Below are 72,089 nucleotides of genomic sequence, written 5' to 3'. Positions count from 1 at the left end.
GCTAGAGAAAACACAGATTAAGATCAGAACCCCAAGTAAGCAGCAGTGTTTTCTACCTAGAGCCACTGGCATCACTAAGTCCCCTAGGCTAGAGGTGGGATCACTCAGAGTGTTCACTTTTGTACTTTAATAAATACGATGTTATCAATAGACACAGGTATGAGCACAGGACATTCTGCTTGGATAACTAACAGCACTGCAGTGAGAATGGCCAGGGCCAGTCTGTTTCAGAGGGCAGCTTCTCTCATCAGGGACACTGCAGTGTTCAGTAAGGACAGGCTTTGTGGGATATCACCGAAGACTTGTTGAATGAAGGGCTGGTGTTGGTGCACCTGGCTGAGTGTGCACATTACATGCTCAAGGGTTCGGGTTCAGGTCCCTGATCCCCAAATGCTGGAGGAAGCTTCACAATTGGTAAAGCAGTGCTACAGGTATCTCTCCTTCTCTAGCTCACTTTTCCCTCACAATTTCTCTGTCTCTATCCAAAATAAATAAATTGATTTTTTTTTTTTTTTTGCCACCAAGGTTATTACTGGGGCTCAGTACCTGTACTACAAATCCAGCACTGTTCCTGGTGGCCATTCTTTCCTTTTTTCTTTTTTCTTTTTCTTTCTATTTTATTTGACTGGACAGAGAGAAATTGAGAAGGAAGGGGATATGGAAAATAGAGGGGAGTGGGGAAAGAAAGATAGGCACCTTCTGACCTGCTTTACTGCTTGTGATGTGTCCCCCCTGCAGGTCAGGAGCAGGGGCTTGAACCTGGAGTTTTTGCACATAGTAATATGCACACTTAACTGGGTGCACCACTGCCCACCCCCACAATCAAAAATATAATTTAAAAAAGAAAAAGCTTGTGATCCAGGAGGTCGTGAAGTGGATAAAGCACTGAACTTTCAAGCATGTTGTCCAAGTTCAGTCTCAGGCAGCACATGTAGCAGAGTGATGTCAGGTTCTTTCTCTTTCTCCTCCTATCTTTCTCATTAATAAATAAATAAAACCTTTTAAAAAGTAAAAATATATAAAGACCTGTTGGGATAAGTGGTTGAGACATTTAAGGTCTATATACACAATGGGATAATACTCTAGCTATTAAAAGTGGTGATTTCACTTTCTTCACCTCATCTTGGATGAAGCTTGAAGGAATCACGTTAAATGAGGTAAGTTAAAAAGAGAAGGATGACAGTTGAATATGGGATGATCTCACTCATAGACAGAAGTTGAAAAATACTACTGTGACGCCAACCTGCCTTCCCTGGGCAGACAACCTCAACGTATGTCCTGGAACACCACCTCCTGAGCCCTACCCCACTAGGGAAAGGTAGAGACAGACTGGGGTTTTGGATTGACCTGTCAACACCCATGTCAAGCCGAGAAGCAATTACAGAAGCCAGACCTCTGATCTTCTGTGCCCCATTGAGATCTTTGGTTCATACTCCCAGAGAGATAAAGAATAGGGAAGCTTCCCAAGACCTTCGACTATCTTCACCCATAAAGATCTTGGGTCCATGTTCCCAGAGGGATAAAGAATAGGAAAGCTTCCAATGGAAGGGATGGGATACAGAATTCTGGTGGTGGGAACTGTGTGGAACTGTATCCATCTTATCCTATGGTCTTGATCATTATTAAATCAATAAAAAAGAAGGAGGAGGAGGAGGAGAAGAAGAAGAGGATGAAGAAAAGAGAAGTTATTGGAGGGGATGAGATATGGCACTCTGGTATGGGAATTGTATGAATTGTACCCCACTTATCCCACAATCTTGTCCAACATTATTAAATTACTAATAATAATGATAAAATAAGTTGAAAAAATAAGAAAACACAAAGCAGAACTTGGACCTAGAGGGGAGTTGAATTGTTACATGGAAAACTGAGAAACATTACATATGTACAAGCTACTGTATTTTACTGTTGACTGTAAACCATTAATCCCCCCAATAAAGAAAAAAAAAGACCTGATGGGTGAACTTAGCAAAGTTATCCATATACACTATTATGCCCTCTATTCCAGTGGCGTGCACAACAATGGTGGTTAAATGATTATACCAGTAGAAAATAGAATTTGTTCACATGTGAGAAACTGTTGATTTTTGTTGCCTGAAGCAGTTCCTTCCCTGTGTGCAGAGAAAATACAAAGTTCTGTAGTCCATCTAGCCATGTGAGCATTGTAGCCAAAGATGTGTATTGCCCAACAATTGGGTCCCAACCAGGGATGCTACATAAATACCTGAGCAGAATAGCTCCATAGTCTTGGTGGTATTCACATATTCATGGTACAATTGTGTTGATTCTGTTTAGATTGTTTTGTCTACTCCCAACATGTGGTGCTATGTGTTTTTAGTGTCTTTAAACTGGCTGGGCCATACCAATCCATCCCACACCTGACTGTAGCCACCCATGACCTCTGACTGTGGTATTTATAGTATTCTTCTGGTCATCAGTAAGACAAACAATCTATTTATTGAATTAATATAAAGAGAATTCTGGTAGTATGTGCCACAAGTAATGTCAAGCAGGGGGAGCCTACCATTCCAAAAGACACTGCCTTGGCACATCCTAAACCCCCCCTCCCTGGAGGGATGTTGCCAGCCATGGTCATCCTGATGAACTACAGAAGGCAACTACCTACAATTGGATCCACCTATGGAGAGGTCCATGGTACCTACAAAGCTTTTGCATTTGTATCAGTGCAAAGCTCAGTGCATTTGTTGTGTCCATTTCCTACAACACAAGAGTAACAATGGCCACTGTTGCCCAGCACATAGACAGCAATAGGTGGTGGCCTTTACGTGGGTGGGGACTATGTAAAGTTGACTAGACCATAGGAAAGGGAAATCTAGAGCTTTGAAACTAAGCTTGAGCAGACTTACTTCACTTTGGCGTAAGTCTAGGTCAGTCAAATAAGATCTAAGAATGATCTAAGGGCGATTGGTGCAGGGAAGAAGAAGCAGGAAAATGATTTTTTTAATTTCTTTATTGAGGAATTAATGTTTTACATTGGACAGTAAATGCAATAGTTTGTGCATGCATAACATTTCTCAGTTTTCCACATAACAGTACAACCCCAACTAGGTCCTCTGTCATCCTTTTTTGGACCTGTACTCTCCCCCCACCCACCCACCCCGAGGCTTCAGGCATCAGAGTCTCTTTACTTAACCATTATGCTATCTACCCCCACCACAACCTTCTTCCATTTAGGAATTCTATGCAGCACTTTGGTACCACCCCGGGGTGATTTTAAATAGCAAAATCGCCCACTGAATGCACAAAGCATGAGGGAAATGTGGTACTGAACATAGACTTGAAACAAGCACAAGTTAATACCATATGAGTGACGAAGTACTAATTACTACATAAGGAGGTCTTGTAAATTAAAAATAAAATATCCCAATAGGAAAAAAAAAAAAAAACCTGACATCCCGGAAATCCATGCTTGAAGAAATACATACAAAGTAGAGAATTGCCTTGTAGGACCTCAGCTGAGTATGTTCAAGTCACTCAACTTAAATTTCCCACTTCTTAGCATATGTCCACAAATTAGAAAATGCCACAAATACTGGCTTGAGGTTACAGGTAGATTTTAGTGATAAGGTAAATTTGCAAATGCAAAATTCACAGATAAGGAAAACAGACTGCACACACGCACACTGCAAAGGCAAGTGATAAAAATGAGAATTCCTTCATGCATGTCAGATAAAAGATGCACTAATTACTATGTGAGGAGGTCTTGTAAATTAAAAATAAAAGGCAAATATCCCAATAGAAAAAAAAAAAGAAAGAAAGAAAACCAATATAACCAGGCAATCAATGCTTGAAGAAATGTATATAATTTCGAAATAATGAAAGCTCCTTGCAATTTGTAAGTGAAACACCTCTACCACCCCTCACCCCTTCTAACTTGCTCTTTTGCTGTGGATAGAGCTGGCATAAGCATTCTAAAAGCAATGAGACAGGGATTTAGAAAGCTCATCTGATTTAGCCGAGCAATTCCACTTTCTGTAAGCAATGTTAAGAAAATTAATTAGAGGGGACATATGGCTGTTCACTTGGTAGAGCACACATGTTGCTGTGTGTTAGGACCCAGGTTCAAGCCCCTAGTCTCCATCTGCAGTGAGAGGCTTCATGAGCTCTCTCTCTTTCTTCCTCTCTTTCTCATAATCTGTCAAAATAATAGTAGTAATAAGGCCACTTGGATAGATGGAACGGTGCAGGAACTGAGTCCCAGCAATAACACTGGTGTCAAAAAGAAATAAAAAAGTTAATATGGCATACATATATAAATAAATTAGTACAAAATCAACAACTGTAGATAATGTTCTATCCTCCAAAGAGAGGCTGGATAACATTATCTACCACCTGAAGAAGATGGGTCCTGAAATTGGGGCAGCTTGGAATGTTCCTACTCATGACCACAGAATGTGAGCTCAGACCTACAGGGATGCAGAGGTCACATAGGCTCCTACGCTGAATATGGGCCCCAGATCACATCAAATTGATGGGATTTACAATCAATAATATTTATACACCTTTCCCATAATTGGGAGCTACTCTCTTCCCTGATCCAGCTTTCTGGTCCTTTTTCCAGTCATGACATCATCTCCCCAGACAATAATTTGGGTCCACCTACATATCAGATATCAGGCTCAAAAAAAAAAAAAAAAAAAAAAAAACACTAGTATAGTCACGGGCCCTTTGGAATATAAATAAAATAGGCCTACTAATTATCTACAAAACGGAGACCCCCCCCAAATTTTCATCTGCACTAATCCAGCCTTTAGGTTCATGATTAGTCAACAATTTGTTTGGCTTTTTATATTAATTCTTCTTTCAGCCACCAGGTTCCAGATGCTACTGTGATGCTGATGCCAGCCAGACTTCCCTGGGCAGACAACCCCACCAGTGTGTCCTGGAGCCCAGCTTCCCCAGAGCCCCGCCCCACTAGGGAAAGAGAGAGACAGGCTGGGAGTATGTATTGACCTGTCAATGCCCATATTCAGTGGGGAAGCAATTACAGAAGCCAGACCTTCCACCTTCTGTACCCCATAATGACCCTGGGTCCATGCTCCCAAAGGGATAAAGAATAGGAAAGCTATCAGGGGAGGGGATGGGATACGGAGTTCTGGTGGTAGGAATTGTGTGGAGTTGTACCCCTCTTATCCTATGGTTCTTGTCACTGTTTCCTTTTTATAAATACAAATTATAAAAAAAAATTTAAAGAAAATTAATAAGGTATACATATATAAATAAATTAGGACAAAAATATATGTCTACTGACATTCCTCTACAAGTCTACCTAATAGTGGGGTGTATAGGGGGGATTTTATACTTCTTTTTTTTTAATATTTATTTCATTTATTTATTCCCTTTTGTTGCCCTTGTTGTTTTATTATTGTAGTTATTATTGTTGTTGTTGTTGTTGTTGGATAGGACAGAGAGAAATGGAGAGAGGAGGGGAAGACAGAGAGGAGGAGAGAAAGATAGACACCTGCAGACCTGCTTCACCGCCTGTGAAGCAACTCCCCTGCAGGTGGGGAGCCGGGGTTCGAACCGGGATCCTGATGTCGGTCCTTGTGCTTTGTGCCACCTGCGCTTAACCCGCTGTGCTACAGCCCGACTCCCGATTTTATACTTCTTTTCATAAAAAACTGGTTGAAGTATCAGATACCCATAAGGTAGGATACTATGTAATACTATTAAAAATGGTTTTAGGGATCAGGTGTTGGTGTAGCCAGTTGAGCACACACATTGCCATATGCAAATGGTAAAAACCCATGTTCAAGCCCCCCAGTTCTCACCTGCAAGGGTGGGAGGAAGCTTCATGAGTAGTGAAGCAGATTTCCATGTGTCTCTCTTCCTCTCTCTGTCTCTTCCCTCTCAATTTCTCTGTACTATCAAAGCAAAGAAAAAAAGAGACAAGAGGAAAAGAGAGGGGAGAAGAGTGGGAGGGAGGAGAAGGGAGGAAAGAAAAAAAAAGAGAAGGGAAAATGGCCACCAGGAGCAGTGAATTAGTGGGGCAGGCACAAAGCCCCAGAGATAACCCTATTGGCAATACTTTTTTTTAATGACCCTGAAATATGCCTTATTATGATATATGTGTACTTTCCTTACATTGTTTTATTTCAATTAATAAAAAGCATATGTTATCATGCATAATTGTTCCTAATATGTTTATAAGTGAAAAACTATATATTGTAATACAATATTCACAGCATGAGCACATTTTGGGGAGTCCTCAAATGTATTCAATAAACTGTTTAGAGAAACTATTAGAGGTAGGCATACAAGTATTTCTTAGAAGTTCATATCTTTCTTTTTTTAAATTATTTCTATAATTGCATTGCATAACTCTTGAGGCAAAAAGGCCACTTAAGGTTAAAATCATTTATCTGCAATGATCTCAACATTCTTCGTTTTATACAGTGGTTTGTTTTGTATTTTAACCTGAGCCCTGCTCAGCTCTGGCTTCTGGTTGTAGCAGAGACTGAACCTGGAACCTCAGAGCCTCAGGCATGAGTCTTCCTGCATAACCATTATGCTAAAATCCCTCCGACCCATAATTAGCATTCTTGAGTTTAGAAAAGAAAAACTGACCCTTTTTTGTAATATGTCCCAAAAAGAAAAGAAAAGGTCTTTGGGAGGCCAGGTGGTAGCACACCTAGTTTAGTGCACACATTACCAGGCACATGGATAAGGTTCAAGCCCCTGCTCCCTCCCTACCTGCAGGGGGAAAGCTTCACAAGCAGTAAAGCAGGGCTGCAGTTTTCTCTCTCTCTCTCTCTCTCTTTCTCCACTTTTCTCTCAGTTTTTCTCTGTTCCTATCAAATAAAAAAAAGGAACAAAAAAGTAAAGGAAAAAACAGCCACCAGGAGCAGTGGGTTTATCCTGCAGGCATCAAGTCCCAGCAATAACTCTGGAGGCAATAAAAATAATATTAAAATAAAAAAATGTTAAAGAACTTTTAAATGAAGGAGGAGTTGTGAGAAAGCATGACTCTCCTTGCTTTGCTTCTCCTGCCTATAGACCTGCCGCCCAGACTGCCTTGGAGGTCAGCAGTGCAGCAGTCCTTCTACGTGCACGGCCGCATGGGGCTGGTGACAGCCGCATGGGGCTGGTGACATCATAAGCGGGATTTTCCTGCTCTCTGTGCAGATCATGAACACAACATGGCAGCTCCCAGGAGCGGTCGGGCTCTTGTCATTTTGCAGCTTACTGTTGGCAGCTCCTCTCTTCCGGCTATCCCTTTAGCTGTTGGGGAAGGTGTGGTAATAAAAGATGCGGTCTTCTCCTCTCTCCATATGCAGCTATTCTGCAGAGTGTATGCCCTGCCATTTTGCTGACTATTAAGAGAGCCATTCTGCTTCCTCCTCCCTGCCACTATCATCATTTTAAAAAGTGATGTCTATTTCCCTATGCAGTCATTCTGATTCCCACAGCTTCTCCTCACCCTCCACCTTGCCGGACATAATCTATACCTTGTTTTTCAAATCTGGAATTGTCTCATTTCTTATGACAATATATCCTTTCGGGGACATGGCTCCAGCAGACCTATATGACAATGAACAGCATTTCATCAGTAGAAATTTCTGGAACACTAGCTCACTAAGGCTAGTGGGCTAGACCATATACTCTGAGCCAGCGAAGGGCACCATGTCATCATTATCCTGGGGGGATTCCTTATCCAAAGGGGAGGCACAATCTCCCAGAGTCCATCTCTTCCACCCAAAGGAATTTGCCATGCAGGCATTCTGTCTTCCATGTTTATTTCCCCAAATACACCTCTCTCTCTCTCTCTCTCTCTCTCTCTCTCTCTCTTTCTCTCTGCCTTCTCTCACCTCTAGGATTATCATTGCACCATGCATCCACTTCTCCTGTGGCCATTTTTTCCACTTTCTTTTTTCTATTTGACAAAAAATTGAGAGAGGAGGGGAATATGGGGCGGGGGGAGAAAGACACCTGTAGACCTGCTTCATCACTTGTGAATTGACTCCCTCTTCAGGTGGAGAGCTGGGGGCTCAAACCGGGATCTTTGAGCCTGTCCTTGCACTTTGTATCATGTACACTTAACCCGATGCACTACTGCCCAGTTCCTAAACGCATTTCTCTATCAGGAAACTACCTCCATTCTCCACCACCCCAGCCCCAGAGAGAAGGGGGTTGTGAGACTAAACACACTCAGGTCTGCTTGTCATATTCACTAGACACTTGGGCATTTTCCTAGACTCTCCTGAGTCTGAATTCTCCAACTTTCAGGACATTCTTAGATGGGTGTTGGGTGTGTTTTCCTCTTCAGCATATATGAAAGTCTGGTAAATACCAAGTATATTAATGCTTGCCATGTGGAAGGGTTTTGAGAAATTTGAGAAAGCCATTATTTCTGCAATAGTTGGTACAAATGAAATGGAACAAAAACAAAAGGAGGGAGAATGAAAGAAAGAGAAAAGATAAAATCATTCTAAAACATAGCTCATCTTTTCTTATGCAAGTTCATGTCATTTAGTTCTACTACTTACTAGGTCAGTGGAAGAAGTAATGAAATAATACCAAATTAAGTGACATTAAGATTACACAAGATAATGTGTATCACGTGTGCAATAGCAAGTACTCAGCCATAACTCTTGTAATTATGAGTGACTTTGAAGGAGGGAATTTTGCTTCACTGATACATAATAATTCAAGTATTTAGCAAGCTTTACTGAGCTGCTACTATGAGTCAGGTTTGACATAACCTCCAGGGAAAGAGAGAAGTCCTGAAGAAGCAAATTCACAGACACACGGGCCAGCATGCAGGAACAGGCATTTTAGGAAAGATGATCTATCAGTGAAAGTATAACTTATAAGGTATAAGTTCTAGAACAGATTTGTTAAAGACAGATGTTTAGAATGGGAGTTAATTAATGTCTGAGTTACGTATTCAAGAGCTTCAAAGAGAAGGTGAAGTACAATCTGCTTCTTAAATCCTAAGTAGGAGTTTCTAGACTGAAGTAGAAAAGAAAAGACCTTCAAAGCACTTGATCATGAACAATTAATGAAACATCTTCTACCAGTTAGAACTACTATGAATATTCAGTGAGCTTGCCCATCAGACAAGGTGAAGGAACTTAAAGATACACACACAATCAATTTTACAATGCTATAGTACCCGATCCTAACAAAAATAAAACTGGGAGTCGGGTGGTAGTGCAGCAAGTTAAGCGCAGGTGGCGGAAAGCACAAATACGGACATAAGGATCCCGGTTTGAGCCCCCAGCTCCCCACCTGCAGGGGAGTCGCTTCACAGGCGGTAAAGCAGGTCTGCAAGTGTCTATCTTTCTCTCCCCCTCTCTGTCTTCCCCTCCTCACTCCATTTCTCTCTGTCCTATCCAACAACAATGACATCAATAACAACAACAATAACTACAATAATAAAACAACAAGGGCAACAAAAGGGAATAAATAAATATTTTTTAAATCTTAAATATATATATATATATATATATATATATATATATATATATATATATATATCCTTCCCCTTTTAAACCCAGTCCAGCTTTGTAATGCTGTCAAACTCCATATTTTATGATGTAAGAAATGTGGTCTAGACATTCTGACTGAGTTAACGCAGTAATATTTTGTCATCATTTCAGGAAAGGACTTTACTCATTCAGGATTCCACTACTGCCCCATCCTTTGCAGGAGTCATCTTCCTGATATGTTAAAACGGGACTAAGAACACTCCATTGGTGTACCCTCAAGAGGTATTGTTCATCTCACTATACCAGACACCCAGGTCACAATGTAAGAACCCTCTAATCCAAGTTTTCCCTCCAGAACCAGAAAAATGTCTTCCAGGGATAGTGAGCCTATTTTGCCATGAGCTATACCCAGGTTCAATTCTGAACCCCACAGCATGGAGGGAAGCTTTGGTACTGTGATGTCTTTCCCTCTGTCTCTGTCTCTTTCTATCTAAAAAGTTGGCCCAAAGCATTGAAGCTCAGGTAAGGAATAAATAAATGCATAAATTCATAAATAAATCCACTCAAAAATGTTACCCCTTTGCCACTAAGAGAGCTCACCTTGGAAGGTTCCTGATTTGTCCACTCGTTGCCCTCTGTCTAGGTTGCCACATGGGTAAGGGCTCTTCTCTTTCTTTCTCTCTCTACCTAATGGGCCTCCCATCAAGATGATTTGCCCACTCATAACCTAGGTTTGGTCCTGACCCCCATCACACTGGGGTCAACTTTGGTGTTGTGGTTTCCTGCCCTTCTCTCTCTCTCTAGCTGTGCAAAGTATTTGCTTACATTATAAGGTAGAGTTACAGGGTATAAAATTCTTCTGTACTTGGCAAGTTTTGAATAATCCAACTCTAGATAGTTTGTGTGCCAAAAAAATAAATAAATAAAAGATCATAAAAGGCCCAAGGACAGTCAACTAGATAAAGTTGACAGTGATTAATAAGAAGATTAGAAAACAGAAAAATGAATAATCACTGACAATCCCAGAAGACTCTCTGGCATTCATGTTTTATTCAGTCACCCCCACAGTAAAAAGATGACTGTTGGGACTTGCCAAAATAATGTTATAACTGTAGTATTTTCTCCAGCTTTCATAGAAGTAGGAGCTGACAGGCCCCAGGCATGACAAATCTCTGGTTACCTAAGTCTTTTGTGGTTTCACTGAGGTTAACTTGAAACTAAATTAAGTTGTAGAATGAGATACTCCTTTATTTGCATGATTCGTTCTGCTAAGCTCTTTCTTGTCCATTTTTTTTTTCCTTCTCTCCCTAAGACTCAAAACTAAAAAGGAAGGAAAATTCATCCAATGCCTAACTCAGAAAAAGGACCTGCTGAATGCTTCATCCTTTCAGCCACTTTAACCCACCAATCTACGAGTGGGGACCTCTGACATCTGACACAGTTCTTTCAGCCATTTTGATCTTCTCCTCTGCAATGAAGAATAAACACTAAGTGCCCCAAATCAACCGTTCTCAAATTTTCTAGTAACTTGAGGCCTTAGAAAAACATACAGTAGCTTTCACAACCTCCGATGTTATGTTTTGTTATAAGAATGAACCATTGAGGAAGAATTTGAAAACAGAAAATAAATAAATAAATAAATAAATAAATAAATAAAATAAAATAAAATAAAACAAGACTCAGCTGATGACTCAACTACATGCAACACTCCTTACCTTCAGTTGTTGCTGCCTATTAAACTTGTTTAACAGATTACCTGGTTAAAAAAAAAAAAAACTTTTAGGTTGAAATAATCACTTTGAATATAAAAGTTAAGGTAAAATTATATCACTTGAAAGTATACACAAGAGTCCAATGTAATCACATCTGTGGTAGCAACCTGTGAAAAAAGCTAAGCAGTTAACATCTCCCCTTAAAGAAAAAGTATTTCATCACTACAGCTGCATAAAAGCTATTCTAAATGTGTAATGCCTAAGTGTTTTTTATAATTAAAATATGATTCCTGATTGTATATACCTATAATTCTTTACTCCAAGTATTAAATGTTTTATCACATGTTGAAATGTTAATATGATCACTTTCATTTATATTATTATTTACCTTCAAGGTTATCACTGGGGCTCGGTGCCATCACTGTGAATCCACTGCTCCTAGCAGCCATTTTTTCCACTTTATTGGACAGAGTAGAGAGAAACTGAGATGGGGGAAGTCAAGAGAGAAAGACAGAAACCTGCAGACCTGCTTCTCTGCTTGAGAGGCTTTCCCCCTGCAGGTGGGGACCCAGGGGCTCAAACCCTGATCCTTGCACAGGTCCTTGCACTTAGCACTATATGTGCTTAACTGGATGGGACACCACCTGGCCCCCAATATGATCAATTTCTAAAGCTTCATAACTTCTTCCTACTGGTATAGGATAGTCATGTGCTACAATAATTTAGATCCATGACATCCTTAAACAAAAATAAATATTGATTGATGTTAAATGGAAGCCAACTGATAGCTCTCACATTTTTGAAATAGACTCAGTATATGATCTACAAACATTTAATGATCTGGAGACATTATATAGAATTTAAGAAATTATTTCAGGAAAGCACAGTTCAGCATTACCATATATGTCTATTTTTTAATATTAAGAGTGTGAATTTTATTTATAATATATCCAGTCTCAAACTATCATTTGCCTGACAGAAGGACAAATAACTCTAGGAATGTTTACATTATACTTCAAAGAGTTTTTTAAATTAAATGTGTGGAAGTCGGGAGTAAATTTTCTTGTTGAAACAATATTTTAAAGTCGCAATTTGTACCCATGTCAGCTTTCTTACGGGGTGACACCAGCAGGAAGGCAACTGACCAGATCTCTCTCACTCACTCAAGGGACGAAACGAAGCAAAGACACCGGGGAGAAATGATGTGTTCTCAAATCTCAAATCTCGTTTATTGGCAGGTGGACATGAGTTTAAATAGAAAACCAAACAAAGAACATATTTCAAACATGTCAGAAATTACAGGTTTCTTAAAGATCAGCTTGCCCCTATGATAGGGGCTGGTATGACAGGAATTGATGAGATACAAGACAGTTATTCTCCATAACACAAGCAACTTAATTATCCAAAGGTATCTGAGAGAAGCATAGGGGTTAAACCAGTAGGGTGAGACAGAGAGAAGATGGATATCAAAAGGCCATATAGTTTGGAATTTCTCTTGTCTGGGATCTGAGGTGTATGACGGAGTTTGTGATAAGGTGTGTTCTCCTCTGTGATCAGAAGGTGAGGTGAACTTTGAGTAAATGAATCTTAAGGTAGGCAGCCATGTGGCCTGGAAAGGGGTATTGAGGTTTCTGTGGGCTTGAAACTCAAGAAGGGAAGAACTTAGTCTGAGAGACGGTTTCTCCCCTTTGCTCACCTCAGTTGAGAGAGACTAACAAGAGGGTATCTTCTCAGACCTCCATCCAAGGATAGGGGGAGTTCTCCCTAAGCTCTACCAAGTTTACACATAGCCCCACATACCCGCCTTCATCAGTTTACCCCAAAATGTTGCTCATGTTTTTCAAAATACTAGGCAATGCTATTATTTTTATCACAGCAATGGTATAGTAGCTACTATAATATTACTCCTTCACATAACTAGACGTGGAAAACTACCATGTAGACAGGACATAGTAGGTACTGAGAGCTCACAGGTAGAGATCATGTCTGATCATGATGGAGGACTTGGGTTCAAGTCTAACATCACCTGGGAGCATCATGAATGGTATCAAGGGAGCACAAGAGGTGGTGGCATGGTGCTATGCTGCCACTCCTCTGTCCCTAACTCTCTTATGCCTTATCTCTCTTAGGAAAAAATAAAGAACACAAAATTAGGTCAGGGAGACCAGTTAGTGGTATTACACATGCAAAGGCCCTAGGTTTATTCTTGACAACACATTAAAACTAATAGTCAAGGGGAGTCGGGCAGTAGCACAGCGGGTTAAGCACACATGGCATAAAGAGCAAGGACTGGCAGAAGGATCCTGGTTCGAGCCTTTGGCTCCCCACCTGCAGGGGATTCGCTTCACAGGTGGTGAAGCAGGTCTGCAGGTGTCTATCTTTCTCTCCCTCTCTCTGTCTTCCCCTCCTCTCTCCATTTCTCTCTGTCCTATCCAACAGCAACGACATCAATAGCAACAACAGTAATAACTACAACAACAATAAAAAGACAACAAGGGCAACAAAAGGGAAAATAAACAAATAAATAAATAAATTTTAAGATAATAATAATGAGTTGGTGGTAGCGCAGCGGGTTAAGCTCAGGTGGCGCAAAGCACAAATATAGGCATAAGGATCCCAGTTCGAGCCCCCGGCTCCCCACCTGCAGGGGAATCACTTCACAGGTAGTGAAGCAGGTCTGCAGTTGTCTGTCTTTCTCTCCCCCTCTCTGTCTTCCCCTCCTCCATTTCTCTCTGTTCTAACCAACAACAATAATAATAACTACAACAATAAAACAACAAGGTCTACAAAAGGAAATAAAATAATAATAATCAAGGTCTGGGGAGACAGCATAATGGTTCTGCAAAAGACTTGCATGCCTGAGGCTCTGAGGTCCTCCCAGGTTCAACCTACAGGACCACCATCAGCCAAACCTGAGAGACCTCTAGTCTCTCTTTCTCTCTCCCTCTCTCTGTCTTTCTCTCTCTCTCTCCCTCTCCATTTTTCTCTTTAATAAATAAATATTGTAAATGATAATAATAAAAGACAGATTACAAATAATACTATTATTTTTATTTCTTGAAAGTACATATGAGTGATATATATATATATTTTAAGTTCTCTCCTTTATAAATGGCAATTTGATTTTTCAATTTTTGCTAACAACTGTCACCTCTGAATGCCATAAACATTGTTATCTTGTTTTCTTTTACTTTTCACCACTTGAAGATTGGAAGTTCAAGGCAGACTTTTTATTAATATATTACAGGTGGTTTGACAAGGTCAGGAGTTTATGGAGGCAGGGAGTGGCTAACGTGTGTGTGTGTGTGTGTGTGTGTGTGTGTGTGTGTGTGTGTGTGTGTGTGTGTGTGTGTAAGTTATCTACAAGAATACACACAGCAGATTTCCTGCCTGCCCTTTCTATCTATCCCTTCATCTGAGGTTTCTACTCAAGACCTTTTTCTGTATTGTTTTCTTTTTCTTAACTTTCTATCCCTTACAGTGCCTGGAGTCAAGCTTTCTCTCATTTCCTAAGATCAACTCCACACTCCTGCCTCTAGTTGTTGCCTTTTCTAAACTAATATATATTCTTTTTTCACCATCAAAAAAAAATGGGAGGTAAGAAAACAAAAAACAAAAAAAAAAAGGAAAGATAACATATTGTGATTTTTTTTTTTTTTTTTGCCAGAGCACTGCTCAGTTCTAGTGTATGGTGATGCTGTGGATTGAACCTGGAACTTTGGTGCCTCATGTATGACAGTCTTTTTGCATAACCACTATGCTATCTACTCCTGCCTTTACATATTTGTGATTTTAAAATCTGCAACTGCAAGTCTCCCTTCAGTTGGGAACTATAATGATTACATCATATGTTTAATTGTTTTCTTTGTATTTCATCAGGAAAAGCAGAGAAGGAATATGGTGAGAATTAATTCTGTGAGCTTTTGTGGCAGTTCAGGGAATGGGATGGATCTTGAAAAGCATCTTAGTTTCCTGAAAAACACTGAGAAATACAAAAGGCATTACAAACAAGGGAATAGGGAAGAGGAAGTAGATGAAACAAATGTTTATTTCTGGGGCCGGGTGGTGGTGCACCGGGTTGAGCACACGTTACAATGTGCAAGGACCTGGGTTCTAGCACCCAGTCCCCACCTGCAGGGGTAAAGCTTCACAAGTGGTGAAGCAGTGCTGCAGGTGTCTCTCTGTCTCTCATCCTCTCTATCCCTCCCTTCCCTTTTGATTTCTGACTGTCTCTATCCATCTACAAATAAAGATAATTTTTAAAAAATTTTAAAGAAAGTCTTTTTAAAAAAAAAAGAAATGTTTATTTCTTTACTAACTTTAAGAAATAAAAGCTGGAGAGTGAATAGTGGTGGTACCTGGTAGGGAGCACACATTAGCATGCATAAGGACCTGGGTTCAAGCCCTGTGTCCTTGTCTGCAGGGGAAAGCAGAAAGAAGAAGCTCTTCAAGCAATGAAGCAGTGTTGCCATTGTCTCTCCTTCTGCCTCTCTCCCCTGCTCCTTATCAAATTCATGTTACCATGATGCCAACTGGACTTCCCAGGGCAGATGATCCCACCAATGTGTCCTGGAGCCCCACTTTCCCAGAGCCCTGCCCCACTAGGGAAAGAGAGACAGGCTGGGAGTATGAATCGACCTGTCAATGCCTATGTTCAGCAGGGAAGCAATTATAGAAGCCAGACCTTCCACCTTCTGCACCCCATAATGTCTTTGGGTCCATACTCCCAGAGAGATAAAGAATAGGAAAGCTATCAGGGGAAGGAATGGGATATGGAGATCTAGTGGTGGGAATTGTGTGGAGTTGTATCCCTCTTATCCTATGGTCTTGTCAGTGTTCCCATTTTATAAATAAAAACTTTTTTAAAAAATGTGCCATGTTAAAAAAAATTTTTTTAATAAGTGGAATCTAAAACCATATTTAGTGATTAATTTGGCCATATGATATGCAGAGAAAAAAATCATCCTAAATCCCTTAAAATTCTTCAAAGCTGGATAAGTTAATTAAACAAGTATGAAGCTGATTTATAAGAGGAAAAAGTACAGAGAAACATATCAACAATGTGTGCACAACTTGTGTTCATTGCCATCCCATGGATTCTGAAGAAAGCTCTTCAGGCAGGCCCAGGTCCAAAGTCTTCTAGCACAGAGGAATTTGGAAGAAGAAAAGAGAGGTCACAAAAGCAAGTTCTTCTTCTCCCTAGAGAATGAGGGAAGGGCCCTAAAACCCTACACAGCAGTCACAAAGCCCAAGTTAAAAGAGAAAGCAAACAGACTTCACTTGTCAGTGGAAAACATGCCAAATAATTTTAGGTCCATGTCTTAGAATATTTTATTTATTTTAATGAAAGAGGAATACAGAGAGAGAGAGATACCAGAGCACTGCTTAACTCTGGTTTTTGGTAATGCTGGAGGAATTGAACCTGGGACCTCAGAATCTCAGGTGTAAAAGTCTTTTGCAGAACCATTATGCTGTCTCACTTTCTTTCCTAGGATCATAGAGCCTCTTCACTATAGAATGTGTTGAGTCTGGTGCTGAGTGGTGGCGCACCTGGTTGAGTTCATGTTATAGTGCTCAAGGGCCCTGGTTCAAGCCCCCTGCCCCCACCTGTAGGGGGTAAGCTTTGTGAGTGGTGAAGTAGTGTTGCAGGTATCTTTCTCCCTCCCTATCATTCCCTTCCCTCTCAATTCCGGGCTGTCTTTATCCAATAAATAAAAGATAATTTTTTAAAAATTAAGAATGTGTTGAGTCACACCTTGGGCTAGCTAACTCCAATAAGTTTAAGGCACAACCCTTACATTTTTGGAAAGATCAAAGGTTTGTCCCACCTGTAGGGTGGTCACTTCACAAGCCATGAAGCGTGTCAGCAAGGTGTCTATCTTTCTCCCTCTCTATATTCTCCTCCCTTCCCCTCTCAATTTCTCTGTCCTATGAAAAAAAAAAAATTAAAAACTGGCCACAGGAACACTGGATTTGTAGTGCAGACACCAAGCCCTAGCGATAACCCTGGAGGCAAGAGAGAGAGAGAGAGAGAGAGAGAGAGGTAGAGGGAGAGAGAGAGAGATGATCAAGAGTTTGCTAACTTAGGATTCATTTATCTATATGAGGCATGATTACTAGAAGTTTATTGAAGCTTAAGTTTCAGACCCCCTCTTCCTAGATAAGATCCTACACTTAAGTTTGTGTTATTTATTTTTCTTATAGAAAGACACTCCCCTCCACCCCAATTCCTCAAATTGTATCAGATTCAGGTCCCACCAAATCTGAATCTATCCACTAGGTGATAAAAGGAAAGCTAGCTGAGGACAGAGAAAAAAACAAAAATAGCAGCAGACTCCAAATGAAAATCTGGAAATGTCAATATTCACAAGCCAAGAAAGAAAGAGGAAGGAGCTTAGAATCTTAGAATATGGCCAGAGAACTAGAAGTTCATAAAATAATTTTGTCACAGAAGCCAAGGAAGAGAAAGTTTAAGTAAGCCGTGGCTGGTAAACAGTTACAAATAAAACATAAAGGTCAAGAGGAAAACAAAATCTTCTTGCACTGGGCTCTTGGAGAAGCATTTGCAACCTTACAGAGTCACTTCAGAAAACACAGAACCTACTCTTCAGTGCATTTGGAGAAAAAGCTCATAGAAACAATGGAGCTAGCAAAAGATTTGGTGGAAAGACATTTGAAATAGATATAGCAATCAGGGAGCTTAGAAACTACAAAAAATACCACTCTGAGATTGTTTTAAGGGAGATGCAATGCCTGAATGGTGTTATAACTCTTAAGGAAATTGGAATGATATTTTTAATGATTCCCATGATGAAAACATTATGTTCAGATGGCTTTGCAGAAAACCTTTCCCAATTTTTCAAGGAAGAAACCATCTGTCACTTACAATTCCTTTCAGGAAATGGAAAGAGAGTAAATATTCCTCCAACCCCATTTTATACAACCAGATCAGTTCTGATGTCAGGCATTTTGGAGAAGGGTAACTTCCACTCTACCGAATTATGACTAAAGAAGTGAAAATTGGGGGCCAGGTGGTGATGCACTCAGTTAAGTGCACATAATACTGTGTGCAATGATCCAGGTTCCAGCCCCCACTCCCCTACTGCAGGGGGAAGGAAGCTTCACAAGTAGTGAAGCTGGTCTGCAGGTGTCTATCTTCCTCCCTCTCTATCTTCCCTCCCCTCTCAATTTATCTCTGACCTCTCAAAATAAAAATAGAAATAAAAAAATGGATGCCAGAAAAGGTGGATTTGTAGTGCTGGCACCAACACCTAGCAATAACCCTAGTGGCAATAAAAAAAAAATTAAATAAAAAAAAGATGTGAAAATCTTAAAACAAAACACAGAGAAAGCAGAGTTTAATATATATATATAGTAACCTAGTACAGTCAAGTCACATTTAACCCCAGAATTCAAAGATAGCACAATGTTAGAAAATTATAATGGAATTTAGCATACTTACAGATTTTAGAAAGAAAGCCTTATAACTTTTGCAGATGCAAGGAAAGCATCTGACAAAACTATAAAACACAAACCTTTACAAACTCGTACTGAAAGAGGAATGGAAGGGGACTCCCCTCACATGGTCTCTATTACAAGGAAGTGCTAGAAACATCTTCTTGGCAATCAGGAATGTGACACTACCACCTCTTCCTGTCAACGGTATATTAAAATATTCACTGACACTTCAACATTTTTTTAATTGAGATTTTTACTAATATGTTTGGGAAAATGACAAGAAAGAAAATGCATTCCATGTTTACTTCCCAATCTTACCAGAAAAAGGAACTTAAAAAAATAAATAAATAAAAAGGAAACATTGACAAAACCATAGGATAAGAGTGGTACAACTTCACACAATTCCTACGACCAGAACTCTGTATCCTATCCCCTCCCGTGATAGCTTTCCTATTCTTTAACCCTCTGGGAGTATGGACCCAAGGTCATTGTGGGATGCAGAAGGTGGAAGGTCTGGCTTCTGTAATTGCTTCCCCGCTGAACATGGGCGTTGGCGGGTCGATCCATACTCCCAGCCTGTCTCTCTTTCCCTTGTGGGGAAGGGCTCTGGGGAAGTGGAGCTCCAGGACACACATTTTTCTTTTAAATACGTTGTTTTGTTTTAGTGAGAGAAAGAGAGAGATGGGGAGAGGGGGTGAGGGGGATGAGAGAGAAATACCAGAGCACTGCTCAGCTCTGGCTTATGGTGGGGCTAGGGATTCAACCTGGGAGAGAGAAAGAGAGAGAAGGCAGGAGTAGATACCATAGTGGTTATGTAAAGAGTTTTCAGCCTGAGGTCTGAAGTCCCAGGTTCAATAACCCACCCCACCATAAGCCAGAGCTGATCAGTGCTCTGATAGAAAAAAATTAAAAAGAATAAAAGAAAGGAAAGGAGAGGGGGAGGGAAGAGGAGGGGAGGGGAGGGGAGGGGAGGGGAGGGGAGGGGAGGGGAGGGGAGGAGAGGAGAGGAGAGGAGAGGAGAGGAGAGGAGAGGAGAGGAGAGGAGAGGAGAGGAGAGGAGAGGAGAGGAGAGGAGAGGAGAGGAGAGGAGAGGGGAGGAGCAAATTCCTATTTGATCTATCTATAGTATAGCGTAAGGATTTGAATTGTCAAAATCTCCCCAATCTCCCAGGGAATCACAAACCTAACAACACAAAGTCACCTAAGGAATTTCTAACAATCCCATGCCAGATTGTTTGCTTCTTCTGCCAACTTTGAGATCAGACTCTATAAAGGTAGGTGCCCATAGCCTCCAAATGCTCAGGCAAAGGTTAAGAACCACAGCTCTCTACTCTGTCCCTAGGTGGTGTGGTCAGCCTCCTGAATTCAATTTCTAAACATGTGCCAATGGCTTCAAAATCTGGACAGTCTTCCTGCGGCTTCCTTCTATGCTTACAATCCAATGGCCAATTCCAGGGCCCAGGTGGTGGCACATCTCATAGAGCATACACGCTACCAGTGGCCGATTCCTCTTCTCCCCTTGCATGTTCCAAGCCTGCTCCAAGGCCCAGAGCATCTCCTCCATTTCACACATTCATTTCTTGGCACCAGGTAGTGTGAGCTCTGCAAGGAGGAGAGCTGTTACTATCTTGTACAATTTGTGTATGAATTGAAGCAGTTTCCAAGTCGACTTAGCTAAAAATAGGAAAGTTTCCACACTGTTGGCAAGCACTGCAACCAGAAATGGTTAAAAAGATAGGAACAAGAACCCAGCACAGTTCTGATATCATTGACTTTGTAAATTTGAGGGGAAGGGGACATTTGGATTGGCCTGTAATGAAAGACACCTTCAAAATAAACCAGTCCTCTTACCTCCAGAAACAAAACCAATCGCAGCAACAGAATCAGTTTCCAGTCCCATCAACCTCCAAACCACATTACCCAGAAAGGACTTTCCCCATTTTGTCCTTCCTTATTCCCCCCATCCCCACCCCTGACACCTTTTCCATCAATATTACAGGAGTGAGTGAGAACTTTGCTAACCCTCATTGTTACCAAGGTGAGAAGAAAAATCTTCTCACACCCCTACAAGCCGCATAATAAGAAGGGACTTTCCTGCCTAAGTGACAAGATGGGAACCCCCATCATAGAGGCATCTAGAAAGTAAGGGATGTCCATTGCTAATAGAGTATGCATCTCTCTGCCAAAGAAGCTGGCCTGCCCGGAAGACCAGCTCAGGCTGTACATTTCCATAAATTATCATTAGAACCTCTGCTGTCCAGGTGAGAAATCGAAGCCTGTGGTTGTCTGTCTCCAAGCCTGCGGCTGAACCTAGCTTAGTTCTCAGTGTTAACATGCACTAGACTGTCCTTGTCTACCAACTATAGCTCAATAGGTTTTTCTTTATTGAAATATCATTGATTTACAACATTATGTAGGTTTCAGCTGCACCGCCTATAGATTGACTACATAATATATATTCTATATAACGGTCCCCATCAAGAGTCTAGCTTCTATCTACCATCAAACAGTTGACTCCATTTACCCAACGTTCCCACTCCTCCATTCCATTTCTCCTCTGGTGACCACCATTGGGATCTCTGAATAGTTTATTTTTGTCATGTTTTCTAGTTGTTTAACATTCAGACATATAGTTCTGTATTGCAACATCTGTATCTGTTTCATATATAAACATCTGCATATATTGATGGTCAGGAATACATGATCACTACTGAAATCTAATTTCAATCGCCAGCATACCAGTGACTTCCAGGGTCCATTCTCCCCATACCCACTATCTCCATCCCCCTTCCCTGCTAGTGGCCATCCTGTTGTCAGAACCCAAGGGTGTGTTTTGGTTTATGCTGTTCATTAATCAGCTTTGTATCTTTATTCCATAAGTTCCTGCTTTTATTTCTTTTGCTTTTTATTATCTTTATTTATTGGATAGAGACAGCCAGAAATTGAGAGGGTAAGGGGAGACAGAGAAGAAGAGAGACAGAGAAACACTTGCAGACTTGCTTCACCACTTGCAAAGCTTTCCCCCTGCCGGTGGGGACCAGTGGTTCTCTCCCGGGTCCTGGCTCAACCAGTGCATCACCACCTGTCCCCCAGTTCATCAGAGATCACTTTCTATGCATATGATATTCTGCCATGGCTTGAAAACTACTTAATTGTGAGCAGATTCCAAAAGCTCGCTGCACCTCCTACACTCTGTATTCGTGTTGTCTCCTTTTGCATCATTACCTCATACTTTCATTCTTGTGACTTTTGTCAATTTTTCAGTTTGCCTTTTACACTTTTATGCTTCCTTTATAAGTGACCAAGCAACTAGTTGTATGAAGTTTTTTGTTTGTTTTTGTTTGTTTGTTTTTTCCTAAAGCAGGGGGAGTGAAGAAAAAAGCAAACAGTGGTTTTAAAGGGAAAATTCAAATGGCATGATAAAGGCTAAAAAGCTGTTTTCTCAAAATGTTTCCAAAATATGCCTTACTGCCTTGGGACAGAGGGCAGCTCATCTTTGATCTCATGTCAAGAAGAGACAGAACACACCTTCAACTTTTTCCATCTCCTCATATGGTGATCAAGGGACCTGCCCTCCATTGATGCAAAGGGATTGTTTCTAGGCTAATGGGGAAACCCCTACGAGGCCTCAGGGAGGAATTTTCATCCAGGCTGAGTTCCGCAGCACTCTCTGCTTGCTCAGACCCAGGCTGGCCAGGCAAAAGGTGAAGATGTGTAGGAGGCCCAGTCCTACTCAACCTGGGCCAAAGTGCTTGCTGGGCGTCGGCCTGAAAATGAACGAAAAGGTTGTGCAGGTCCGGGCAAGGCAGCGTCAGCTCTGCAATTGCTTCAGTTGAAATCCCTCACTGACTCATTGCTGTGCCAATTTATTTTGTTGCCTATATTCATTAGATTAAAATGATTTAATTAGCCTGTGAAGTGTGGGCTTGTTTGGTGTGCAGCATGGCTCTTACTTTTTTTTTTTTTCTTTTCCTTTATCTTTTTCTTTTTCCTCCTGGTTATGTCCATGTATTTAAAACCTCAGGGGAAAAAGAGAATGTTTTTCTTCCCACGGCCCCCCTTCTAGAACAAATTAAATACTGTTTTCTTTATTTTTCTTTCTTTCTTTCTTTCTTTTTCCCTCGCTGCCTACCTCATGATCTCACTGCTTTGGGGCTACATAATGGAAAAGCATTTCAGTAGTTGTCATTTTGTGAAAAGCCCTGGGGAGTGTTATAGTACTTAAGTTTTGGTGCATAAGAATAAAAATTGTCATGGGGATGAATCCACAAAACCATTGCTTTTTTTTAAGACTGGCTCAGTCTGTGTCAGTGCCACTTTGAGAGAAATTGCTCAAGGTACAAGACATTGTCTAATTCTTCTCACAGATGCCCGCTTCAGTATCCACCATTGTGACCATAGGAGGAAATATAAAATGTTCCAGTGCCCTGTAAGAAACTATTATTCAAAGAAAAAGGGAGGAAGAAAGGAAAGGAGAGAAAAGAGAACTACTTTTTTATTTGATTCTTTAAAAATATTTATTTATTCATTTTCCCTTTTGTTGCCCTTGTTTTTTTTTTACTGCTGTAGTAAACATTATCGTTGTTGTTATTGATGTTGTCATTGTTAGATAGGACAGATAAATGAAGAGAGGAGAGGAAGACAGAGAGGGGGAGAGAAAGACACCTGCAGACCTGCTTCACTGCCTGTGAAGCGAGTCCTCTACGCTTAACTCGCTACGTCACTGCCCAACTCCCTTTTATTTGATTTTTTTAATTTTAATTTTAATTTTATTTATAAAAAGGAGACATTGACAAAACCATAGGATAAGAGGGGTACAACTCCACACAATTACCACCACCAGATAGCTGTATCCCACCCCCTCCCCTGATAGCTTTCCTATTCTTTATCCCTCTGGGAGTATGGACTCAAGGTCATTGTGGGATGCAGAAGGTGGAAGGTCTGGATTCTATAATTGCTTCCCCGAGGAACATGGGTGTTGACTGGTCGATCCATACTCCCAGTCTGCCTCTTTCCCTAGTTGGGTGGGGCTCTGGGGAAGTGAAGCTCTAGGACACGTTGGTGGAGTCATCTGTCCAAGGAAGTCTGGTTGGCATCATGCTAACATCTGGAAACTGGTGGCTGGCTGCAAAAAGAGTTAACATACAAAGCCAAACAAATTGTTGAACAATCATGGACCCAAAGGTTGGAATAGTACAGATGAAAAGTTGGGGGGGTCCTCCATTTTGTAGATAGCTAGTAGGCATATTTTAGTTATATTCCAAAAGGCCTGTGACTATACTAGTGTTTTTTTTTTTTTTCCTTGAGCCTGAAATCTGATATGCAGGTGGATCCAAATTATTGTTTGGGGAGATGATGTCATGGCTGAAAAAAGGACCAGAAAGCTGGATCAGGGAAGAGAGCAGCTCCCTAATATGGGAAAGGGGTATAAATATTGTTGACTGTAAACCCATCAATTTGATTTGGTCTGGGGCCCATATTCAGCTTAGGAGCCCATGTGACTTCTGCATCACTGTAGTTCTGAGCTCACATTCTGTGATCATGAGTAGGAACATTCCAAGCTGCCCCAATATCAAGACACATCTTCCTCAGGTGTAGCATAGAGTATGTTGTCCATCCTCCCTTTGGGGGATGGAACATTCTCTACTGTTGTTGATCCAAGTTAAGGGCAAGGTCCTATGGGGGGCCCACAAAGGCCTCTGTTTTGTTGTTCCTGATAGAGATGACAGGTAACAATGGAGAGAGGTCTAGGCCCATCATGTCTGTTTTATTTTTTAATGTGGTTTTGTTTGCTTTATAATGCAGCCCCCCTCCTCACAGTCTAGGTCTTTCCCAATCCTCTCAACATTCAAAGATAATGCTTCATAACAAAAGCAAGATGGGCTGAGGGACAAATCCCATAGACTGCACAAATTACCACATGCCGGGACCCAGATTCAAGTCCTCCAATAGGGAGAAGCTTCACAAGTAGTGGAGCAGTATTCAGGTTTCTGGCCTTCTTGGTTTGTTTGTTTATTTGTTTTTCTCTCTCCCTCCTTGTCTCTCACCCTCTATCAAAATAATGAACAAATAAATCAGTAATGCCCAGGAGTGGAAGAATTATGCAGGCACTGAAGTTCAGTGATAACCATGATTGAAAAAGGAAAAATAAAAAAGAAAGTTCTCAGGGGGCTGTGCAATAGCATAGCAGGTTAAGCACAGCTGGCGAAGCACAAAGACAGGCATAACAGCAACAGTAATAATAAAAACAACAACTATAAACAACAAGGGCAACAAAAGGGAAAAAGGGGCCTCTTGGAGCAGTGGATTCATAGTGCAAACACCAAGCCCCAGCAATAACCCTGGAGGCAAAAAAAATCAAGTTCTCCACTGCAATCTTCTCTATACCTCCTAGGGACCCCCCATCCCTCCACTCCCTCCCATACATCCATACATCCATTCAAACTATTGTTATAATAACCTTATAATGCTCAGGTGCCATATATGGTGCCATATATATCCCTGGGCCAGGTGGATGGAGGTAAACAGTTAATTTTAACCACAGACTATTTTTTTTAAGAACGGGAGCTACTCACTGCTCTAATCCAACTTTCTAGCCCTTTTCTCTACTCTGACCACACTTTCTCAGACAAAATTCTTTTTATTTATTTATTTATTTATTTAAGAAAGGAGACATTAACAAAACCATAGGATAAGAGGGGTACAGCTCCACACAATTCCCACAACCCAATCTCCATATCCCATCCCCTCCCCTGATAGCTTTCCCATTCTCTGTCTCTCTGGGAGTATGGATCCAGGGTCATTGTGGGTTGTAGAAAGTGGGAGGTCTGGCTTCTGTAATTGCTTCCCCAAGGAACATGGGCATTGACTGGTCAATCCATACTCCCAGTCTGCCTCTCTCTTTCCCTAGTAGGGTGGGTCTCTGGGAAAGCTGAGCTCCAGGACACATTGGTGTAGTCTTCAGTCCAGCGAAGTCTGGTCGGCATCATGCTGGCATCTGGAACCTGGTGGCTGAAAAGAGAGTTAACATACACAGCCAACAAATTGTTGAACTAAATGTTGGAATAATGCAGATGAAGTGTTGGGGGGTACTCCCAGCAGACTCTTGTGTACTTCTGCTTTCAGGTATATATATTTTCCCTGGTTTATGGACACATGTGAACATATGCTCTATCTTAGGAGACCTGGTCTATATCTAGGTTTGGGGGCTTAATTGGGGAGTGGATCACCTGGAATGGAATTAGAGAATACCATGAAAGGAAAGGTCTCACTGGAGTGATGAAGCTGAAGGGTTGTCATTCCACACCTGAAGTCTCTGGACATAGTCTGAAGTGAAGCATGTTGGGGTGGCACTCTCAGACAATATTTTTATCCAACTTCAGGCTAAGCTACCAAACTCAAGCAAAACTACCATAATTGAATGCCCCCAGGAGCATGCCTAAAATGGACTTTCTAGCTTTCTTCCACCCTAAGATCCCTAATCTCATCTGCTCTATTCCTACTTTTTGGTTCCTATTGATTAATCATTTTGTCTCAATTTATGTTGTGCTACCTTCCAGACACCAAGTTGCAGGTGCTACCATGAGTCCATACTGTTGGTCTGCTTCTAAATTCTGCTTCTAAGACCCCTTCTGTTTCATTGGTTTAATCCCCCCTGCTGAACACTGTATTCTATTTACATAACCACTGTTAACTAAGCACCGCCCTGCCTCCAGGGCATTGGTTTAATCCTCATTGTTTTAACGATTTTTCCTTCTCCCACCCCCTATCCTACATACATCCTCTTTGGACCTGACACTTACGCCTCAGGCTATATAAGGACAAGATTGTGATTAGAGATAGCTTAGATTGCACTGTGTTCCACATGAATAAAGACTGAACTGCTCAGCCATGAGTCCCTGGTCCTCTCTCTCTTCCGCCTGCGAAGCTAGCCCAACACCATACTGACTTCTCTGGGCAGATGACCTTACCAGTATGTCTGAGAACCTCACCTCTCCAGAACTCTGGTCCACTAGGGAAAGATAGAAACAGGCTGGGGTATGGATCTACCTGACAACACCCACATCCAGGGAACAAGCAGTTGCAAAAGCCAGAACTCCTATCTTCTGCTCCCTAAAAACAACCTTGATCCATACTCCCAGCGGGAGAGAAAAAGGAAGAAGATAAGAGGGCTCTGAATTCCAGCTCCATCAACAATGGGAAAGAGAGGAGGAAAAGAAGAGGGATATATGGAGGCAGTAATGTTGTCATTATTGGCTTGGAGGAGAAGAGAGGATTGGGTCAGGAAGAAAAAGGGAACAATTGTGAATAAATGTAGACAGATAGTTGTAGAGATGATGGCTGGCTCATGTCTATAACCCTAGGGAAACTTCAGTGGCTTACAGTAGGGCGAATGAAGGCTCAGAACCCTGGTGCTGGGAATGGAGTGGATTTATACCCCTATTGACATTTAATTTTGTATATCAATATTAAATCACTAATAAAATTTTAAAAAATAATAATAACCCTATAATGTGTTGTTCTGGTCACTGAGTGCATTAAGCAAGGTAGACATGCAGAGTTTTCTATGAAAACTACCCTGTAGAATATAATCTCCTTGGACAAACCTCTATCAAGGATGGAAAGCCTTTCTTCCTGCCAATTTCCATTGGGATATTTAGAATATCATTTGAGTGTTATAGAAAATTATCAACTAAAAAAAATAGCACTTAACAAATAAATGAAATGAAGCATTTTAAAAAATAGCACTTAATGTTGCTTTGAAAAAAAAGCTCCAATTAAAGGGTCTGCCGTGGTGTACCTAGCTGAGTGCACGTTACCACGAGTAAAAACCCAAGTTCAAGCCCTCACTCCCCACCTGAAGAGAAGAAGCTTCACAAGCAGTGAAGCCAGTCTACAAGCATCTCTCTTTCTCCCTCTTTATCTTCCCCTTCCCATCCAACATCTGTCTTAGAAGGGGAAAAATAGAAGGGGGAAAAAAATGTCTTAGCAGGGCCAGATTAAATGATTCTGTAAATTATGTTCCCCTCTCTGCTCTAGGAGTTTCAGAAGCGTAGCTGGGTCCTAGGCAGACTTCTTACAAACATATATGACTTAACTGGAGTCACATGCAGCTCCATCATTAGCTCTCTGATCCCTATGAAGCAAAGAAAGATCTGGCAGATTGAAAATCACTGTAAATGCTCATTCCTCACCTTTAATTCACAAATCTATAAAATCACATCAAAATCAGGAGGCGTGTACCTGATTCAACTGGATCCTATTTCAAAATGTGCATTAGTTGTGGTTTCATAGATAAGAAATGTATTTAGAGAATACATGATTCTCTCCAGTTCAAAGGCTTTTAGAGTTAGAAGCAGGTATTTAATACCTTAAGTGCTAAAGAAAAGAAAAATCCCATTAAACAAGATTGCTACCTGAGCCTCTATCTTAGTCTGAAACAAGTAGGAATTGGGGATTCAGTTAAGGAGCAAATGTTTTACATAGAAAAAGTTATGAGATCAAATTATAAAAAATCATTTCGCCAGATCGTATTTTAGTTGCAATAATCATTCCTACGAAAGGAAGATCAAACATAACTAAATTACAAATAAATTACAAATAAAACATATCCCAAGTTGTTTATGTAAGTTTACAAATGAGACCCAACCATAGTCAAAGTTTCCCTTAAAAGACTTAACGTTGTGGTCCAGGAGGTAGCTCAGTGGCTGGGGCACTGGACTCTCAAGCGTGAGGGCCTGAGTTCAGTCCCTGGCAGCACATGTACCAGAGTGATGTCTGATTCTTTCTCTCTCTCCCCTATCTTTCTCATTAATAAATAAATAAAATCTTTTAAAAAAAAAAAGGGTTAATGTTTCCGGGTTTATATATGTTTTAAATTAAGCTAAACTTAAAGCTTAGGGGAAAAAATACTTATATTTGTGGATTTATGTCAATTAATTACTTTTCAGTCACTTCACTGCAGGACCTGATGATTTACAAGGCTTGTCTAATACAATTTCTATATTTGTCTTTGTGTTTTTAAGCAGAGGACTGCCCAACTTTGGCTTATGGTGGTTCCTGGAATTGAACCTGGGGCCTCAGAACATCAGACTTGAAACTCTTTTTGCATAACCACTAAACCATCTCCCCTCCTGTGTGGAGAGTTGCTTATCTTCCCAGAATAGTTATCAGTACATCATACTCCCACCAACTTGTCATCTTCCTCCACCATAGATACTAATTTTTAAAGCCACAACAAAAAAACTCTGAATAATCTTTTTCACATAGAAAAACTGTCCTAAGAAATATTGCTTAAGCCACATTTAACAACATGCTTAGAAACTAAGACAGCAAATGAAGAGAGAGTTAAGCACATAAAGAAAGTCAGGGAAATATACATATACTTGTTATGGTCCATGTCAGCACAGAATGGAACCTTTTCTCTTACCCTCTACAACCTTCCAGTAAATGCAAGAGAAATGCTGCAAGATACCGTAGATGAAGCAAAATGATCACAATTATTCAGCTGTATCCTGCTAGCTCTTACTCTGTGTTTAACACTATGGAAAAATACAAAAATCAGATGAAGTTTTTGTTGTTGTTGTTGTTGTTTTCATCTAAGTGAGGCAGATAAAATGCACAAGACTGAAACAATTGCACAGAAAGATTCAGCTCAACAAACATCCATTGAGAACCAACCTTGCAAGAGATAAGGGGATAGGCTGCAGGGAGGGGGAGGAGGGGCAGGTTCAAAGGCACAATAAGCTTTATAATTAAGCACTAAATTGCATGTTGGGGAAGGCAAGTGAGAAGCATTCAAAGAGAGATACCAAAGTCTATTGAAGCAGCTGAGGTTAATCGATGAGGCAAGCATTGATCTGGGCTTTGGAGGATGAAAAAAGCTGAAATGCACAGAGAAGAAGGGAGAGGTGCTGGAACCCTATTATGTGAAGGCTCTAACAAAAGGAGTCCAGAGAGAAGAAATGCTCCCCACTGCTCAGGCTACATGGCAGAGAAATGTCATCATGGAGAGATGATAAATTACACAAGCCTGAAAGAAAGGTTTGATGCTGGTCTATGTTACCAAAGACAAGAAAGAACAATAACCTTAACAATTCCTGGCAAAGAACCAGGCACATATCATTATGAGCAAGGACACAGGTTTGAGTCCCTTCTCCCCACCTGCTGGGGGAAGCTTCATGAACAATGAGGCAGGTCTGCAGATGTCTCTTTCTCTCTCCCTCTCTATCTCCTTCTCCCCTCTTAATTTCTCTCTGTCCTGTCAAATAATTTTTTTTAAAAAAGGAAGGAAGAAAGAGGGAAAATGGGGAGATAAAAATGGTGATTGGGGGGGGGTCTGGCGGTGGCGCAGTGGGTTAAGCGCATGTGGCGCTGAGCGCAAGGACCGGCGTTAGGACCCCGGTTCGAGCCCCCGGCTCCCCACCTGCAGGGGAGTCGCTTCACAGGCGGTGAAGCAGGTCTGCAGGTGTCTATCGTTCTCTCCCCCTCTCTGTCTTCCCCTCCTCTCTCCCTCTCTGTCTTCCCCTCCTCTCTCCATTTCTCTCTGTTCTATCCAACAATGAACAGCATCAACAATGGCAATAATAATAATAACCACAACGAGGCTACAACAAGAAGGGCAACAAAAGGGGGAGAAACCCATAACCTAGATATACACCAGTTTCTGTGAGAGAGAGCTTATGTGCACACACATCCATAAACTACTGCAAAATATATACCTGAAAGCAGAAGTACACTAGAGTTTGCAGTGAGTACCTCCCTAACACTTCCTCTCCACTATTCCAAGCTTTGGGTCCATGATTGCTCAACAAATTGTTTGGCTTCGTATGTTAACTCTCTTTTCAATCACCAGGTTCCAGATGCCACCAGGATGCTGGCCAGGCTTCCCTGGATTGAAGCCTTCCCTGGATTGTCCTGGAGCTCAGCTTCCCCAGAGACACACCTTACTAGGGAAAGAGAGAGGCAGACTGGGAGTATGGACCAACCAGTCAATGCCCATGTTCAGCGGGGAAGCAATTACAGAAGCCAGACCTTCTACCTTCTGCAACCCTCAACGACCCTGGGTCCATACTCCCAGAGGGCTAGAGAATGGGAAAGCTATCATGGGAGGGGATGGGTAATGGAGATTGGGTGGTGGGAATTGTGTGGAGTTGTACCCCTCCTACCTTATGTTTTTGTTCATTAGTCCTTTCTTAAATAAAAAATTTTTAAAAAGGGGGGGGGGAAATGGCCTCCAGGAGCGGTGGATTCATGGTGCAGGCACCGAGCCCAGCAATAACCCTGGAGGGAAAAATAAATAAATAAAATTAAAATTAAAATTAAAAAATGGTGACCAGGAGTAGTGGATTCCTAGTGCTGACACCAAACCCCAGCAGTAACCCTGGTGGCAAATAAATAAATATTCGTGGTTAACATGAGAAAGTGTAGTCAGTTTTCATCTGTTATAGTTAAGGATCAACAGCAACTGTTAGAATTTGACTAACCAATCTGGGAGGGGAAGGGTGGTTTAAGCCATTATTATTATTAGAATTTTGGAATAAATACTTAAGGAAAGATACAGCGAAAACAGCTTGTCTCTGGGAATGGATAGGAGGACAGAGAGGATTTGGGAATGGGAGACAGAGCTGCTCTTCATCCCAAGCAGTTCTATAATTTTGAGTTGGTACCACGTGAATGTATGACTTTAATCCAAATGGGAAAACCCAACAAAAATAAATTCTTTTACTAGACTTCATTTGTTTGAGACACAGAAGCAGATTTATTATGAAGCTAATGGAATTTAAACTTCTGGCCCCTCACTGGCTCTAACCCTTTCCAAGGTCTTTATCAAGCTTTGCAATTCTGTGTGTGCTAGCCCTTAAATTTTTTTTTTTAATAAGGATTTATTTATTATTAAAGAGAGACTAGAGCACTGTTCAAACCAAAGTTAGAACTTTGAAGACTCAGACATCTAAGTTGGGTTCACTACTGCTGTGCTATGCTATGCTGTCTACCCCTTCTCCTTCTTCTTCTTCTTCTAGCGTTTGCCCTTCTTCCGTAGCCAGTGAACAGGTCAGGTTGAAAGCTGTCAGGAGCTGCTTGTTGCTGGCTTTGAAAGTGACTGGGATCCATGTGGATTCAGTCGGCTAGGAAGGATCATCAGTTTCCCCAATGAATGGGTACTCACGGGATGCACCACGAGAAGGTCGATCCAATGCATCCCACTGTCTACCCCGACCTCCCCACACACACACATACAAACTTTTTTTGTTTTAAAGAGAGTTCTACAAATTGTATATGCTTCAGGTCCTCAGGAACACTGATTTCAACTAAGATCTTTCTTCTTTTTTTTTTTCTCTTAATTATTTAATAATGGATTACAAGAGAGGTGGGCAGTAGTGCAGCAGGTTAAAGGCACATGACACAAAGTGCAACAACTGGCATAAGGATCCCGGTTCAAGCTCCTGACTCCCCACCTACAAGGAAGTCAATGCACAAGTGGTGAAGCAGGTCTGGAGGTGTCTTTCTCTCCCCCCCCCCTCTGTCTTCCCCTCCTTTCTCAATTTCTCTCTGTCCTATCTAATAACAACAAGGGCAACAAAACGGGTAAAATGGCCTCCAGGAGCAGTGGATTCGTAGTGCAGGCCCCTAGCCCCAGCGATAACCCTGGAGGCAAAATAATAATAATAATAATTTACAAGATTATAAGATTACAGGGATATATTGAGTTGTTAGAAAAGCCATAACACATTTAAAAACATAGAAAAAATGCATCACTGTGGGGGTGGATAGCATAATGGTTATGCAAACAGACTCATGTTTAAGGCTCCAAAGTCCCAGGTTCAATCCCCCCCCACCCCACCACCACCACCACCACAAGCCAGAGCAGAGCAGTGCTCTGGTAAAAAAAAAAAAAAAAGAAAGAGAGGAAGGAAGGAAGAAAGAAAGAAAAGGAAAGGAAAGGAAAAAGAAAAAATGGATTTTCTAACAACCCAATATTAGTTCTATAAATAAAATGCTCTCTCTCTCCACACACACACATATTTATATGTATTTTTTTAATTTTATTTATTTATTTTCCCTTTTCTTGCTTGACATTGTTGTGGTTATTATTGTTATTGATGTCGTTGTTGTTGGATAGGACAGAGAGAAATGGAGAGAGGAGGGGAAGACAGAGAAGGGGAGAGAAAAACATCTGTAGACCTGCTTCACCGCCTGTGAAGTGACTCCTCTATAGGTGGGGAGCCGGGGGCTCGAACCGGGATATACCATACTCAGCACTAGCATTCTGTGACCACACCCCCCATACTCCAAATCCCTTATAACCTCTATAGTCTTCACAAAGGGTTAGAGATAGGCTACTAATCATTTAGCAAACTCGTGTACTTCAGTGGCTTATATTCCATAAACAGCTGAGACAGTCTGGTAGTTGACTTTCACCTCCTTACTTCATGAAGCATAATAATGTCCAATTCCATTCATTTTGCCCCAAGAGATTCAATTCTTTTTCTTTCAAAGTTTACGAATTACTTACTTTACACTTCCTACTAGGAAACTAGTCTCACTACTCTCTCTCTGTATATATATATGTATGATTTTTTTCAATATTTATTGAATAGAGACAGAAAAATCAAGAGGGGAGAGATGGAGAGGGAGAGAAAGAGACATTTGCAGCCCTGCTAACCCCTTGTGAAGCTTCCCTAGCAGGTGTGGATAAAAATTTGAACTTGGGTCCTTGTACCGGTAACATGTACACTCACTCAGGTCCATCTCCTTACTCTACTGGCCCCTTACTCTATTCTTAAGTAAGGAACACAATCTTAACTATGCTAATAAATAATGTTCATTTAAAATTTAATCCTGAGCTCAGGAAACTGCATAAAGGTTCTGCAAAAGAGTTTTATGCCTGAGGTTTTGAGGTCCCAAGTTCAATCCCCCATTCCACCATCAGCCAGAAGTGAGCAGTATTCTGGTCTTTCTCTCTGTATCTTTTTCTCTATTTCTCTCTCATTAAACAAAACAAAGTATCTTAATAACTTTTTATTTTTTAATTAATTAAATTAACATCCCAACTTTGTTCATGAAACAATGCCAAACACTTTGACTTTTTAGGGAAATGACTAGAAGGGAGTGGTGATTTACAAAACACTCCAGGTCTGGCAAGATGGCTTGCCTAGGAAGGCACATATTGTGCCATATATGGGAGCCAGATTCCAGCCCCCACTCCCTACAGTACTCAAAGAAACTGTGTCCTGTGGTGTCTCTTACTCCATTCTCTCTGTCCCTTTCTATCTGGGGGAAAAAAATAGGTGGAGCAGTGAAGCCCTGGTGGAAACAAAATGTTAACAACTCTGCACTTAGTGGGGTTGAGCTGGAAGCGACTAGAAGCAGAAGGAGCAGTTAGAGCAATATACCGAGTTGGCAGTCAGCTGAGGTAAAGAACAAACACCTCATCACAGACCCCTGCAAGCGTCAACCCGGCTTTGACCTAGCACGTTATGATTGGGCCCTCCTCAATCGCTATCGAACAGGCCACGGCCGGTGCGCCGCTATGTTCCATCGCTGGGGAGCCAGAGACGACCCGAACTGCCCCTGTGGCTACAGACAGACTATGACCCACATAGTCAACGACTGCCACCTCTCCAGATTCAAAGGAGGTCTCGAAACTTTACATCAGGCTCAACCTGACGCTGTTGACTGGCTACGGAAGAAGGGCAAACGCTAGAAAAAGAAGAACCGATAAGATAGATGGGAAAGATTGGACCAGGTGATAACAGGAAGACCATGCGAAGGATGCAAAATGCATTTGAAAGAAGAATCGGGCCAAGTTACTAGTTGAAGAGCTGACCCGCACAGGCTGGGATACTTGTACATTTCTTATTCTTTTCATTGCTTAGCTTCACTCTTCTCCTCAGGCTCCCACTGAAAACTTGACCAGTGAAGTCCATTTGGATTAATGTAAGTCATTCAAGAACTTTGGGTTGGGGAAACAACACCAGGAATTATGCAACAGAGTTTCATACCTGTGGCTCTGAAGTCCCAGGTTCAGGCCCCAGCACCACTGTCAGCCAGAGCCGAGTTGTGCTCTACTAGAGCTAAACAAATAAACAAAGCATTCTACTGCCTTTAAATAAATACAGTCATGAACTTTCTAGTCATGGCTGTGTACTAACATTCTTGTGCATAGGGCTAATAATTATCTTTTTAAATTAATTTATGTATTTGACAGGATTGAGAGAATATGAGAGGGGAAGGCAAGTAGGGAAAGAGATACCTGTATCACTGCTTCACCACTTGCAAACCTTGCCCCGGTAGGTGGGTACTGGGGGCTTGAACTCCGGTCCTTGTGCATTATAATGTATGTGTTCAACCAGGTGTGCCACCTCCCAGCCCCACCACCCTTATCCTACTGTGGAAAGTGGATAACCAGCAATACCTTGTGGAGAGAGACACCTAGCAGCATAATTCAACCACCACAAAGGCACCTGACAATCACCACCAGCCCGTTAAAGAATTTTGTGAAATCTGAGTATCTCTTACTGCTCTGGTGAGTCAGTACTTTTTTTTTTTTTTAATTTTTGCAGTCTATATGGAATTGTGTGTGTCTATAGTGCGTGTGTGTGTGTGTGTGTGTGTGTGTGTGTGTCCAAACCAGCACAGCTAATGGGGGATTGGGGCCAGCTGATGAGACACTGGGGCTGTTTCCTGATCCAGTGATTTGACTGCAAAGCATCTGGATAGAGTTACAGGCAAGCCTGAGAACTAGCTGGAGGTGTTTTGTCCTGCTGGAGCTATTTCTCCTCTTACAAAGGGAACATAACACTGTCCGTGTGTGTCTGTGTGTGTGTGGGGGGGGGGAACAGTAATTTCACGATGGCATAATGAAGGGCTAAAATTCACTTACAAATCAAAATGCCCACTGAGGACGGCAAGTGATTTGAGAAGTGGAAATCAAGAGCAAATGATATGTGATGTCTACCCACGAGAAAGTTCTAAAACTCGTGAGTGGAGAAGCAAGCAACCAGTGTCTGTAGATGGACTTGTGAGTTTCCATCTTCTGTTATTTCGCCAATGAACAAAAAAAAAAAAAAAGAGGGAAGACTTTCAAGGCATCAGAAACTTTCCTGCCCACTAGTCGTCCTTTCGGACATTTTCTCCCAACTCACTGAGTCATTTCTTCCTGATCTCTTCACATCTTATAGCTCTTTATCTCTTCTGGCTCCGTGCCATCATCAGCATTGGAAACATGCTGATTTTTAAAATAAAATTTTAAAAATTTAAAGAAGACATGTTCCTTCTATAATTATTGTCCTTCACAATTCAAGACTCTATAATGGTGCTGTTCCCACATGCATGTCTTCCCCAGATTCTCCTCACCTCAGGGAAACAAATACCCATTTCTCTACAGAAACTGCTCTCACCATGAGTAGGCATCGCTCTCCAGATCAAATCGAGTGGTCTTTGTTTCCATGATGTCTCAGCTGCTTTTAAAACTGTTGGGGATCAGGCAGAGCACACACATGTCCATGATCAAAGATTAGGGTCAAGCCCCCAATCACTACCTATAAGGGGAAATTTTCATAAGTGACAAAGCGGTGCTGCATGTGTCTCTTCTTCTTCTGTCTCTCACCCTCTATCAAAAAAAAAATTTTAAAAACAGGAACAGTAGTTATGCAGACACTGAGTCCCAGTGATAACCCAGGTGGCAAAAACAAATGAGTGATTCAATTAATGAATGGTTATAAATAAATCTGTTGAACTCCCACATACACACTCACACACACACTACCTTCAACTTCTTGAAAAAAAAGACAAACCAAAATGCTGTTTTTTGCCTCTCACTGTCTAGTTCATCTTCATCTCTTTTGATGGCTTACTCTATTGTGTGTTATTCTTTTTCTTTTTTCTTTCTTTCTTTCTTCCTTTCTTTTTTAATGAATGGGATACTAGATTCTTTTTTTTTTTTTTTTTTTGCCCCTCCAGAGTTATTGCTGGGGCTCAGTGCCTGCACTACAAATCCACTGCTCCTGGCAGCCATTTTTTTCATTTTGTTGTTGTTACTGTTGTTGTCGTTGTTGTATGTTGTTGTTATTGCTGTTGTTGTTGAATAGGATAGAGAGAAATCGAGAGAGGAGGGGTGCCAGGCTAGTGTCGCCGGAGAGAGAAGAGACCAGGAACTCGTGGCAGAGCGAGAACGCAATGCAATGCCTTTATTGATCAGAGACAACGCTTTTTATACATCTCTTTAGCCAGAAGTGGCAAGTGGGAAAAGGAAATGGCTAGGAGAAGGGGTGGAGAAAAGAAAAGAGCTCGAAAAGAGCGCAAATGTAGAAAGCTTCCATAGCAGCTGTTGCGAAGGTTCTAACCAATGGGATAAACCAATATCCAACAGGCAGGGCGGGTCTCAGGCAAAATAATGATTATGTAAATAGACCATAGTATCAACGATGGAGCAGGGTATAATGCCCAACAGAGGGGGAGAAAAATATGGACATCTGCAGACCTGCTTCACCGCCCATGAAGCGGCCCCCTGCAGGTGAGGAGCCAGGGGCTTGAACCGGGATCCTTGTGCCAGTCCTTGCGTTTTATGCCATGTGTCCTTAACTCATTGTGCTACTGCCCAGCCCCTTGTGTTATTTTCATGTGATCTTTGGGCTCATCATCTGGCTCTCTTCTGCATCTTCTATATCTTCCCAATGGCCTCATGCTCTCCAGCAGGCAAAATCATTATCAATAGGTAAATGATTTCATAGTCTAGCTCTGCTTCTCAGTTTCAGAATGGTGGCTCCAATGGGCATCACAGTTTGGTCTTCCCAAAGCTCCGCCAGCCTAACTCATCTGTTTGCTTAAACTTGCTTTCTCTTAGGTTGAACATCTTGTTGAGTAATGTCACAATTGACCTAGCTTTGCATCTCTGAAGGACCCAGGCCAGCATAATTAAAGCGTGTATTAAGAGTTTTCTTATTCGCCATTATTCTGATCCAATTAGTCTAAATTAATTCTTTTGTTTTGCTTTATTTGTATTTATCTATTTCATTTCTTATTGCCACCAGGGTTTCTGCTAAGCTCAATGCCTGCACAAATCCACTGCTCCCAGCAGCCATATTTCCCCTCTTTGTTTTTTGATAGAGACAGAGAAAATTGAGAAGGAAGGAGGTGATAGAGAGGGAGAGAGAGACACTTGCAGCACTGTTCCACTGCATGTGAAGCTTCCCCATCTATAGGCTGCTACTTGGGGCTTGAACCCCGATCCTTGCCCATGGTAACGTGTGTGCCAGCCCCAGTCTAAATTCATTATTTTCACCCTATTTTTCACGCAACTTTAAATGCCAAGAGTTTTAGGAAAATAAAATCTTTCACTTCTTTGGGAAACATAGCTCAAGCCTAAATGACTTAGAAAATATTTAATGAAATAATTTAAAACATACTATTAATCTTCAGTTCCTTGCCAAAGTAAATTCGAACGCTTTTTACATAGACCATGACTTGGCGTACCTTGATAATATCCTAGAAAGCACATGTATGTGATCCCATGCACATTCATTTGTGAAGCAGATGTATGTCCAATTTCTGTTCTTATGTACTGGATAATTGCTGTTGAGTAATAAGTATAGCCATAGTCAGTTGAGCAAATAGACAAAAAGAGGACACAAGTGTGCATCTCCCATGCTTTCTGGAACTTACTTTACCTGAAAAATGGAGGTAATTTATCTCCTGTCTCATATGAATGCTGGTAAGGTTTGGTGAAAAGTGCCGGGTGGGGGGGGGATGGCTAGCATATACAGGGTGACCAAAAAACTTCAACCCAAATTTATTTTTAATGTTTTCCTACCATTTCTCTTCTTCCCTTTCCCTAAATGCTGAGGCAAGTTAAGCTTCCAGTACAAAATGAAACATGACTAGAAAATTCCAATGAGTACCCCTCAGAACTGTACCTATAGACTTGTTGGAGATTAAATTCGGTTTAAAATTATTTCAAGTGTTTTTGAGTGTCCTCCACTGATATTTCTCAGGAGGTCCCTATAATGGACACAAACCCCTAGGGTACCCCCAAGAGTGAGCTGACTTCTTGAGGCCCTAAAAATTCTCATTAGTGAGATTAGATTAAATGGCCAGTAACAGTGAAGACTGACTGACCTTCCAGAGGCGACTTCAACTCATGTGTGAAATTCTCACAAAGCCCCACAACTAAGAATGAGAGGAAAAAGGAAGCAGATGGAAAAAGAGTGAGAGAGAGAGAGAGAGAGAAACAGAGAGATCTAGACATTACAGATACAGTCTCTGAAAACTTTATTTTAAAACAGCAGTGAACAAGAGAGTGGTTTGGATAACAGGGAGGTGACAGAAAGATTTGGGAGGTGAGGTAACAGCGGGGCACACCTAGAAAGAAACAGGTTGGTGTTTAAATCAGACTGGGTGGGGAAGGGAGGTAGAGAAGACATTCTCACTAATATCCCAGTGGGAAGGGATGAATCAAGCAAAAGACATTGTGAATTTCACTGTGTGCAAAGCCCATGGTGCTGGCTTCATGTAGCTTGTTGTGACCCCAGCAGGAGTTTGGGACTATTAGCATACAAATGACCTCACCCTGAGGAGGTGCTTCAGAGAAGGGAATGTATAAAAGCAAGGGACTTTGAGCAGGTCGCTGTCTTTTGGCTGCTGCTGCTTCTCCTGATCAGATGCATCTCGTTGGAGGTGTGCCAGGTATCCGCCATGGCTACTTATCCTGGAAACTGAACACGTGTGACTCTGATAGCTAGTAAACTTTTAGACCCCTCTACAGCCATGAGCAACCTTTACCAGAATTGATAACTGTTTATCTTATGGGACTAGACTTTTGATAACTATACTCAGGCTTTATGGACCTAGCGTACTCTTAACCCTTGATGACAAATGCTTATTTTGCCTTTTACCTGTTTCACCCTAATAAACTTTGTATTGTTTAAACCAGTTCCCAGCTCCCAGCTGTGAATCCTTTTACACACCGCAGCAGCACCCCAAAACCACTTTTTAAGTTAAATTACAACAAGTGGTGCCTCAACGTGTTGCAATTTTATTTCTCCCACCCCTATTTTAGTTGTTTGACTTTAATTTCGCCCTACAAACTTTGTGCTCTATGCGGTTTAACTTTATCTCCCTGGTGTTGAGTTATTATGTATGGTCCGGGTCCCAAAAAGTGTTTCAAAGTTTTAACTCCACCCCCATGTGGCTCTGACTGTAATCTGCTCCAACGTGTTTCTATGGTTACCCGCTCCTTTCTGTTGTTGTTTGTTAGTTTTCCTGCTCAAGGCAGTTTTTCCTTGACTTTTATTTACCACACACGTTAAATTTTTTCTTTTTCTCCCTATGCCCTTTACCTGCCCTTTTCCACTTGACTTTAAGCTGATTAGGGACCCAACAAACATATGCTAATTCTTGGTAAGTGAGGAACTATTAACTTTAAGCTTTCTTTCACTCTCACCCTTTCTAAACTGCCACAATGGGTATATTACATTCTAAAGAAGACAGTTTTCACCTCAGACAGTTGAAAGACACTTTAAATATATGTAAAATTCAGTGTTCTAGCCCAGAATTAAGAAAATTGTTAAATATAATAGAGGTGATCTCTGGACCTCTTCCCAAAAATGCAGCTCTATCAGTTGAGATATGGACACAAATTGGAGATTATTTACTGAAACATATTGGTATAGTCACAGCAAAACAACTTCAGACTTATAAGCTCTGCTTTTCTGCTCTAAATCAATTACAGGCTTCTTTGCAGGACTATTCCCTAAATCCTTCTACTTCCAATTCCACTTCTCCTTCCTCCTCTTCTTCTCAGATAAAAACTGCTTCTGTCCGGAGTCAGGCAGTAGCACAGCGGGTTAAACACACGTGGTGCAAAGGACCGGCGGAAGGACCCTCGGCTCCCCACCTGCAGGGCCACCTGCAGGGGAGTCGCTTCACAGGTGGTGAAGCAGATCTATAGGTGTCTCTCTTTCTCTCCTCCTCTCTGTCTTCCCCTCCTCTCTCCATTTCTCTCTGTCTTGTCCAACAACGACGACAACAATAACTACAACAAGGGCAACAAAAGAAAATAAATTCTTTAAAAAAAAAAAAAAAAACTGTTTCTGTCACCCCTGAAACCCAAACATTCTCACATTTTTCTACTGAGCCTAAACCTGCTAACCTGCCTTTATACGGACCTCATCTATACTGTCTCGATACTGGAAACACCACCACACTCTCTAATCCATGGAAATCCTTTCCTTAGCCCATATCCCTGTTTCCCCCAGGCAGCCTCTGGAGACGCTGCCTTCTTCAAACTGGAGTACGACCTCCAAGGGTACATAAAAACTCTCCAGGCATACACAGAAAAAAGTAGACTTTAAGAGAATCACAGTTTTAGGGTGGGGTGGGGGTAGATAGCATAATGGTTATGCAAAAAGACTCTCATGCCTGAGGCTCCAAAGTCTCAGGTTCAATCCCCCGCACCGCCACAAGCTAGAGCTGAGCAGTTCTCTGATTATAGAAAAATTAATAAAAAAATAAAAGAGAATCACAGTTTTGCACAGTTTGCAATCTGTTAGAGAAAAAGATCAAAGTATCATTCAGCCAGATGCAGTGCAAGGAATTAAACTTGGGATGTGTGGCTGAGAGAAAGAGCACAGTGGTTATGCAAAAAGGCTTTCATGCCTGAGGTTCCAAAGTTCCAGGTTCAAACTCTTCCCCCGCCCCTCCCAACACACACACACACACACACACACACACACACTACCATAAGCCAGAGCTGAATAGTGCTCTGGTGAAAAATAATAATAATAAATATATTAATAATAGTGAGAATGATTTTTTTTTTAACTTGGGACTTCATGCCTACAAGTCCTGTGCTCTTACCACTACACAACCTCCCTGGTTACATTTTTTTTCCCCACATATATGAGTATTATCGATCTGAGAGTCTGATGGTGGTCTCTTTCACTTCCACTTTCTGCCTTATTTTTTTAAAAAAGTATGAATTATACCCTTATCCCACAATCTTGTCAATCATGATTAAGTCATCAATAACAAATAAAAATAAATAAGTTGAAAAATAAGTAAACACAAAGCAGAACTTGGACTGGGTTTTGGTGTATTGCACCAAAGTAAAGGACTGGGGGGGGGGCGGGGTTCAGGTCCTAGAACATGATGGCAGAGGACCTAGAGGGGGTTGAATTGTTATATGGAAAACTGAGAAAAGTTACACATGTACAAACTACTGTATTTTACTGTTGACTGTAAACTATTAATCCCCCCAATAAAGAAAAAAAATAGATCCCTTATTCTTTCCCAGTCTCACTGCACTCCAGTGCCTTAGAGTCCAACCATCTGCAGAGCAAAGAGAAGGAGAATGGTTTTAAGCATGTAAATAATAATAATAACTTTGCTAGTTGTGTGGTGTATCTAGTCAGATGAATGGCTCATAAACAGCAGATATTTACTTCTCAGTTCTGGAGGTCAGAAGTTGAAACCAAGACTTCACAGCAGGTATGATACCTGGGGAAGGTATAATATGGTGCACGGTGGGCATTTCTCTGTGCCTTCACATGGCAGAAGGGAGAAGGGAACTCTCTGGGTCCCTTTGATTCTAATCCTATTCATGAAGGTTCCATCCTCTGACCCAAAGGCTCCCTTTGGCAGCTTAGCTTCCAGTCTCAGATCTATGTCTCTCCCCTAAGTGGGAGGTGTGGGGCCTCTGACCCCTGCAGTGATCTTTCCTGTTGAAGTCTAGAAAATGACTTACATGCATCACATTCTGGACTAGACTGTCATTTATGAATGGGGTCGGGGGTGGGAAGGACACATATTCAGTCTACACTAGGTGATTTTTTGTTCTCTACTCCCCAGAAGTTAGGCATTATTGGATCTAAATACTAATATTTCCCAAAAGTTGTGTGAACTTTGGCAAAGAAGTCTGAAGCAGATGAAGAAAAGGCTTAGCCATGCTGGAACTGATAGAGTGCTCACATTACAATGTACAACAACCCAGGTTCAAGCCCCCAGTCCCCACCTGCAAAGGGGAAGCTTCACGAGGTAGGTGTATGTGTGTGTGTGTGTGTGTGTGTGTGTGTGCGCGCGTCTGTCCCTCTCCCTCTTCCCTCTCAACATCTGTCTCTATCCAAAATAAATAAAAGTATAAAAGAACAATAAAATGTTTTTCAAAAAAAAAAAAGATTTTTTAAAAAGGAGTGGAAAAGTGAAGAATGTGGAGATAATACGGCTATTGAAAAGTGATTTCCATTGCTGATATGTACAGGCAAGGGTGTGAATAAAAAAGCAGAACTAGAACTGGTGATGGGCCTGCCTCATTCTAGCAATTGTCAGCAACGGTTACCTGTGGATGCATAAGCTACTTGGGGAGAAAAAGGCATGTTCACCTCCTCAGGGGATAGAGTGAATGACAACTATGTGAACTGCAATTGTACAGAAATTTCTGTTGTATTTTGCTGGCCCTATAAGGATGGCAAGATAAATCCAAGGAGAGAAAAATGTCACCAACACTCCCACCCCCACCAATGTTAAGGAAGAGTCTGTTCATGTATTTTTGAGTGAATAACGATGGGGAGCTGGTTGCTATGGTATTTGGACCTCATGGAATACATTTCAAAAAGTGATGTAACCACTTGCTTCTAAAATGTCAATTTTTGTTTCAGTACACTGGATATTATCTTCTTACAACAACTTCAACTTATGATGCAAAACCATAGCTGTCATTTTACAGAAGAGCTGCAGATACATCATAATGCAGCATTCTTTTAGAGAGGACATGAAAAAGAGTATAAAGACAACAGCTATTATAGAACACCAGCCTCCTAGTGTTGTCAAAAGGGAGCCACTCCTTTTGAACAGGACCAGTAAAAGGCAGATTTACTTTTTACATTTGTTGACCAAGAAAAAAATTCTCATGATGAAAATCTAGGATTTAGTGACACATCGATTCTGACATCACTACGTGTTTATTGCAAATATTTGTGTGTGTGTGTGTGTGTGTGTGTGTGTGTGTGTTACATAGAAAGATAACACTGGTCTGCATCTGAAGACTTTAAACCGAATAGATTTAAAGGGCACTATCTACTAATGCAGAAAGAATGCTGGAGACAGCCAAGCTATATAGAAACCACACACCGTGGAGGTGGCACAGTGGATAAAGCATTAGACTCTCAAGCATGAGGTCCTGAATTCAATACCCAGCAGCACATGTACCAAAGTGATGTCTGGTTCTTTCTCTTTCTTCCTATCTTTCTCATTAATAAATAAAATCTAAATAAATAAAAGGAAAAAAAAAAAAAAGGAACCTTACACTAACCCCATAGCCTTCAGTCTCAAAGCATACCTTACCTTGGAGGAGGGAGAAGAAGGGAGATGATCCTTCCCTGTGAGAAGGTGGAGACATACGTGCTCAGAAAGCCCATTTCAAGAGGACACCTTGAGGAGGTACACAGAGTCACATGTTTTTTTCAGCAGGTTGGAACTGTGGCAAAGAGAAAGATGTGCTAAGCTAAATGGATAGCTCAAAGCCAGGGACACAGCTCAGCAGGTAGAGGACAGGTCCTGCATGCCCGAGATTCTGGGTTTGATCTTCTAAGCTAAATGTGTAGTGTGTTCTTCTTACCCCTCTCCCCCCAGCTCATATGAAATCAATAAAAATGAATCTAGGAAAGAAAACAACAGAGAAAAATAAAGTAGGGGCAGCTCTAGATTCCATTCTCTACCCAGTTGTTGTCATTGTTTATATTGCCAGATGTTTTTCACTTCTTAGGAAAAGTTTAGTTACAATGTGACAAATAACTATTGATTTTTACTTGCTTGGGCCAATTTAAAAAATTATACATATATATATTATATATTCAGTATATATTATAAATATTTTACATATATATATCAGTATATACTGAATTCAGTCCTTAGACTTTCAGTTTGCAGCTTCTGCTTGTTAAAACCTGAGAATTCATTGGTACCCTTCTTATCCTATGGTTTTGTCTGTGTTTCCTTTTTATAAATGAAAAATTTTTTTAAAAAAGGCCTTTCTAACACGGATCACTTTTCAGGTGTATTATTTTGTGCTGTGAGCAATGATAGCCCTGCAGACTAATGAGAAGTGTTTACCATTTCCTTAACTACCCAGAAGAATTAAAAAGCTGGTTACTACCCAGAGTGAGGTAGGTTTTTTTTTGGTTTTCTTTTGTTTTGTTTTGTTTTTTTGCTATATGTGTGTACCAGAAATAACCTAGAGACAGGGAAAGGCAAACATCAACTTACGGAGTATCTAGCTTTGTCATCTGAGTCGCCATCTGTTCACCTCTCTCCTCTGTCCTTGAAATCCCAGGTGTCTCACCCATTACAAGACTTAGGACCCTCACTCTACTCACAGTGACCTTAGAATCTATATCCATATAAAGACTTTCTCTGCACATAATTAAATGAGTGCTTCTCTCCTTCTAATCTGTCTAATGCTTGAGAACTCTACCAGCCTGAGAAGCTCACTGCTCCTTCAACACTCATTTCCACCAGCTGATAAATATTTGGCGGTAGAGCACCAGAAAGTGACCTCTTTCCACAGAGGAATGGTGGGAAATAGGTGACTTCCGTAGTATGACTCCCTGGCCTGTCAGGCCACCAAGTCGCCCTCCAGGAGCAGCTGTGGGTGGAGTGACCTGATGCCTCAGGTTTCAGGGAGTTTCCCCTCCCACCACCAGCCTGAGCCAAAGTCCTCACTGGGGACAGAGGACATGCACTCTGGCTGTTTTCTCTGCCTGAGTTTCAACACACTTGTCTTCTTCAGGGCCAAGATGCCTGCTTCTCCATCTCCCAGAAGTGGCTCCTTTCCATGGCATGTCCTCCTGTTGGAGAGCAGCTTAGGGAAAGCAGCATCCCTCTGCACCCTGTAGGAAGCCTCGAGAAGGGGCTGGAGGCAGGGCCAGAAGAGCCAGTGTCTGTATTTCTTGCACCGACACTCTCGCACTCTCTCCATAACTGATTTCAAAAAGCCATAAAATGCAGATGGAGGCAGATGTGAGCACCTAAAAAACAAAGGCTGAAGCACATTCCCTGAGGGTCCCCACCCTTCCTCTGAAGGGACCATAAAACTTGGAAGACCAGAAAGCTCTAGGGCATGGTGTTCTCTCTCTCTCTCTCTCTCTCTCTCTCTCTCTCTCTCTCTCTCTCACACACACACACACACACACACACACATCCCTATATGCCTACATAGCTTATACCCTCTACTGTCCTTACTTTCTCCAAATACATGCTCATCTTCCAGAAACATGGCTGGCTAGCTTTGTGATTCTTCCATGTGGGAATCAGTCTAGAACCGCCACCAGGGGAAACTGAGGACCAAAAGGCCCCAGTTAGCCGCTCCCTTCCCACTCAACACACCTCTTCCTGGTCTTTGCTGAGCTTCAGCCACCGAAGTCTGAGCTGTCATCTGCCAGACCCAGTCCCAGAGCTTCTGCACAAGCCTCGCTGGGTCCTTTGTCCTGGAAGCTCCTGCAAGGAGGCTGGTTAAGTTTCGAAACTCAGAGATTCAGAACTGGGTAGCTGATAGTATGGCTAGGAGGGGCAAAAAGACAAAACCCAGAGGGCAGAAAGACAAGCAAGCACATGCTATCCACGTGTCAGAGCCTTTTCATCTGGATAATCCCAGGAAATAAATTCAGATCTCCACATTCCTCTCTGATGAGCTGAACCCAGACCCAAGAGAAAGGTGCACAAACTGGCACTGAACCCCCCCCCCCCCCCCCGCCCCAAGACACCATGTCCCTCCCCTCCTCCTTCACCAGCCACTGTAAGCCTCAGAGACCCAACAAGGAAACCTTCATCTAGACCAGTGGGCACTTCCAAAAGGAGGGAATTTCCAGGGCCAGATTGGGATTGGGAGTGGGAGAGGGGAGGACTGGGAGGGGATTTCAGATGTGCAAGGCTGATGGCTGACAGGCGGAATTTTTCTTCAGACCATCTGGAAGGAAGTGGTCAGAGTCAACTACAAGTTCTCCTGTGAAATGACCAAGTACCCAGAAGGAAACTGTTAACATTGTTAAGCAGCATGGTAGTTTTGCTTCCTCCTAGGGAACTTTGATGACTTTTTTTTTTTCTTTTCTTAGAGACAGAGCAGTGGTGAAGGGAGAGACAATAACACATTTCCACTGCAGGTGAAGATTCCTGGTGCTAGAGCTCGTGTGTGTGTGTGTGTGTGTGTGTGTGTGTGTGTGTGTGTGTGTGTTGGGGGGGTCGCTCCAAGAGGATCTTCACACATAGTGTGTGCTCTCAGGTAAGTCACCACCTGCCCCCCAAGTCTGAAGAGCTCAGAGGTACAGAGCACTGGGTGAGATCAGGCCTATGAAGAACTTCTGTTCCCTTGCCATTATCCATGAAGACAATTGGGGATTGGCTGCCATGTTTCTCAATCTAAGAAAATAAGAATTTAAATGAGGGCACGGGAGGTAGCATAATGATTATGCAGCAAAGAGACTCCCATGCCAGAGGCTCTGAGATTCTAGGTTTAATCCTCAGCACCACCATAATGCCAAAGCTGAGCAGTACTCTGGTAAAATAAATAAATAAATAAATAAATAAAATAAAATAAAATTGGCCCTATGTGGTAAAGAAATATCCTATTTGGCCAGATAGAAGAGGTATAGTGCTGTGTGAATCATTGCAATTTACACTGTTTTTAGTGTGTGTGTGTGTGTGTGTGTGTGTGTGTGTGTGTGTGTGTGTGTGTGTGCGCGTTACTATAGTAATCTGTAACATTGTTATGTATTCTATTGTCAGTACAATTACAGCAAGGGGAAAGGACAAGGAATATCTAAAGCACATAGAATGGCTTACAAAAAAAAAAAAAAAACCTCATTCTAGGAAAAGAAAATGCCAGCATAGTAAGATAGGGCGTCTTAATTAACAACAAATTCATCTATTTCCCTCCTCTAAAATGATACACTCTTCAAAGGCAATTTGCTTGGAGAGCAGTTTTGCATCATAAATCCAGGCTTCCCCCCCCCCCCTTTTTTTTTTGACTGAGCTCTGCTTGATGCTTAAGAAAAACAGCAAAAACAGCAAGTCCAGCCCCGAAGGGAAAAAGAAGGCCTAATCACCCGTGCTGGCGATTACATAATGGAGAATTGTACACACAGAAATCCTAAGAATCTCCAAGGAGTTGACCTTTGCCTTCCTGTCAAAAAGATGCTCTCCCCACCCCCCACCCCAGCCCCGCTTCCTTCTGTGAAGATCACTGAAAATGTTTCATAACGACTGAGTGGATGTCTTTGGTAGAAATAGAGGTCGCTTAAGAATGATTTATAAGTGAATCCCAAGCCCACATGAAGCTTGTGGTCGACATGGAAAGTGCGTCTGCATTTAGGGAAGCAAAAGCTCATCATGGGCTGCTAATCGCTGCCCTGAAGGTGCTCCGACCCAGGCCAAGGCCCGGCGCCGGCTCCAGGCCCTGGGTCCTGCCTCAGGCATTCCGAGTGCTCCTCTCTTAGAGGTTGCCAGGTATTCTGGAAAGTAGCCGTGTAATAATACACAAACCCCTGATGATGTCAGCGTGTTATTGACTTTCCAAGTCTGAATGACTGAGCAGAGGAGCGGGGGTGGGGCGCCATCCATCCGGCAGCGCGGAGACCGGCCAAGCGAAAATGAGCTCGCAGGCCGGCGGGAGGGAGGAAGGAAGAGAGAGCGGGGGAGGGGAGCTCCTCGGCTCAGGGCGGCTGGGTGCTCCAGCTCCCTGGGGTTGGGGGTCTCAGTGGACTAGGCAGAGCCCAGGGCTCCTCTCCTCCTGTTAATATTTTTAGCCAAACACTCCTCCCGGGGTTAGAAATCAGCCGAAGCTACTACCAGTCCCCCCTCCCACCCCACCCCCCTTGCCCGCACCCTGCTTTTAACCACGTGGCAGAGCCGGGTTACAAAGCTAGGAGCAGAGGGCAAAAGGGGGGAGGCTCTCCCTGCTCCCTCCTCCCACCCCGCACTCGAGTCCCGCCCCTCCCCCGCAGCGAGGTCTGTGTGCAGATGGGGGAGGGGTGATCCATTTGCATATTCCTTGCTGCGATTTGCTCCGCAGAACAGCCTCCCCCCTCCCCCCCTCCTCGGTTCATTGCACCACCGCAATGGTGACATCCTAGGGGACCTAGGTGGGTGGCTTCCTTGATGGAGTTGGCAGGGCAGGTTGGAGAACAGGCTGTGGACTCCGGTTCTCACCCTGCAAACTGACTCCAGGATACTCTGGCATCTTCCATGCTAGGTGTGAACCCGGCTGGGTTGCCCTTAAATGGAATTGCATTTGGAGGCTGGGGATCTGCGGGGTGTGGGGGGTTGAGAAGCTCGTCCAGCTTGGGCGTGGCTTTCTCCCCCAGGCCTGGGCCTTGCTCTGGGCAGAGCAGCGCAGCGCCTACCCCACCTCCACCTTGTACCCGCAGGGTCTCGCTGGTCTTGCCCTCGGGCCTGGCGCCCCATCCTCCCTCCTCGACCTGTTGCAATCCTCCCAGGAAAGGCAGCAGCGGCCCGGCAGCTTGCTGTCGCTGTGAATGTGACCTAGGCGGGGTGTCACCTCTGGAGCCCTCCTCTGTGAAATGCTGGTGAGGGAGGGGGCGCGTTTCCTTGATAAATTATAAGCATGAAAAGACTGTCAGGTTCTAGAACACATACACACACACACTTCGATCCCAGCTCTTCGCCTGCATTGCTGGAGACCCACTAGCCAGGCCAAAGCCTCTATAGTAGTTTCTGAAAACTTGATCTGCCCAAACTGCACTCATCGTCCCCTCCCCCTCTCCCTCACCTTCCTCTCCCACCCGCCAAACTCGCTGGAGGCAGAGCCCCGGGGAACCCCACTCCCCCATCCCCAGGGTTGCAGAGACTTTCCGACCCGGACGCGTGGGAGGTGGGGGGGTGGCGTGTACGCTGGCGGCTGACCTTAGCGGGACTCACCGCCCTGCCGGCCACGTGGGATTGGCCCAGCGGACAAGAGCTGACAGATTTCAGCCCAATCAGAAGCTCCCTTGGAGAATTTTGAAACTGGAAGTGGAAAGGAAGGAAGGAAGGAAGGAAGGAAGGAAGGAAGGAAGGAAGGAAGGAAGGAAGGAAGGAAGGAAGGAAGGAAGGAAGGAAGGAAGGGAGGGAGGAAGGAAGGGAGGGAGGGAGGGAGGAAGGGAGGGAAGGAAGGAAAGAAGGAAGGTCAGTTCCCCACCCCCACCCCCACCCCCAAGGGTTTAAACAGCAAGCTGTGACAGTTTGGGAACCTGCTACCAACATCCCCACTGCAGGGAGACTGAGACAAGGACTGAGACAGGCAGGCAGGGGAAGTGAGCAGAGTGGCTGCTGTAGGCCTGGGTCTGCCCCTCCTGCCCTTCAGAGGCCCAGTGCCTAACTGGGGCCCTTTCTTACTGCAGATGCTCCTCCTTGTTGGTTTGGTTTGCGTTATTATCATCTGCAGCCCCAAATGCCCTCATTATTACAGCGATGTGACTTGACATTCCCTAGTCTAACTTGCCAGTCTCTTAGTTGAGCTCAAGCACAGAAGACCCCTCCAGAACCTTTTAACTGGGAAGCCCTACAAATCAGACCCGTCTTTGGCCCTCCTTCCCCCGCCCCCTACTTCTTCTTCCTCCCCACCCCCTGCAGTACGTGGGCTGGTGCTCCACAAACGCTCTTGGAATCTGGAGCAAGGTTTCAGTGGGGGAGGAAATGAGCCAGCAGCTCTTAGAAGCTGAGCCTACAGCTGGTTAATTTAAAGGGGAAGGAAGTGTTCGATCTTGCTGCAGGCTTTGAGAGGCCCATTTATTCTGTCCTCGTGGTAATTAGGATGTATTTTGAGTGTAGAGAAGGAGAAAAGAGGAGAAACTTGATTCCTTCTAAATTGCATTTAATAAAAATCTAGGAGAAAATGAGTGGATTGTCGCATTTAATCATCCCTCCCTGGATTTTGACTGGGAGAGACAGACTGGTCTTCAACATGTATGGAACAGCAAGTCCGTATTTGATCTGAAAATAAAACCTTAAAAATTCCCTCCCTGATTTGCTTCCAAAAGCTCTCCTTTCTCCATTTCTCCCTCTCCCTCTCCCTCTCCCTCTCCTCTCCCTCCCCAGCCCATGAGTCACTTCCACCCAGATCCAAAGACAAAAGCTGGCTTAGTTTTGTGTCAGTGAGTCAGGTTCACACCCTGTGATATCAACAACACCCTTCCTTGCTCTAGAAAGACAGCACTGCAGCCCAGGGCACCCAAAGAAGCCAGACACACAAGTTTGAAACCAGGTCCTTGGGAGAATGGAGCTGCAGGGGCCCCTCAGCCCAGAGCACCTTGGGGACTTCCTCCCCCCACCCCCACCCCCAAAGTCTTCTCAGGAGCTCTTCCCAAAGTGTGACCCATTCTTAAGGCTCCCTGTTGATCCAAAAGCTATAAAGGTGAACAGATAAGGAGTCCCAACCTCAGGCAACTTCTCACATGGCAGGATAGAAGCTGAGTCTGAGCAGAGGTGAGGCTGCAAAGGAAGCCCTGCCAGGACCCTGATCTCTCAGCATCTTGGGCGCCATCTTACTTGCATGGCTGTGGCCTGCATTCTCCACAGGCTTCTTGGACACCATGCTCTAGTTCCTCAGCCTGTACTCTCCTCTCTATCTTCACCTCATGTCCCACCTCTGCCTCTTATAGATGCTGCTATCACCAAAGAAGCAACCTTTGATTTGTTCTTGTCTTACTCACCGGATAGACTACCTGGGCTGGTCTAGATGTTCAAAATATGGCTCCATCCACTCCTCCCAGAAGCACTAAGCAAAGCTGCACCTGCCCAGCCTCTTGGGCTTTACACAACCTGCTCCCATTAAGCATTCTGAACACCTCCCACTCAGCTCCCACCACTCCAACACCCCACTTCTCCCTTCCTGAAGCTTTCAGAGCTGACTCTTGCTCCCTGAGAGCCTCCTCTGGCCTTTTCTAGCACCAGCTCTTCCCCTGCTGCCTTAGTTTGTTTGGGCTGCTATAGTAAAAATACGGTAAACTGGAAGGCTTCCACAGCAGAAATGAATTGCTCACAGCACTAAAACTGAAAAGATCAAGGTGCCAGCAGATCTGATGTCTGGTGAGAGCCTCCTTGCTAGTTTACAGATATTTTCCTGCTGTGACTTCACATAGGAGAGTTCATCTCTTTCATAGCTCTTATACAGGCAGACATAAACCAATGCATAAGGTCTCTGCATTCATGATCTCATTCCCTCCTAAAGTCCCCACCGGATTTCAACAGAATTTTGGGAGACAAAAATATTCACTCCTTAGTAGTCCTCTTCCCCGCCCCCAAAGAGCCTCCCAAGACAACCACATCTCCGCTTCTTTTGCATTGCCCAGATTAGGGGCTCCAAAGCACTGACTGTGATCTAAGAGCTCAGATCCCTTATTCTGTTTCTCCATTGGAATATAACCTCCAGGAAGAAGAGAACTCATGAGACTTGTTCATTGTTCCTTGGGCAGTGTCTGTTTCCTAGTGGGCATACAGTAAATCCCACAGTGAATGAGTACAAGCAGTGGGAAGCTTAGTGTATGCACAGCAGAATCCACTCCTGGAGAAAAAGTTTACAGGAGTAGGGTGGTAACACACCCGATAGAGCACACATGTTACCAAGGGCAAGGCAAGGACCTAGGTTCAAGACCCCAATCCCCGCCAGCAGAGGGAAGCTTCACAATCGGTATTAGAATGCTATAGGTGTTGCTCCCTCTCATTCTCCTCTATTTCTCTCTGTATCAGAAATATGGAGAGAGAGAAAGAGTCACCAGGAGTGATGGAGTCCTTGAACAGGCACTGAACCTTGGCAGCAATTCAAAAAAAGAAAAAGTAGAGATTCACTAGGCAAATGGGAAGGGGGCAGGGAAGACACGTCAAAAAGGCAGAAACACATGTGATAGTTCACATGTTTGCTGGACCTTCTATTAACCCCACTGCCCCCTCCAGCAAGCCTTATTCTGCCCCTTTTATTGCTAAATGATACTCAGAAGAGTTGTTTTGAATCACAATCTCCAATTCTCCGTCTCTTATTCCCTCCTACTTATCACCAGCCAGGCATCTGCTCTCCACACTGTGCCCAAACTGCTCTTCTCAAGGTTAGAATGTTCTCCATATTGTCAAATTCAGCTGGAGTTTCATCTCAGTGAATTTATCAGTATTATCTGATATTCCTTTCTGGAATACTTTCTTCTTTGTTTTCTGTCTTGTTTTTAGATATCTTTATTTGTTTATTGGATAGAGACAGCCAGAAATAGAAAACGAAAGGGGTGGCAGAGGAGAGAGACAGAGAGACACCTGCAACACTGCTTCACCATTTGTGAAGCTTTCCCCCTGCAGGTGGAGACCAGGGACTCAACCATGGCTCCACACGCATTGTAGCATGTGTACTCAACCAGGTACCCCACCTTCGGGCCCCTCTGGAATACTTTCTTCATGGGACATCTGGGACCCAACCCTGTGTGTTATCTGTCCTCCTTTGAAGACTGCACCTTTCCAATCTCCTTGTTGATCCCTCCACTCCCACATCTCTCAATTATCTGACTATCAGGCTTTATTTTTAAAATAGGCCATTCACACTCCCACTCCCAACTCACCTACTAGCCATAACCTGCTCTATTTCCCTCATCACTCCTACCAATTTCTTTCTTTCCTTGTATTTATTTTCATTTATTTATTTATTTATTTATTTATTATTTATTTATTACCAGGACACTGCTCAGCCCTGGCTTACAATGGTACCATGAACTAAACCTGGGACCTATGAGCCTCAGGAAGAAATCTGTTTTGGAAGTTTGTTTGTCTTGTTTTGTTTTAGATTACTTATTTATTTATTTATGAGAAAGATAGAAGGAGAGAGAGAAAGGGCCAGACATCACTCTGATGCATGTGCTTCCAGTGGTTGAACTCAGGGCTGCATACTTGACAGTCTAATTAATGTTTTATCCACTGTGCTACTTCCCAGATGATTTTTTTTATTTTGTTTTTTCTATTAGTGGTTTGATTTAATATTGATTTACAAAGTTGTAAACTAATAAGGGTATAATTCCATATGGTTCCCATCACCAGCGTTCTGTGTCCCATTGGAAACTGCAATATTTCTTCCAAAGTCATCAATATGAGCTGATTTTCATATGATTCTCATATCTATGTGTATTTTTCCCATTTCTTCAACAGTCCTGCCTTCATTTCTTATCAAAGTCACCTGTACACCAATTACTACTTCGGGTGTCTAGGAAAAGCCTTTTTGTACAACCATCATGCTGTCTCCCTGGCCCTCCCTAGAAATTTCCACCATGCTATGAAATGTCTGTCCTGTCATCCCTGCAAAGCACTGCTCTCTCCTATTTACTGATACATTCCCAGCTCTAGGAGCCATACCTGATACCTATTGATAAACCCACCTTCAATACTTCCTGAATAAATATCAGATGGAAGAATGAGAGTTTAAGGATTCAAACCCAGAGCCATAACATAAAGAGAAGTGTGGGCAACAGTCACAGCAGAGACGGACCTGGAGGAGCAAGTGCTTGCCGTGTTTGTCAGAAGCTTCGCGTGCAATGCTCAGTAGTTGGGTTTCCTGTCATGACCAGTGGAGAATAATTGGCTCTTTAGACAGCAAGCTCTTGAGATAGTGTGTATATATCTCCAATGGCTCTGGGAGGGCCATGGAGCAGAGCAGGGGACAGACAGGTAGGCAGAGCCCAGGTGAGGGGTTAAGCGGTAGAACTGATCACGAGGAAGGCCTGAGTTTGTCTCTCAGTGGAAGGTATGAGAGCAGTTGCTGCTGCTTTTGTTCATCTAGCAAGAGCTCCCTGTCCTTGGCTAGCATGAACTTAGAGTGAGAAAGGAGGCCCTCAAAAAAAAAAAAAAAAAAGATAAATAGATAGATAAACAGACAGATAGACAAACAGAGAGATAGATATGGTCAACTCATATCTATGACCTTGTGAGAACTATGGCAGTTTCCACTGGGGGATGAGGACACAGAACTCTGTTTGATGGTAGGAACAGTGTATAATCACACCCCTATTATAATTCTGTAAATCACTAATAAAGAAATTAAATAAATAGAATATATGAGGTTCCTTTGCCAGCATTCCTTCAACTGATCCTCATACTATAGGTCTTACTCAAGTGTACACTGTGAGTATAATCATCGCTTATCCTTGTACAGCAACATAGAACTCACAAAGGATTTTCTCCAACCATTTTATCTAAAAGGCTCAAAGAGCCAAAGTACTCTATCCAGTGTTTAAGTATCTGACCACTTCACTGGTTAAAAAAGAAAAATAGCATTTCTGTCCTGAAATAACACAAGGGAACGTTGCTTGTGTAGTGCTCGGAATCGGGAGAACCTCAACCTGGAGCACTTGGTTGCTTCTCATGAGTACCCTGCTGGCCCTGCCACTTTCAGAGAACCAACGTTCACGTTGGTCAGCCTGACCTTGGGCTTTCTTTAGAATCCATCAAAGGACTTTCTTTCCCTACAATCTATCACTTGAACATGTATACTGAGGTACCGTAAAAGCCCTAGCAGGTAAAGTAGGTACTTTCCCCGGTGACTTCTGCAAAAAATAAAAAGCATTCAGGCTTGTAGGAATATTTTTAGGCTTACCAGGAGTTCCCCTTTAGTTCCCCTAACCCTTTGCATAACCTTGAAAAAGTTTGTTTCTACCTAAATAGCCTTCAGACACCCCCACATGCCTGTCTTTCTTGCCGGAAACCCAACCTGACCATGGCTCTATTTTGAATGTCACAGTCCAGCCAGTCAGTGTTATACAGCTCAGCAGGCTTTCACATCTGGGGGCAGCTGGGGAAGAATCTCAGGAGTCTTCCAGCTTTATTCTCCAGGTAAGAAGACTGAAGCCTCACAATCAAATGGAAGAAGGAAAGAAAGCAGCTGCTCCCCAAGCCATGGGTCCAGGCCTGCCCCAGGGAGCCTTCCATTTAGGACCACCTTTCCCTCCCTGAGGCAAAATGAAAAGCTCTCGGGTAGATGTGTAAGTCAGAGTTCTCCAGATAAACATAGTGATATATATATTAGATCTATCACCCCCCCCCCATATATATATGGATAGGGCAGGGGAGAAAGAAGGAAATGAGAGGAGGAAGGGAAGTTAAGTTAAAAGGAATTGACTATAGTGGCAAATTCAGAATCCTCTGAAATCTCTACTTAAAACAGAAGATTTACAAGCTGGGAGATAGCTCAGCCACTAGAGTGCACACATTACCAAGCATGAGAACTAGGGTGTGAGCCCCTGGCCACCACATAGGAGCACTGACTTGTACTAGGGTAGCTTCACAAGCACTGGAGCAGTGCTGTTATCTCTCTCCTTCTCTTGCTTCCTCTCTATCTCTCTTCCCCCTCTCTGTCTCTCACCCTCCACCTACAAATAAAATAATAAAAATGAAAATGAGAGTCTACTGGAAGCTGTGGAATCAGGCAGGCACAGAGCCCCAGCCAGAACTCTGGTATCAAGAAATAAGACAAGAGACTTTGGGATGAGCTGATATTGTTCAAATGCAAAGGCCCTCGACCACCAGAATCCCTTCTTTCTTGGGGGACACAGTCTTCCTTCTGGTCAGTGCTTAGGCTGACAGCATGAAGCCCACACACACTTAGGAAAGTCCAGCTGCTTCACTCAGAATCTACTCATTCAAATGCTAATCTCATCCAAAACACTCTCACAGAAATATCACAATAGGGTTTGACCAAATGTCTGAGCATCCTGACCCAGGCAAGCTGACACAAAATGAGCCACCTCCATAGATAATATCATGCAATTTAAAAGCTGAGCTGCAGAAAACTTGAGTGAGTGAGTGATTGGTCAAGGTTACCCAGCTGATTAACAGGGACTAGAACTTAGTTCTCTTAAATCCTAGAGGATCCTCCTATGACTAAATTAAGTTTTGCTTTCCAAAGAAAAAATATCTTTCTGTGTATCTAAAAAGCTAATGTTTTTTAAAATATTCTTCCCATCTATTTATTTGATAGGGCAGAGAGAAATGGAGAGAAGAAGGAAAGATAGGGAGAGAGAGATACCTGCAGTATTGCTGCACTGCTTGTGAAGCTTCCTCCCTGCAGATGGGGACAAGGGGCTTGAACCCAGGTCTTTATGCATGGTAAGGTTTGTTCTCAAGCAGGTGTGCCACTGCCCTGCCCCATGCTAATGTTTACTAGGCTTTGTACTAAATGATTTGTACAAATGTCCATTTTATTGATTCTTTCTCTCCTTTTTTAAAAAGATTTTATTTAATTATTAATGAGAAAGATAGGAAGAGACAGAGAACCAGATATCATTCTGGTACATGTAATGCTGGAGATTGAACTCAGGACATCAAGCTTAACAGTCTAATGCTTTATCAACTGTGCCAGCTCCCGGACCACCATTTTATTGATTCTCAAACGGTAGACAAGAAGTCCAAATCTTAGAAAAATTAAACAAGTCCAAAGTTGCAAAGCAGGGATTTGAAGCTAGGACTATATTGTTCCTAATACTGGCCACCACCTGAAGAGTTAGAAATATTTTTTCCTACTATGCATCTTTCTTTCAGTTTGGCAGGATGAAATCACCTCCCCCACACACAGAGCAACTTTTAACAGTCTAGAGTCACAGAGACCATTTCTCCAGCTCAAAAGGAGTTTTTCAAGATTATTGGAGGTTGGGAATATGATGTAATGGTTACGCAAAACAAAAAAACTTTTTATACCTGGGGAGAAAAGAGAATGGTGAACTGGTTTGGTGCACATGTTACCATGCACAAGGACCCAAGTTCAAGCCCTGGCCTCCACCTGCAGGGGGGAAACTTCACATGTAGTGAAACAGTGCTATAGATATCTCTTTTTTTCTCTCTCCCACTCTACCCCCTTTCACTATCTTTCTTCCTTCCTTCCTTCCTTTCTTTCTTTCTTTCTCTTTACCTTTCTTTCCTTCTTTCTTGTCACCAGGGTTATTGCTGGGGCTCAGTGCCAGCCATTTTTTTCTTTTTTCTTTTTATTTGACAGGGCAGAGGGGAGAGGAGATAGGAAGAGAGAAAGATAGACACCTGCAGACCTGCTTCACCACTTATGAAGAGTCCACCCTGCAGGTGGGGAGAGGGGACTTGAACCCGGGCCCTTGCATATGGTAATATGTGCACTTAATTGAGTGCTCCACTACCTGGCCATTTCACTCTGTTTCTATGCAATAAACAGTAAATAAACATAAATAAAATAAATTTTAAAATAAAAAAAAAAGATGTTTCATGCCTAAAGTGGTTAACAGTCTCAGGTACAATCCTCAGCACTACTATAAACCAGATCTGAGCAGTGCCTCTGGTTTAAAAAAAGAAAAAATAGCTATCTGACTATAGAGCTGGCAAAATAGTTGATGTGAATAATGCACTCACTGCTTTGCTATAGGAATGACCCAAGTTCGACCCCAGCCCCACCACATTCAAGGAAGCTTCAGTAGCTGTGGTCTGTGTGTGTGTAAGAAAGAAAAGAAGAAAGGAGAACAGGAAGGAAGGAAGGAATGAAGGGAGGGAGGGAGGAAGGGAGGAAGGAAGGAAGGAAGGAAGGAAGGAAGGAAGGAAGGAAGGAAGGAAGGAGTGACTTTAAAGAAATAAGACATAAACTCTTCCACACCAGACTGAGTAGTGTCCCAAATAAAGAGCTTCTCCTCTCATGACTCAGAGCTCCTTTGTGTCTCCTATTTAGAAATTGCCCACGAGGCCTATGTCACCAGCTTTCCCAGTACAGTTTTAATATTAACAGATAATGTTTGGTTTGATTTGGGGGAAGCAGCCCAAGATCATCTGATGCCAAATCTGATGAATGAGGTACATGATCGGGCTAACACGGTTTCAGTTAAGAGTGAAAGCATGTGGTATGGCCATTAAGTCATGATTTCCTTTATATGGTTGGAGACATAGCTTTAAAGGGTCTTGTTTTGAACAGTGACAACAAAGTTGGAATAAACGTGCCAACTGGAGAGAACACACTCCCCACTGATTGCATAAGAAAGATTCCCACCGCCCAACCACCAGGTTTATCTTATTATTTCACACCTAGCCATGCCTCATATTCGGGTGGGTTCAAAAATAATGAATGTTTTGGCATGAGATAGTCTTACTTTCTGCCAGGATCATTTTATTTTTATTTTTATTGGATAGCAACAGAGAGAAATTGTAGTGTGGGGTATCAGAGAGGGAGAAAGAGAGACACCTGCATCACTGCTTCACCACTTGTGAAGCTTCCCTGCTGCAGGTGGGGACTAGGGGGCTTGAACCCAGGTCACATGATAACATGTGCACTCAACCAGGTGCACCACCATTCAGTCCCCTGGGATTCATATTTGAGCAGATGAAAGATCTAGACAATGACAATAGTCATCACTTAACCACTGTAGATCGGGGGGGGGGAAGGTAGAAGATTTTCCTCTTTTTTTTTAAACTCATGAACATGCAAAGAGCTAGTTAGACAAAGCATTTCCTCCTGGAAAGAGTCTTTTTTTTCAATAATCAGGTATAAGATTTATGAGAGAGAAGATACCCCCCACACACACACACACAAGTAAATCAGAGAACCCAAAATCTCTGTCTTCCTTACCACCACTCCCCATCCTAATAGCCCCTGTCATCCACTATGGGAGTCCCCTCAGACTCCACACATAATTAACACTTGACAGAGGTAAGGAGAGGGAGCCCCAGGCTCTCTTCAATTTCATTTAAGAAATTCCAATTTCCATGAGGGTGACAAGGGGAGGGAGATGTGGCCCTCCTCCCACAGTATTCCCAGGATTTCATACAACTTGATGACAATGTCCTTAGTCCAGTCAGAAGGTATTTACTGAGTGCCTACTGTATGGAGGCCTCTGTGTCAGGCCTACTGTGTGGAGACCTCTGTGTCATAAGGCCTACTATATGGAGGCCTCTGTGTCATAAGGCCTACTGTGTGGAAGCCTCTGTGTCATAAGGCCTACTGTGTGGAAGCCTCTGTGTCATAAGGCCTACTGTGTGGAGGCCTCTGTGTAAATGTGAAGGGAGCAGCAATGTGGAGTAAAGCAAGGATCCAACTTTGGTTCATTCCTCTGGGGTCACTACAGGTCCCACAGAATAGCCAGGAAGAAATGGCAGGGAAGTTGGAACGGACAGAAAAGGCTCACCAAAGGAGGGAAGGAAGGAATGGAAGATCTTAAAGGACTGTTCAGTATTAGGGTAGAGTTGAGAGGAGCCAGTCATTTAGGAGCTGACTCAGGATGAATCCCATTTTCTGGTGGATCCTGTATTTTAAAGACTTAACTGTGTCTTCAGGTTCTGCTTTAGGGCTTGGTTGATTATGGAAATCTGAGAAGACATTTTTGATTGTTCAGTCTTCTCACTGGCATAAAATAAGACTGCTGAGAATCTGGGCAGGGGGACTAATTAAGCTGGTTTTCACTGGGCAGTACTTGTAAACAGCATAAAGTCCAAATGGTGTGAAAGGACAGAGAAAAATCTCTGCTGTCTTTGCCCACCAGCTTTTGAATTCTCCTCTGTAGAAACACTCACATCTCCCTGGTCCAGAAGGCCTCTAACAGAAGACTGGCACCAAGGACAGATTCAGTTAATTAAAGAGAATCCGAAGAATTCTTAGGGAAGCAGCCCAGGGAGTGATGGAGTAGATAAAGCACTGGACACTCAGGCACAAAGTCCTTGAGTTGAATCCCCAGCATCACGTATGCTAGAGTAATGTCATCTCTCTCATAAATTAATGTTAAAAAAAAAATGTTGGGACATCTCATTTTTTTTTATCCTAGGTTGTCCGGTGATTCTCCCCACCCCTCACCCCCAAAACCAGCTATTTAGCACGTTCAATCCTGTTCTGGTTCTTATCTTCACAGGATTTTATTCTCCCAGAGGTCATTGTCATATCTTTATTTTGCTTATCCCCCCCCACCACCACAACCACACATACACACACACAGAGCCATTACCTCACATAAGCTAGATTTTTTTTTTACCTTTGTAGACTGCTTTCTCATTCAAAAAGAGAGACAGAGATATACAGAGAGAGATCACAGTATTCAAGCCTCCTCCAGTACCCTTGCACCTCCTGTGTGGTGCCAGGATTCAAAACGGGGTGGCTAAAATGGCGAGGCATGCATGGCACATAAATATATGCCTATTTATTTCTTTTTACCAGAGCACAGCTCAGCTCAGCTTGAGGTGATGGGGATTGAACCTTAGACCTATTAAGACCTTTATGGCCACTTGGTCTGGCCCATCCTAGGATGCCAGGACCCTGGCTATTCCTGGCTATTCTGTAGAGTGAGCTGTATGCAGGAGTCCTGGGTATGTGCAGGTGTGAATGGCTTTGGACCAAATGGCATGACCCCCATCCCGAGGCGGGAGACAAAGGAGTTTCTTAGACACAAATTTCACCTTGTGATTAGAGAACATGCTGTGTGGCCAGGAAAAAAAAAAAAATCAGGAACTGCCAAACATAATCTTACACTTTTATATTGTCCTTTCTATTTTAATTTTATTTTAATCATTATTATTTCAGTGTGGCACAGGGGAATGAAATCAGAACCTTACACAAACATGATACTACTGAGCAGACTCCTGGGCACAATTTCTTTCTTTTTTTTTTTCCAAAGCACTGCTCAGAACTGGCTTATGGTGGTGTGAGGGATTGAACCTGGGACTTCAGAGCCTTAGTCACGAGAGTGACTAAGTCACCATTACACTATCTACCCCTTTCTCACAATTCTTTCTTTAAGTTTATTTTTATGAATTTATTTTATTGCTATTATTCATGATTAGCAATAGGTTATAGGACTAGAGGGTTACAGGTTATAGAGTTCCCCACCACACACACCACCAATGTTCTGTGCTACCTTCCCAATGGGAACCACTGTAGTTCTCATAAAGTCCTAAAAACTGTTTCTGGGTGTTTGTTAGTTTGTTTTTCAGGGTCATATATTCCTCTTCCCCCTCTCCTTCTCCTCCTTCTCCTTCTCCTTCTTCTCATCAGATAGAGAGAAGTTGAGAAAGGAGAGGGAGATAGAGAAATACTTGCAGCCATACTGAAGCACTCATGAAGCTTTCCCCCTGCAGGTGGGGACCAGGTGCTTGAACCTGAGTCCTTATGCACTGTAATGTGCGCTTAACCAGGTGTGCCACTGCCTGGCCCCATATTCCAGTTCTTTAGATTCCACATATTAAGGAAATCATCGTTACTTATTTCACTAACCATCATCACCTCCAACCAAAAAAAATCACCATTTTTAAATGAAATTTTGTGTATATTACTTTTTTTTTTTTACTGGTGGTTTAGTTATGATTTATAAGATTATAGGGATATAGTTCTATACCACGCATAGCACCAGGAAATAATCTCCATTTTCTTTTTTTTTAAGTTTTTTAAATTTATTTTATTTATTTTTTCCCTTTTGTTGCCCTTGTTGTTGTTTTTTTAATATTTTATTTTATTTATTTATTTATTCCCTTTTGTTGCCCTTGTTGTTTCATTGTTGTAGTTATTATTGTTGTTGTCGTCGTTGTTGGATAGGACAGAGAGAAATGGAGAGAGGAGGGGAAGACAGAAGAAGAGAGAAAGATAGACACCTGCAGACCTGCTTCACCGCCTGTGAAGCGACTCCCCTGCAGGTGGGGAGCCGGGGTACTAACCGGGATCCTTATGCCGGTTCTTGTGCTTTGCGCCACCTGCGCTTAGCCCGCTGCACTACAGCCCGACTCCCCTAATCTCCATTTTCTATTTAGAAAGAAAGGGAGAAAAAGAGGATGGGGGTAGATAGCATAATGGTTATGCAAACAGACTCTCATGCCTGAGGCTCCATAGTTCCAGGTTCAATCCCCCGCACCACCATAAACCATAGCAGAGTAGTGCTCTACTAAAAAATAAAATAAATAAAAGAGAGAGAGAAAAGGAAAAGAGAAAGAAAGGAAAGAAAAAAGGAGAAAAAGACCCTCCTCACCTACTTCCTATTACAACTCTCTCACTCACTCCAAAGCTAAGCTTATCAAAGCAAGGACTGCAAAAGCTGAATAAGGGCAAGAGACTGGCATACTGGGAGTCAGGTGGTAGCGCAGTGGGTTAAGCGCATGTGGCACAAAGTGCAAGGACCAGTTAGGATCCTGGTTCGGGCCCCTGGCCCCCCACCTACAGGGGAGTCGCTTTACAGGCAATGAAGCAGGTCTCTGTCTCTCTTCCTCTCTATCTCCTCCTTCTCTCTCAATTTCTCTGTCTCTATCCAATAACAAATAAATTTAAAAAAAAATTTTTAAAGAGACTGGCATACTTTAACAATGACTCTTTAGTTACTATCAGGCCACCCCATCAGCTGGGGCCCTAATCAGGAAGTCCTGAGATTCCCAAACAGACATGACGGGCCTAAACCTCAAATACATTCCTCTCTCCATTGTTCCTGGTCATTTCTATCAGAAACAACACAGTAGACCCCTTTGTGGACCCACGTAGGACCTTGTCCTCAACTTGGATCAACAATGGTATAGAATGTTCCATCCTCCAAAGGGAGGCTGGATAACATACTCTATGCTACACCTGAGGAAGATGGGTCCTGAAATTAGGGCAGCTTGGAATGTTCCTACTCATGACCACAGAATGTGAGCTCAGATCTACAGGGATGCAGAGGTCGCATAGGCTCCTAAGCTGAATATGGGCCCCAGATCACATCAAATCAATGGGGTTTACAGTCAACAATATTTATACACCTTTCCCATATTTGGGAGCTACTCTCTTCCCTGATCCAGCTTTCTGGTCCTTTTCCCAGCCATGACATCATCTCCCCAGACAATAACTTGGATCCACCTGCATATCAGATTTCAGGCTCAGGGGAAAAATGAAAAAGAAAAAAAAAACCAAAAACTAGTATAGCCATAGGCCCTTTGGAATATAACTAAAATATGCCTACTAGCTATCTACAAAATGTAGGAGCCTCCCCTAACTCTTGATCTGCACTATTCCAGCCTTTAGGTCCATGATTAGTCAACAATTTGTTTGGTTTTGTATGTTAACTCTCTTTTCAACCACCAGGTTCCAGATGCTAGCATGATGCCAACCAGACTTCCCTGGACAGACAACCCCACCAATGTGTTTGGAGCTCTGCTTCCCCAGAGCCCTTCCCCACTAGGACAGGCTGGGAGTATGGATCAACCAGTCAACACCCATGTTCAGCAGGGAAGGAATTACAGAAACTAGACCTTCCACCTTCTGCATCCCACAATGACCTTGGGTCCATGCTCCCAGAAGGTTAAAGAATAGGAAAGCTATCAGGGGAGAGGATGGAATACGGAGTTCTGGTGGTGAGAATTGTGTGGAGTTGCACTTCTCTTATCCTATGGTTTAATCAATGTTTCCTTTTTATAAATAAAAATTTTTTAAAAAGAAAGGAGAGAGGAGCGACACTACAGCACTCCCATATTCAATTCCTCTTCTGCCAGCTATGGTACTGTCACAGCCTGGGGCTTGAACCCAGGCCCTTACAGGGGGCAAAGGACATAGTCTCTGCAGTGATCCACCTCCCAGTTCCCTTGATGTCCTTTCTGGAGAAGATATTGAGGAGTGATCAAGAAAAATCACTGGAGGAAGTGGGCAGTTGAAATAAAATATTATGTAACTCTCTTTTTGCAATGAACAACTAAAAAAAAAAAAAATCCAATAAAACCTGTACACCTTTATGGGTGCATATCCATTCTAGGCAGCAGAACAGATGTTCTGCAGATGAAAGAAAAAAATAGGAACCCTGTGATAGTTTAGACAGGAAGGGATTATGAAGATTATTGAAAATGCTGGAGACCAGGCTCTAGGCCAGATGTTCATGAACTTTTGCAGCTGAAAGTCATCGCTGGAAATGCATTTTACAAGGTGACTCAGAACACACATACATGAATGCACACACACATAAAACTGAAATGCAAATTGCATAAGACAGATCAACCTTGATAGGGCAATGAGCTCCAGTATTTTTCCCTTTTATACGATCTTTATTGTTCCCTCTGGGACTCTACCACTCTGGGCCAACTTGAAAGATTCAGAGAGAAAGGGAGGAAAAGACAGCATAGCACCACAGTTCACCCTTGAGTGGTGCAAAACACTCTCACCCCCAGCTTAGGTCCTCCTCCACCATCATGTACCAGGACTTGAAAGCCCCACCCCCACCATCACCCCCAGAGTCCTTCATTTTGGTGAAAAAATACCAAACTCAGTCCATGTCCTAGGTGGTGTTTCCTCTTTCTGTTCTTGCTTCTCAGCTTCTGTCCATGAGTGAGATCATCCCATGCTTATCCTTCTCTTTCTGGTTGGTTTGTTTCTATTCAATTTTCCTCCTCCTTTCTCTGTTTCATTCTCTGTCTCTTCTTAATGTTTGTCCCAAAGCACAGAAAGGATTGAATCCCTTATAGTTTGGAAAACAGCTCTAGGCAGAGCTCCCAGACCCTAGAACCCAATGGCCCTGCCAGACAGGGTGGGAGGGGGCTGTTGGGTTTTTGCCAAGGCAGAACTTGCCAAGGCAGCTCAGTCAAGAACTTCATGCCCAGTTGGGAAACCACAGTGCGACCCCTCTCTCCAGAGCCTTGCCTCCATAAGCTTGCCAGTCTTGCTTCAAATTACAGTCCCCAGGGATTTCCTCCAAGGCTAGCACTTCAACAGCAAGAGACTGAGAAATGTCTTTTTGAGCTTTCTAGCTTCAGCAAGTGGTGAGTGTTTTCCAGTGAGAATGGAGAGATGGTGTCTAGTAAAGCACTCCTGCCTGGAGGATAGCAGACATCCCTGGGCCTCAAAGCTACTTTCTCCCTTGGTCTTTCCAGTATGAAATCTTTCTTTCTCTCTGTCTTTTTTTCTCCCTCCCCCCTTCTTCCTTCTTGTTTCTTGTTTTCATTCTTTCTTCTTTTTTTTTCCCCCCTCCAGGGTTATTCCTAGGGCTTAGTGCTGGCACTACGAATCCACTGCTCCTGGAGGACATTTTTTTCCTTTATATATATTGAATAGTGCAGAGAGAAATTGAGAGAGGAGGGGAAGATAAAGAGGGAAAGAGAAAGATAGACACCTGTAGACTTGCTTCGCACTCATGAAGTGTCCTCCCCTGCAGGTGGGGAGCTGGAAATTGAACCCTGGTATTTGTGTGGGTCCTTGCACTTCCTACTATGTGTGCTTAATGGGGTTTGCTACCACTAGGTCACCTTGAAATCTATATTTATATGTTTGTTTGTTTGTTTGTTTGTTTTTGCTTGCTTCCTTCTTTATTTAATTGCCACCCGGTTTATCACTGGAGCTCAGTGCCAGCACTATAAATCCACCATTTCAGGAGGTCATTTTTTCCTTCAACCCTCCTTCTTTCTAATTTTTTATTATATAGTACAGAGAGAAACTGAGAGAGAGAGGAGTGGGGAACAGAGAGAGGGAAAGGGAGACACCTGCAAACCTATTTCACTGCTTGTGATGCATTGCCCCTACTGGTCAGGAACTGTGGCTCAAACTGGATTCTTGCACTTGATGATAAGTACACTTAACCCGGTGTACCACTGCCCATCCCCACCCCATTCCTCCTCCTCCTCTCCTCCTCCTCCTCCTCCTTATTCTTCTCTCTCTCTCTCTCTGTCTCTCTCCCTCCCCCACAGCACTGCCAACTGGCTTATGGTGGTGCTGGGGATTGAAATTGGAGCCTCAGAGCCTCAGGCATGAAAGTCTTTTTTTTTTTAATGTTTATTTATTTACTTTTGGATAGAAACAGAAAAATTGAGAGGGGAGGGGGAAATTAAGAGGGTGAGAGACACCTGTAGCTCTGCTTTACCACTCGTGAAGCTTTTTCCCTGCAGGTGGGGACAAGCAGAGGCTTGAACCTGGGTCCTTGCAAAATGAAATGTGATGTGTACACTCAACCAGGTGTGCATAGTTACTTCAAGGGGGAAAGCGAAGGAAAAGAAGCCATAGCATTCTTCCATTACATGTTTCACATGATGCTCCCATGTGGCGCCTGGGCATGAATTCAGGACCTCATGCATGGTAAGATGTGTACTTTATTAGACAAACTGTCTCCCAGCTCCATTGTCTCAATTTTTAATATCATGATTATTTAGGCATGGAAGTCTTTTGCAGAACCACTATGCTGTCTCTTCGACCCTCCAGCAAGAAATCTTAATCCCAGGTTTGTTTTTCTAGAAGTCCTTGAACTTCTAGAAAAACAAAAACTCATGACTGTGCTTTACCTGGGCTACATAGAGCCAGAAGAGGTAAAATTTCACAGAGAATTAGAACCAGCACACTCATCCACAGCCACTCGTGTGTGTGTGTGTGTGTGTGTGTGTGTGTGTGTGTGTGTGTGTGTGTGTGTGTGTGTGTGTGAACAACTCTTTAGGACTGAATTTTATATCTAAATAGAAATTGCTCTTATCACATAAACCCAGTCTTTCCAAGAATTGTCTTCCACATTCCCAGATCATTTGGGACACATTCATCAATGTGCCAAGCATGGTTACAGATGCTGCCATTCACAATTAATTAGCTCATGATCTCTGCCCTCAAGGATCTTCCAGTCTGATGGCGTGATAAATGAATCAATCACATTAATGACACGGTGGACCAAAGAGTTAGATGAGCTTCATCACGGAAAACTGAGGCAGGAGACTGAACCGAGACTCTGTAACAATGGAGAAACTTTGGGAGGCAGCAACACCTAATCAGAGAGTTTCAAAGGCTGAGCTGTCATTTATAGATGAAGAAGCTTTGCATCAGGGAGAAGAAAGCAGCCTAGGTGTGTGAAAGTGAGTGATGAACACAGGGAAGTCTGGACTGTCCCCCAGCGTCAAATAAAAGCCACAAAGGGAAGTTTGGTGGTGTGTGAAGCTAGGGAAATAGACAGGTAGGCAGGTGGATCCAGACATCTACTCTGCTAAATAAACAGTCAACATATACAGTAACATACTAGAGGAGAATAATAACTCACCATATATTTTATAAACCAGTCTAGGCTTGGGTTCTCTACTTCACCACTGTCTCTTGAGGTTGCTGGGCTAGAACAAATGGATTTAGACTTCCCTCCTTATTTATCAGACATTCTGTCATTAGCACTGTTAATTACATGGGGGAGGAGGGCTAGGAAAGATGATTAGATATTGTGGTCCAAATGCCATGCTGAACAAACAGCACTTGGTATTAGTGGTATAATATTGGTTTAAAAATCACAAGATAGCAGGGGTACAATTCCACTCCATTTCTACCAGCAGAGTTCTATGTCCCCATTCGCTCCACTGAAAACTGCAGTGGTTCTCCCAAGATCACAGATATGGGGGTATATATCTCATTTTTTCCTATGGTCCTGCTTTCTCTTCCTTTATAAGTCACACCTACACCTATTACTACTTCTGAATGTCTTTTCTGTTTTCCTCTCCTCTCTCTGGGTCTTTTTTATTCTATTTTATTTTATTATCTTTGTTTTATTTATTGGATAGAAACGGCCAGAAATCTAGAAGGAAGGGGGTGATAGACACGGAGAGACAAAGAGATACCTGCAACACTGCTTCACCACTTGCAAAGCATTCCCCCTGCATGTGAGGACTGGGGGGCTTGAACTTGGATCCTTGTGCATTGTAATATGTGCATTCAACCAGGTGTGCCACCACCCAGACCCATCTGGGTCTTGATAGAATTAGGTTTCAGAGCCCTCTGGTCATTTATTCCCCCCCCCCCCCGTGAGTTTGGACCAAAATTCTTTTTGGGGTACAGAAAGTGGAAGTTCTGGTTTCTGTAACTGCTTCTCTGTTGGACATGGTGTTGCAGGCGCATCCATACCCCTCGCCTCATAACAGCACTTTTATGGGTATGTAAATAAATGCCTTTTAAAGTATTCTGGGGAAAACATACTCTTAAAATTGTAAACAAATGGTATCTGTATCCTCATTATCTTCAGTGAAGATCTCATCATCTAAATTCCCAGTTGTTCCACAGCTGAACTTTTGAATCTGCATTATAATTTTTAGGCTGACTCCTGAGCTCCAAATCACTTAGAAACCTTTTGCCAGCTCAGAATAGATAGGAAGCAGGGTAATACTTATTTAATTCTGTGGCATAGTAATCTGATGGTTGAATATGTTTCAGAGATTCTTTTAGGACTAGCTGGGGAGTGAAATCAATCATAGTGCATAAATTACAAGAAAAGTGCTGTTGGTGTCAATTGCCTAAGCTCTGTGCATGTTAAGTCTCCTAATTTCCTGTTAAGTCAGTAATGTTACCAATCTCACTCTATTATTTTAAATAGGACTGCAAGTGCCGTTGCTCAGAGTGGAACAAGGGCAGACAAATGTGAATAGCTAATGAGTCTCCCCAACTAATAACAAGTTGCAGGTGTCAATAACGGCAATCCTATAAGACAGCAGCTCTGAGTTCCACCCTGGTATCTGTGAAAGAAGGTTGAATTCTGTTTCGTTTTGTTATTTTCTTATTGCACCCTTGTTCTCTGCTTAGACCCAGGTTGTACAGAGAATTGGCAGGTGAGTACAGGATGTTCCCATTGCTAGAGCGAGTCCCTCCCTGCCTTCCCCCAGAGATAATGGCCCTGCCTTAGTGCAGGAAGTCTTGGCTGCACTTTCCCTTGACATCTCCCCACCCCCACTGCCCGCAGCCACATTTCACTGACTCACAATTTCCTAGTATGATCAGCATGCTAACAGGAAAGGCACAGGCACTGGGCAGAGCAACAGTCTTCGAGAGCTGGCCAAGGTCTCTCCAGTAGCCTCTCCCAACACTGACGGCAGCAAACAGTGGCAAGGACAGCAACAAACCTCAAGTACAGAAACTTCTGAATAGAGAACACCTGCTGTTCTGTTGCCTTCTCAGTATACCAAGCATCTGCCATTATTCAGCTAGGGGTGTGTGTGTGTGTGTGTGTGTGTGTTGTGTGTGTGTGTGTGTGTGTGTGTTCTGCAGGAGGGAAGAGTTAGTGGTTTATTTAGCACTGGGCTATCAGTTCACTTTCTACACTTCAAAAAACAGTAATAGGGGCCAGGTGGTGGTGCACCTGGTTGAGCACACATGTTACAGTGTGCAAGGACCCAGGTTTGAGCCCCCAGTCCCCACCTGCAGGGGGAAAGCTTCACAAGTAGTGAAGCAATGCTGCAGGTATCTCTCTGTCTCTCTCCCTCTCTATCACACCCTTCCCTCTCAATTACTGACTTTCTCTATCCAACAGATAAAGATTTTAAAATAATAATGATAATAATAATAATAATAAATTGGGCCAGCAAGATAGTGCTTCCTTTGTCATATGCCCCATTCAGATTTGAACCTAGCTCCCACTATCATGAGAGAAACTTTGGTGTGGTGGAGTCTTTTCTCTATCACTGTCTTCCTATCTGGAAAATAAATAAATAAATAAACAAGGTGGAGTGGTGAAACGCCAGTGATGACAAAATTAAGAAATACAATACTATTAATAATAGCTAGTGGCTGATTGCACTAAGCAGCATTACAGGAATCAAACTGGCAAAGAAGTGAAGTTACAAGTGAAGTTTAGGCCAGAATTCCAGTATCCTGTGTTGCAGTCCTTTCTTTACAAAACATTATCTTAGCTGTTACATCGATCTAATGTTCAATCAGTGTTTTTATTTTTCCAGACCACTGCTCAGCTTTGGTTTATGGTGGTGTGGGTGATTGAACTTGGAACTTTGGAGCCTCAAGCAAGAGAGTTTGTTTGCATAACCATTATGCTATCAACCCCCACCCTGTTGAGTCAGTTCTTAAACAAGAAGCTCAACTCTGCCTGCTTTACTCTCCTTGATAATGTCTCTCTGAATCAAAGAAATCGAATTGTCCCAATTTTCCCATTTCTTTTTCAAGTTGCATTCTTCTGTTTGTCAGCACCTTACAAATGCTTTTTGAAAAAAAAAAATTTATTTATTTATTTTATTAAGCGACAAGAGGCCAGAGCACTGCTTATGATGGTGCTGGGAATTGAACCTGGGATCTTTGAACCTCAGGCCTGAAAGTCTTTTTTGCATATCCTGCTATCTCTCCAGCCCCCATCTAGAAAATTTAAAAAGGACCCACAGTTCTCATAGTTCATCTCCTAGCACATTTTTTATTTCCAGTGATTCGTGCAGAATGCTCAGTGAATGAAAGAGTACCCCATGACCAAGGATGATGATTATTATCATCCCAACAGATGAACTAAATAGTTAAACTGCAAACAGATTTGAGGAACATTGGACCTCAAGCAAAGTCAAATCTTAAAGTTATATTTAGTTACTTGGTCAGTTTACTCCTTGCCTAATAACATTCTCAGAGAAGTTTCCTTTAGTGCTCAGGGAATTAATGTAAAAATAAATGAGTAAATAAACAAAGGGATGGAAGGAATGGGATCAGATAAAGTGGGATGGGATAGAGAAAAGCAGCTGAGGTCAACGCCTCTATAACTTATTGCTCTTGGAGAATTTGGTGGAGTTAAAGAGGATGATGACAAGGAAACTTCCAGGTCTCTCAGTCCATATTTCCTAGGTTCAGGAAAAGTCACAGTAGAGGCTCAGAAGATAACTCTCCTTGTAGAGTGCACATGTTACCATGCATGGGGACCCGGGTTCTAGCCCCCAGTCACTATATGGGAGCACTTGCATGGGTTTGGGTGGGAGGGTTCACAAGCAGTGGAGCAGTGCTGTGGAGTCTCTCCTGTCTCTCCTGTCTCTGTCTCTCTGTGTCTGTCTCTCAATCTCTGTCAAAAAAAAAAAAGAAAGAAAAAGGAAGGAAGGAAAGGAAAGGGGAGTCCATATGGTCAAATTTGGTGGCAAAAAAAAGTCATTCTTATGACTGACTAAAGAATTTATAGGATGTATACTCCATGGAATACTACTTTGCAAGATCACCGGAAGTGGGGTCCCTCAGTCCAGAGTCCTTACAGTGCTGCACATTGCTTCTGCTCAGCCATAGTTGTCTGGCTCATTCAGATCATACCGTATATAAACGCTGATTAATTATCTCGTTTGAACCACTGTTACTGTAAAAGAGATTAGAGAGCTTAGATGAAGTGAAACTCAACAGTGTATCTTGTGATAGTGGGAGAAGAAATGGACTTATAATAAAAACCTCCCTTCCACAAATAACTCAGCAAGCTGTTGAAGAAGGCCAGGTCTGAGTACATCTTGATATTACTATTAGCCAAGACTCTGACTATGTTTACATTTCTAGTCAGGGGCAAGGGAAAAAGACACTCTGTTCCTCAAACAAGATTTACCTACTGTATAGTCTTTCTCACAGAAATTATTTCCTGTTTCAATGCAGCAGTGTCAATCTTTGTAAAATGGTGTTTTCTTCTTTTCTCTTCTTTTCCAGAAACATGTCTTATCAAAAGGAATGTTGTGAGACTTTCCAACATCAAAACTTGCTCTGATAGAATCATCACAGGTTTTATGGGGGAAAAATAAAAAGCTATACACTCAAAAGTCAGGAATCAAATGCTATGGCCTTGGTTGTTTCATTGTAAAGGGC

General features: G+C 42.6%; 1 long non-coding RNA gene across 1 annotated transcript; it reads right to left on the bottom strand.

Moving 5' to 3' along the window:
* Positions 1 to 25,226: 25,226 nt before the first annotated feature.
* LOC132532810 (uncharacterized) lies at positions 25,227 to 49,131 on the bottom strand. The gene is made up of 5 exons (XR_009544740.1): positions 49,012 to 49,131; positions 38,122 to 38,197; positions 34,627 to 34,720; positions 25,894 to 25,948; positions 25,227 to 25,633 (listed from the first exon to the last, which is right to left on the bottom strand). It is a non-coding gene; the product is annotated as an uncharacterized LOC132532810 (long non-coding RNA).
* Between the last annotated feature and the right edge of the window lie 22,958 nt (positions 49,132 to 72,089).

The sequence above is a fragment of the Erinaceus europaeus genome, chromosome 14, assembly GCF_950295315.1.
Source record: "Erinaceus europaeus chromosome 14, mEriEur2.1, whole genome shotgun sequence".
Lineage (NCBI taxonomy): Eukaryota > Metazoa > Chordata > Mammalia > Eulipotyphla > Erinaceidae > Erinaceus > Erinaceus europaeus.
Note: the sequence above shows the minus strand (reverse complement) of the source record. Positions and strands in the feature narration are given on the sequence as shown.